The 72,089-nt window shown below is 38.3% G+C and overlaps 1 pseudogene; it reads right to left on the bottom strand.

Moving 5' to 3' along the window:
- Positions 1–35,156: 35,156 nt before the first annotated feature.
- Positions 35,157–46,762, bottom strand: LOC147004768 (X-linked lymphocyte-regulated protein PM1-like; annotated as a pseudogene).
- Between the last annotated feature and the right edge of the window lie 25,327 nt (positions 46,763–72,089).

Below are 72,089 nucleotides of genomic sequence, written 5' to 3'. Positions count from 1 at the left end.
TTCTGTTAATAAGATTCTGATGTTTGCCTTTCACCATCTGGTAATCTCTGGAGTTAGTTGTTGTAGTTGTCTCTGGTTAGGTCTTGTTCCTCAAGTGTTTATGTTAGCCTCTATCAGCAGACCTGTGAGACTAGTTCTCTCCTTAGTTTCAGTGCTCAGAGTACTCTCTGCAGGTAGGCTCTCCTCTTGCAGAGAAGGTGCCAAGATATGTGGTGTTTGAACCTGCTTCCTGGGTGAAGTTGTTAACCACTCACAGAGGTCTTAAGATCCAGTGGAGGGTCCTGTTTATACCTAACAGTTGTCTGCAGACTCCATGCCCAAGGTGCCTTTGTGCTGGCATGGATGGTCCAGAAGGGATTTGTTCCCAGATCAGGCCAAGTTTTCTGCTTCCCTAATTAATGCAGACTCAGGTCCCACGGAATTGGATTGTTGCAGACGTTGTGTTCCACTCACCAGAGGTCTTAAGATCCCGTGACAGGTCTTGTGGGTAGCTGGCAGGTGTTAGCCGACTCTGCACCTAAGCTACCCCAGTGCTGACGAGACCGGAAGGGACTTGTGCCCCTGATCAGTTCAGGTTTTCTGCTTCCCTATCTAATGCAATCTCAGGTCCTGCACGACTGGATTGGAGCAGACACGGTGTTCCACTCACCATAGGTCTTAAGATCCCATGGCGGGTGATGTGGGTAGCTGGCGGGTGTCAGCCCACTCTGCACCCTAGCTACCCCAGTGCTGGCAGGACTAGAAGGGCACCATAATATTTTCATACTCTTTTTTCATTGGTTCTTTTTTCCTTTGTTCTGAGAACCAGTGAAGTCAGAAAAATGTTTTTATTCATCTTTATTTAAAGAACATATTATTATTAATTATTATTATTATTACTGTTACCAATTTTTTAATTTACATCTCAAGTATTGTCCTGCTCCCACACTCCCTTGCACAGTTTTTCACACTTTTCCCTCTCACTTTGCCTCTGAGATGGGTATCATCATGGTGGTCCCCCTTCCCTGGGCCAGCAAGTCTTTACAGAATTATGCAGAACCTCTCCCACTAAGGCCAGTCAAGGCAGTCCACTGCTACATATATATTGTTGGCCTCAGTCTAGATTTACTTGCTCTTTATTTGGTGACTTTATCTCTGGGAGCTCCCAGCAGTACATATTAGTTGACACTGTTGGTCTTCCATGTTGCCAATCCCTTCAGTTCCTTCAATCCTCCCACTAACTCTTACATACATGTCTCTGACCTCACTCTAGTAGTTGGATATAAGCATCTACATCTGTCTCATTCAGTTGTTGGTATAGCATACAGAGGACAGCATTGCTAGGATTCCTCTCTGAAAGTACAACAGAGCATCAGTAATACTGTCAGGCTTTGGTACTTGCCCATGGGATAGATCCCAAGTTGGGCTGGTCACTGGTCTGCCATTCCTTTAGTTATTACTCCATTTCCCCCTGCATTTCTTTTAGATAGAAACAATTTTAGGTTGAAAATGAATAGACTCAATACAATTCCCATCACTATTCCAGTATAATTCCTCCCAGACATGGAAAGAAAAATTTTCAACATCATATGGGATAAAAAAAACCCAGGATAGCCAAAACAATTCTGAACAATAAAAGAACATCCAGAAGAATCACTTAAGCAAAAGTAATAATAATAATAGTAATAATAATAATAATAATAATAATAATAATAAAAATAAAGCACATGGAATTGGTACAGAGACAGACAGGTTTGTCAATGAAATAAAAAGGAAAACCCAGGAATAAACACATACACCTATGGTCACTTGATCTTTGACAAAAAAAAAAAAAAAAGCTAAAACCATACAGTGGAAAAAAATAAGGCATAAACAAATGGTGCTGGTCTAACTGGCAGTCTGCCTATAGAAGAATGCAAACTGATTCATAATTATCACCATGCACAAAGTTTAAATCTAAGTGGATCAAGGACCTCATCATGAAACCAAATACACTGAATTTAATAGAAGAGAATGTGGAAAATAACATCAAACACATTGGCATAGTGAGAAATTTCCTGAATATAACACACCAATAGCTGAGACTCTAATCCATAAATGGGACCTTATAGACCTTCAAAACTTCTGGAAGGCAAAGGACACTGTCAACAAGACAAAAAGCAAGGGTACAGAAAATTTTATTGTGTGGAGTCTTACTTCAACTAGATAAAACAAGTCTGTTTATTAGGAAATATGTTATCATATCTTGACCATTGTATCAAGGCCTGTAGTATTTTCAGAGGACTATTACTTAAACTCACTTGGTATTACCTTGAATCTGTTAGCTTATTTGTATCATTTATTACAGTTGTCCTCAACCTTCCTAATGCCAGCAATCCTTTAATACTGTTCCTTATGTTGTGATCACCCCAAACAAAAATATATATTTTTTTGCTTCTTTTATAAATGTAATTATAAAAATTTGCTTCAATTGTTCATGGTAAAATGTTGTTTTATGAAGATTGTGCAGAACAATATAGACTCCTTTATAGCCAATTATAATGTAACCTTAAAAGGAAAGACTATGATAATATCTCAAATTTTATTCCTATTGAACGAAAGAAAACTAAATTTAAGACATTACAGCCCTACCCAGAAAGTTTATAAAGTCCATATCTCATGTGGCATGCTATTTAGGAGCGCATTTTGGCTTAGAGCAAAGAACAAAGGCTGTAAAGTCATCGCAGAAACCAACTAGCCTTTGAGATAAGAAAGGCATGCAAGGACAATCCCCCCAGGACAAACTCAAGATGAGTAGTGGACCACCTGCTGATATGGTTTGGGCTTAGCCAAATGTCCTGCAGACCAAGATAAAAACCCTCTCTTTAGAGTTACTCTCTGATGTTTAAATTGCCCATTTGTGTGTAACTGCACCAATTCTTCACCTACCCCCACTCCCTTCCTACATAAACCCCTTTACTATATATACTTTTGAGCCTTGAGGCCGACATCTGTTATCTCCTGTGTGAGATGCATGTCTGTCCTGGAGCTCCATCATTAAACTACCTCGTGTATTTACATCAAGACAGTCTCTTTGTTCATGATTCTTGGGTGCACACCGAATCGGGAGTCAAGTGGGGGTTTCCCCACTAGGTTCTTTCACTATCACTCTTGTTCTGATGATCTTGAAGAAAAATGTTGGTGGAAGTTATGTCAGAATGTACATTTATGACACATACAGAAGTAAGTGGTTGCTTAAGAGCCAGCTTCTATAAATATTTTAAATTAGGTAAAGAAATCCTTTACATATACCAATTGCAAAGCCACAGATGAGAAAAATATCAGCCAATGTAAGTTGAAGGCAATTTTCTAGAAGCATATTTTATTTTTATGTTTGTCTCATGTACATAATTTCCATTATTTCTTTCAAATTCTGGGCTGTGTTGGGGTTATCTGTATGCTGCCTGGTTGGTGACTCTGTCTTTGGGAGCTCCCTGGGTTCTGGGTGAGTTTAGGCTGCTAGTCTTCCTATGGGTTTGCTCTCCTGAGCTTCTTCCAGCCTTTCCCTAGTCCAACCACAGTGATCCCTGACTTCCATTGGTTGGGTTAAAGTATCTGCAACCTTCTCAGTCAGCTCCTTGTTGAGCCTCAAAGAGAACAGACGTGCTAGCGTCCTGTCTGTAAGTATACCATAGCATCCATAGTAGTGTCAGGCCTTGGGGCCACTCTTCGAAGTATGGCCCCAAGTTGGGCTAATCAAAGTGCCTCCTTTCCCTCAATCTCTTCTCTATTATTTGTCCCTGCAATTCTTTTAGATAGGAATAATTCTGGGTCAGTGTTTTTAACTATGGAATGGCAATATTTAAATATAACTTATAAAATGATGAGAAAAGATTACCTGTAAATTAAGTTTCTCTATACATAAACATAGTTTCCTCTTTTATTTAACTAAACATAGTAGTATTTTGATGCCTTTGAACTGCTGTATTCTCTCAAAATTGTTTTTGAAATTTACGAATATATTTTCTGTACCGATTAATTTCTTTTCATGGTTTTAATGGACATGGTGAATATAATAATATATGTTATGTTGGTTTGGTTTTTATCAAGATAAGCTTTATTATTTATTCGTGGAACCTGCTACCTTAAGATACATATCTTTATTAAAAATTAAATTTAGATAATTATTATTTCAATTGAATTTCCATCAGTGCTTATTAGTGTAAGTGTAGTATTAAGTATCCTTTGGTTTTCAAAGTACCTTAATGACATTTCATTTTTCATTACTGTCAAATGATTTCAATGGTGTTCATTTTTCTTGTATTTTTATCAGTTTCTCTCCCAGTACTCTGTTCCTCCATCTCTCTCATGCACTCACTCATTCCTCCTGTTTTCATCCTCACCTGACTCAAATCTACCACAAAATTTGTTTCCCTTCCTAGGAGATCCATAATTTCCCCCTCCATGAGCTCTTCTTGTTTTGCTTAGGCTCACTGTATCTGAGGATTGTAGTATTATTTTCCTTTAAAGAAAAACTAATGTTCAAATATAAATGAGTACATTCCATGTGTGTTTTCCTGTGTCTGGGTTACCTCATGCAGTATAATCTTTTCTAGTTCCATCCATTTGTCTTCAAATTTAAGGATGGTATCTTTTTTTTTTCCTCAAAGAATAGTATTCCATTGTGTATATTCACCACTTTTTCTTTATTCACTATTCAGTTGAGGGACATCTAGTTTGTTTACAATTTCTGACCACTATGAGTACAGCTGCAATGAAGATGAATAAGGAAGTGTCCTTGTGGTAATATAGAGAGTAGTCTAGGTAAATTCTCAAAAAGGTATATCTGGATCTTGAGACAGAACAATTTCCAATAGTCTGAGGAACCATTATGTTGATTTTCATAGTGGCTGTACTAGTTTGCTGTTCCATCAGCAATGGAGACACATTCCCCTTGTTCCAAATGATTGCCACCATCTGCTATTCCTTGTGGATTGAACTTAGGCATTCTGATAGGTGTAAGATGGAATCACAAAGTTGTTCTAAAGTGCACTTTCCTGATGGCTATAGACATTAAGAATTTTTAAGCATTTCTTTGCCACTTGATATCCTCTTGAGAATTCTCATTTTAGATGAGATTACCCATTTTCAATTGTATTTTTAGTTTTCTTACTATCTGGTTCCATGGGTTTCTTATACATTAGCTCTCAGTCAGATTTGGGCTTGATGAAAATATTTTCCCATTCTGTGGGTTACTGTTTTTGCCACTCAGTGTTGTTCTCTGCCTTATAGAATCTTTCCTGTTTCACAGGGAACCATGACAGTTTCAGTTATTCATATGATGGATTACATTTCTGATTGTTGTATGTTGATCCACCTCTGCATCTTGGGAGGTGATGTACAGTAACATGATGTGTGATATCGATGTCTTTTTGTTTGGTGAGTATTTTATTATGAGTATTTTTGCATTAATGTTCATGAGGGAAATTGTTCTGTGATATACTTTCTTTGTTAAGTATTTGTGTGGTTTAGGTGTCAGGATAAATGTTGCCTCATAAAACGAACTTGGAAATATTCTGTTTGTTTATATTTTGTGAATGGATTCGAGTAGTTTTGGCATTATCAGTCCTTTAACAGTGTGATAAGAATTTGTATAATTTAAGTTTTAGTGCTGTTCATTTTGTTGACAAATGCCAGTACCCTTGCTTTTATGGCATAGCTGCTAAAAATTAAAAGATTACCTTGGTGAAACTTTTTAAAAATATTTTTTATTACATCTTTCCCTCAATTACATTTCCAATGCTATTCCAAAAGTCCCCCATACCCTCCCCCCCCACTTCCCTACTCACCCATTCCCAGTTTTTTGGCCCTGGCATTCCCCTGTACTGGGGCATATAAACTTTGCATGTCCTATGGGCCTCTCTTTCCAGTGATGGCCGACTAGGCCATCTTTTGATACATATGCAGCTAGAGTCAAGAGCTCCAGGGTACTGGTTAGTTCATAATGTTGTTCCACCCATAGGGTTGCGGATCCCTTCAGCTACTTGGGTAATTTCTCCAGCTCCTCCATTGGGGGCCCTGTGTTCCATCCACTAGCTGAGAGTGAGCATCCACTTTTGTGTTTGCCAGGCCCCGTCATAGTCTCAAAAGAGACAGCTATATCTGGGTCCTTTCAGCAAAATCTTGCTAGTGTATGCAATGGTGTCACTGTTTGGAAGCTGATTATGTGGTGGATCCCTGGATATGGCAGTCTCTAGATGGTCCATCCATGAAACTTTTTTTTTTAATGAATATGAAGTGTCTTTTTTGTGTTTGCATTAATTTATTTTGGTTTGCAATTTTTCTTTTTCTTTTTTGGATATTAGAGTGGATAAACCAAGTTGCTTCTTACGTCCATTTGTTTATACATGTTAGATCAGGGTAGTGAGAGCTCACATCATGAACTGAAAGCAGAAAGCAGAGAGAATCAATTGGTGGTAGTGAGATGATTATTTTCCTGATATACAGCCTGCAATAATATATGTCTTCCTAACCCCTATTCCAAACCTGCAAGCAACACTAACCATTTGGACCCAATTGTATAAATTCTAAAGATGATTGGAAACATTTCTTAATTAAATCACAACACTACCTTCTTTTCTTAACGTTAAGAGGTCACCATGGAGAAAATAGTTGAAAGATAGCAAGAACCAAAAGTAGTGAATGACTACAAATAAAGTCTGTTTTCCAGAAACAATAAGGTATTTGTACATGTAAAGTGATAGTGACTATAACTATATGTTGAAAAAAAATTCAACATCAAGCCAGGCAAAGCCCAGCATGTAGGGGTGAGATCTTTAGAACATCCCATTGCTGGCTAATGATTATAAACCCCTTTTTTTTTTTTTTTTTTTGGTGTTCACTTTTGGGAGATATAAGTTAGCTTTTTCTTTTTTTATGGATATGAAGCATGCACCTAATGACAGCAGAGCCTGAATATGGTGGGTTAAAGAAGAAATGTCTCCTATAGGCTTAAACATTTGAATACTTCATCCTCTTTTGGTGCTGGTATTTCCGAAGGTGCAGTTATTTATGGTGATGCCTGAAGAAGTGTGTAACTGGAGGCTGGTGTTGAGAATACTTAACACTGCTGGATTTCCAATTTAGTCCCCTTCTTTTTGCTTGTGAAAGAAGAGGGCTCAGTGTATCCTCCTCATTCTATTCCTGACACTTGCTGACATACAATCCTACCATCATGAAGTCTTTTCTATCTGAAAGTTTATGGTCAAAATATATTCCTTCTGTAAGGTGCCTTCGTCATGTTATTTTATCATAGCAGCTGGAAAGGAACTAATATTGGGTTTAACAGAAAAAACACATAAAATATGAAGGAGACATTTACTCCTACAGGGATATGTAAGGAATAGAAAGGATAACACGTGGAATGGAACCTAAACACCCTTGACGTAAGAATAAGAAAATTAAATAACTTTAGTCAATAGATATTAGGCTTCTTATTAGATTCAAGGCTCACAACACAGGAGAGGAAACATGCTCATTAATGCAAAATTGACCAAAAAGCAGTAGCTCAGGGTGTGATAGGACATAGGGGATAACCTACTGTTATTATTTTTAGCTAGATGTATACAGTATCAATAAATCCCCACATGAAAAACAACATGCATATTTGGGTAATATTTAGCAGTAATATGAACCTAATTTTATTATTTGAAGCAAAACATATATAAATAGAAAATGTTATATAATTTGAAATAAAAGATACATAAACAATTGCATACATTGGTTTAATAAGTAAATTGAAACTGTAAAGTTCTAATTAAACTGTACATGCTCATTTACTTATAGCTTATTTGAGGTATAGGTTTTTACAGAGTTACTTAGTAGTGAGATTTCTTATGACTTTTGCAGATATCCTTAGTTTATCTTACCTTCTTCTATATTCCTTCTACATTAATCTTTCTCATTAGAACCTGACTCTCCAAAGTATCCCCAGAAAATATGACAATCACAATTACCCATGCTGCCATCAGTAGCCATATTGAAACCCACATTTCATGTTGCTTCTGAAGATATTGTTAATGTCAAGGATCCCTGAAGCCATCAGAATATACAGTGAAATTCACAGTCAGTAAAGCTCCCTCAGATCATGTTGAGTTAAATGTTCTGAGATATGATTTGTTGAGGTCACATATATACTGGCAACAGAGAATGCATGGCCATGATACTTTAGGCCTCTAGAAACAATCATGTCAGTGATCCCTGCTGCATTATGGGACTACATTAATATGACAGTCTTGAACTGCATTAGAATAATTACTGATGTGAATTATCTATAATTCTGCCACATTCATAAGTGTTCTGCCATTTATAAACATTTTTATGTCCTATTTCATTCTGTCACTAGACAAGAGGCTTCAGTCATGGTCATCCCAGCTATCTGAAATTTTCTTGATATCCCTGTTATTCCTGGCAACATACACCATGGTATATTCGAGATCCATGCTGCTACAGGCAACCAGGACATGAATGAACCCTCTTGCCTACTTGAATCTGCTGATGACATAAAAAATACCAACAGTCAAGAAAAATATATTAATATTACTCATACATGATGCCACTAGTAACCATATTGAGATCTATAGTCAGTTTTGTATAAGAAGAGCTCCCTGATATCTGAGAACCCAAGGCCAAATGAGTCTATAGTGAACATCATTGTCAGTATTACTGCCTGTGGTCATAATTAGGTAAGTGTTGTGTGATGCTACTGAAGAAACCATTGATGCCAGTGATCCTACCTGAAACCTGAAGCTATGTTGAGGTCAGTGCTGCATGCTGTCACCAGTAACACGAAGGAGTCGATTTTTAATATTGCTGATGGAGATCATGGTGATGACTATGATCTGTACTGCTTCTGGAGAAACTGCTGAATTCCATGGTCCATACTGATTACCAAGATCATTATGAGGTAAGTATTCTGAGCTGGCACTGAATAACAGATCAGTGGCTGAGATTCTACATATTATAAGGAATTCTGTTGATGTTCCTGATTCATCAATTTTGCCCTCAATTTTGAGCAAACAATGTATTTTGAGGTTTGTGGTCCTACCTGTAAGAAGAAGCTATACTGATGTCAGTGATGCATTTTGTGAACAGAAACTGGGCAGGAGTCCATTATATCTATTGCTGATGGAGATGCTGATGATGGCTATGATCTGTGTTGCTGCTTGAGAATCTGATAAATTCCAAAGTCCTTACTGATGCTTGAATTCATATTGAAGTAAGTTTTCCTAGTTGGCACTGAAGATCAGACTGATGTCTGAGATCATACCTGATACAGGAAATTCTCTTTATGTTTACTGATGAATGGATATAGCCGCAGATGTTAAAAATGAAATTATTACAGATGTATGTTATCCATTTTTCTGCTCAAATAGTGCGAAGATTCTCGCCATCTATAATAATTTTGATGTCACTATGCATCCTGCCTCTTGAATTACCTTGATGTCCTAGATTCTTCTTGGCAACAGACTCCACTTTGTATGCCAGATGCCTGGTGTCATAGGCAACCAGGTTAGGAGTGAATCTTACTCCCACTTTAGACAAATTATTGACACCAGAGACCCCAAAGCAAAGTGAATCTTGCTCCTACTTTAGACTAATTAATGACACCAGAGACCCCAAAGCAAAATGAAGCTTGCTCCTACTTTGGACTAATTAATGATATCAGAGATCCCAAAGGCCATATAGTCATTCATCCATGATGTCACTGGTAACCATGTTGAGATTTATACTCAGAGATTGTAGTAGGAATGGTGTAGCAACAAGTATTATCTTTGAAGAGCTCCATGACATCTGAGATGCCCCAATCATAAATGTCTATTGTGAACATCATTGTCAGTACTGCTCCCTAAGTTTATAATGACAAAAGAGCTGTATACTGTTATTGAAGTTCCCTTTGATGTCAGTGATCACATCTGCATGCTGAAGCTTTGCTGATATCATTGCTGTTTGTTGTGATAAGCAAGCATAATTGAATCTATTACATGAAGTTCCTATTACTAATGGAGACCCTGGTAATGGTTATGAGCAATGTTGCTCCTAGAGAAACTGCTCTATTCCAAGGTAAATGCTGATACACAATACCATATTGAAGTAAGTGTTGTTATCTGACACTGGATATAAAATTGATGTCTGAGATCCTACCCACCACAGGAAGTTCTGTTGATGTCCCTGATGCATTCATGTAGCTCCTGATGTGAAACATGCATGGTATTTTCATTATTATGATTCTACTTGTAACAAAAATCTATGTTGATACACCAGTGATGTATGCTGTGATCAGCAATTTTGATGGAGTCCATTATTCCTATTGCTAATGGAAACCCTCATGGTGGCTATGATCTGTGTTACTGCTTAAGAATATAATGAACCTCAAGGTCCACATTAATGTCCATGTTCGTTTTGAGGGAAGTATTCTTATTTGGTACTGGAGGTCAGATTGATATCTGGAAACCTACCTGCAACAGGAACATCAGTTGGTATTCCTCAAGTATGTGTGTAGCCCAAAATATCGAACATGTGATAAATATTGATACTTGTGATTCTGCTGGAAACCTGAAGCTATTTTGAAATCAGTGCTGCAGCTATGACCAGCAATCATCATGGGGTCTTTTATTCCTGTTGCTAATTGAGACCCTGGTGATGGCTATGATCTGTGTTTTTTCTTGAGAACCTGATGAATTCAAAGGCCCATAGTGAAATGCTAGAATATATTGAGGTTAGTGTTCTCAATAATGGAGATCAAATTGATATCTGAGATCCTAATGGTCACTAAAATTCTGTTGATGTCACTGATACATGAATACATTGCATAATGTTGACTAAGTAATGTTCAAGATCCTTACTGCCACCCGAAATAATGTTGATATCAGGGATTTATCCTGCAACTAAATGAGGTAGTTATGACAATGACTTATTCTGCCCTGTGAATTGATGTTGATGTCATTGATATATAAATGTCTGAACACCCCATCGGATTGCAACCCCATCCATTTGCAACCTGGTTGCCTGTGATCCCTGCTGCCCCTGGTTACCATGTTAATATCACTATTACCAAGTTCCTGTAGAAACTATGATGATATCAATCATCCATTCTGCCTCAAGTAGCCATGTTGAAACCCACAGTCCATGATGCTTCTTGGATTATTGTTAATGTCAAGGATCCCTGAGGCAGGCAGGGTTTTAGGTGAAGTTTTAGATAATTTCTGCTGCATCATATCATGTTGAATTATATGTTCTGAGATATATTATATTGAGGTCACATATAGTGTGGCAATGGACACTGTTGCTTGTTACATATACTTCAGGCATCCAGCAGCCATGTCAGTGATAACTTCTGCCTTATGGTACCAAATTAATATCACTGTCTCCTACTGCCAATGGATTCAGTATTGATGTCAATTATCAATGCTTCTGTCAAATTTATGTCAAGTATCCTGTTACCTGAAAACATTTTGATATCATGATTCAAAGTACCACTAGGGGAGTTCTTTACATGGTCATATCTACCTTTTGAAACTGTATTGATATCCTTGGCAACAGATACCATGGTATATTTCAGATTCCTACTCACACAGGCAACCAGGCAGTGAGTGATCACTACTAACACTTTGGAACAAATTGGTATCAGTGATCCCAACTGCTAGGGAAATTGGCCAAGGGAATTGGGAAATTGATGTCACTCATCCATGCTGCCACTGGTAACCATGTTGAGATCCTCAGTCAGTGTCTTTGAAGACGGCATGATGTCTGTGATAACTCAACCAGAATAATGTGTTGTGAAGTTCATTGTCAGTACTGGTGCCTAAGGCCATAATGATATAAGTGCTGTGTGCTGCTACTGGACACATGTTTGATGCCACTGAACATATTTGCAACCTGAAGCTATGTTGAGGTCAGTGTTGTATTCTGCAACCAGAAATCATGATGAACTCAATTCTTATTGCTTATGGAAACCTTGGTCATGTCTATGATCTGTGCTTCTTCTAGAGAATATACTGAATTCCAAGATCCAAACTGACACTTGATGTCATGTTGAGGTAAGTGTTCTTATGTAGCACTGGAGATCAGATTGACATCTGAGATCCAACCTGCCACAGGTAATTTTGTTGACGTCCCTGATGCTTTCATGTAGCACCTGCTATCATCTATGAAATGTACAATATTCTTACTACCACCAAAAGAGGTAGTGATGTCAGTGAACTATCCTGTTCCTGGAAAAGCATTTTATGACCCTAATTTCTTCTGCCCTCTGAATCAATGCTGATATCACTAATATATACCTGGCAACAGACCCCATGGTATTGTCTGAGATTATTGTTCGCAATGGCAAAATTATTGTCAGTTATCCTAGCTGACACTGGAACTATATTGACTTCACTAATGCACAATTGCCACAGGAAAGTGGATGATGTAAATCATAAATCCTGCCTCTAGTAGCCATGTTGAAATCCATAGTCTGTGTTGCTCCTGAAGGGACTGTAAATGGTAAGAATCCCTGAGACCATCAGAATCTTCAATGAAGTTCATTCAATAATGCTATCTTAGGTCATGTTGAGTTACATGTTCTGAAGTATGTTATGTTGAGCCAATATATATATATAGGCATCAGATACCACTGTATGCCCATGATACTACAGGCCTGTAGCAGACAGTAAGTCAGTGATCCCTGATGACTCTTCTGCCCAAATTAATATAACTTTCATTAACTGCCAATGGAATTACTACTGATGTCACTTATCTATTCTTCTGTATAAAATCCCAGAAGTGTCTTGCCATTCATAAGCAATTTGATGTAATGATGCATCAGGCAACTGGAAAAGAGATTTGTTTACATGAAACCCTCTGAAAGTATTTTTATGTCCCTTGTACTTACTGGCAATGGACACCATGTTATATCAGAGATCCATGCTGCTATAGACAAACAGATTAGGCGTGATTTCTACTCCCACTTTGTCAAGATTGATGACATCTGTGATCCTGACTACCAAGGAAAATATATTGACATTACTAATCCATGCTGTCACTGGTAACTATTTTGACACCCATAGTCTGTGTGGTCATTGAAAAGCTACATGAGGTCTGTGATAAATCAACCATAAGAATCTGTTGTAAAGTCCATGGTAAGTATTGCTGCCTAAGTTCATAATGAGGTAAGTGTTGATTGCTCCTACTGGAGACTAGTTTGATGCCTGTGATCCTAACTGAAACCTGAAGATACCTTGATTTGAAAGCTGCATGCTGTGACCAGCAATAATGATAGAACTCATTTTTTCTATTGCTGATGAAAAACCTGGTGATGGCCATGATCTCTCTTATTGTTGGGAACCTGCTGACTTACAAGGTTCATGTTGATGGTAGAGGTCATGTTGAGATAAGTGTTCTGAGGTGACACAGTAGATCAGATTGTTGTCTGAGATTCTATTTTCCACAAGAAATTCTGTTGATGTTCCTGCCTGCTATCAACCATGTAATGTACATGGTTGTTACTGCCCCTGGAATTGTGCTGTCAACATAAATAGTGCTACCTGATAAGAGGTTTATGATCATAACTTTTCTGCCCTTTTAATCTATGCTAATGTCACTGATATATAAACGGCAATAGATTCCACCATATGGCCTTAGTTACATGCTGTCATTAGCCACCTTGTCATTAGTGATCCCTGCTAAAACTAAGGTCTATATTAATGTCATTCATTTAATGTGCCTACAGAAAATATGATGATATCCAGTATGCTGCCTTCAGTGGCCTGTTTACACCCATAGTCCATGATACTTCGGATGAGATTGTTAATGTCCAGGATCTATGAGACTATCTGAACATAAGGTGAAAATTTAGGTCATACTGTTCCCCCATGTCATGTTGAGTTCCATATTCTGTTATACTGAGGACACATAGTGTCAAAAGATATCATTTTTATATTCATGACAATTCAGGCCTCAAGCAGCTGTGATCACAGTAATCTCTGCTAACTTATGGGGCAACATAAATATGAGCATCTCCAAATGCCAATAGAATCTTTACTGATATCAGCTATCCAAATTTTTCTGCTGTTATTTATGAGAAGTGTGCTTTCAGCTGCAACAATTTTTATGTCAAAGATCCATCCTGCCAACAGAGAAGAAGATTCTGTACAGTCATTCATGGCCTCTTAAATATTTTGATGGCCTTGATACTTCCTGACAACAAACGAGGTGGTATATACCAGTTCCAAGCTGCCACTGTCAACCAGGTCCTGAGGGATTCTTACTGCCTCTTTGGAACAGGTAATGACATCAGAGATCCCAACTTCCCAATTTTCAAGATAAAAGTATTGACATTATTTATCCATAAAGCATCTGGTAAACATGTTGAGATTCATAGATAGTCTTGTCTTTGAAGAATTCTGTCCTGCCTATGATCCTTTAGTCAAAGAGTCTATTGTAAAGTTCATGATCAATATTGCTGCCGAATGCCATAATGAGGTAAGTGCTGTGTGCTGCTACTGGAGATACTTTGGACACCTGGGATGGTACCTGAAACCTGATACTATGTTGATACAGGTAATGACTGGTTTGACCAGCAGTCATGATGGATTTCATTGTTTCTATTACTGAAGGTGATGGAGACCCTGATCATAAGGATGATCTCTGCTGCTGTTTAAGGGAATCCCATATTTTATGGTCCATACTGACACTGGACATCATATTGAGGTACAGGTTCTGAGGTACACTGGAGATCACATTGATATCTGAGATCCTACGGGCCACCGGAAATTCTGTTGATATCCCTGATGTATGCATGTAGCCCCTGTTGTGGACCATGAGTTCACTATTATATACATCATCGGAAGACAAATCATTCTATGTCTATACTCTTTGATAGCAAAAGCAACAATGTTGTCATTGATCCTTTCTCACATTTAGGGCCACATTAATATGAGTGACTCCAACTGTCATTGGAATCGATACTGATGTCAGTGAAGCATGCTTCTCTCACCTGTGGGAATGTCCTTTATGAGATATATACTCTTAGCTGTAATAATTTTGAAGTCAATGATCCATTCTGACACTATAGATGTGATTTCTGTTCATGGTTCTCCCTGTTCTCTGAAACAATCACGATGTTCTGATTCTTCCTGGCAATAGATGCCATGGTATATCCAAGAACTTTGATGCCAGAGGCAACCAGGATGTTAATGATACCTACTGACACTTTGGACCAGATTGTGATAGAAATTGTCCTATTTGCTAAGATAAATATGTTGATTTTACTCTCCCATTGTACCTTTTGTAACCACATTTAAATTCATATTCAGTGCTGACTCTGAAGAGCTTGGTAATGTCTATGATCACTGTGGACAAAAGAATCAATTATGAAATGCATGGTCAGAAATTCTACCCAAGATCCCAATGAGGTTAGTAGTGTCTTTTCCTATTGGAAACTTATTTCAAGCCTCTGATGTGACTTACAACCTGAACCTATGTTGCTGTCACTGCTATATGCTGAACCCAGGAAACATGAGGTTATCCATCGTTTCTATTCCTTGGAAGACCCTATTGATGTCAATGATCTGTTTTGCTGCATGAGAACAGACTGAATTCCAAGGTTCATATTGATGTACAAAGTTATACATTGAGGTGAATGTTCTGAGCTGGCATTGGGGATAAGCTTGATGTCTGAGAGCTTACCTGCTGCTGAAAACTGTGCTGATGTATCTGATACATGAATGCATTTTCTTTTTGTAGACCTTGTTGTGGGTAATATCCTTGCTGCTCCAAGAAGAGATTTGATGTAATTGATCCCTCTTGCCCCCAGAGAAAAGATTTATGTCCATAATTCAACCTTTTCAATATCAGTGATACACTAGTCTGCAGACACCATACTATATTTACAATTCTTGCTCACAATAGCAAACAATATTAGAGATTTGTGCTGCCACTTTGGACCATGATGATCCCAACTGCCTACTGTAATATTATGATGGTAGCCATCCATATTGCTACATGTAACTCTGTTCTTATCCATAGACAGTGCTGCCTCTGAACATCTTGTTAAAATCTATTATCCCTACTGCAAGAAGTCTCTGTCTTGAAGTTCACGGTAAATATTGTTGCCTAAGTCATGTTTACTTAAGTGTACTGTATTACAATCAGTTATGATTTTCATGCCTATGACCTGACATGTGACATGTAGCAGTGTTGATGTCAGTGCTGCCTTCTGACATCAGTAATCACGACAGTGATTATTGTTACTCTCACGGTATTATGGTGCACAGGAATCTATGAAATGTCCATGATTTATGGAAATAGCCCCTCCTGTTTTTTTAATAATTTATATGCTCCTTACTGCAACCAGAAGAACTGATCATGATATCATTGATCCATCCTGGCAATGGAGAAAATGCTTATGTTAATACAATTCCCAGGTTCTGAATCTATGCTGATGTCTAAGATACACCTGGAAACAGTAACCAAGTTTTTTCCAAGATCTGTGCTACCACGGGCAACCTTGATTTCAGTGACCCCTGTTGCAAATGAGTATCATATTAGTATCATTAATTCAAAGTATTGTCAGAAAGTATTTTGATGTCCATAACCAATGATGGCACTAGCATCTATATTGAAATGCATAGTCTGTGTTGCTTCTGATGGAATTGTTCATATCAAGGAGTCCTGTGGCCACCAGAGTCTATTCTGAAGTTTAAGGTCAATACTGCTGCTTAAGGTCATGTTGTGAAGTGTTCTAAGATATGTTATATTGATTTCATTGATATAATGTGGGAAAAGATACCGTTGTTTTCTGTCCACAATGATTGATACCAGGATCATCCATGGATGTCCATGTTCTCTGCTGCCACTTGGAACATTAATACAAGCTACTCCAATTGCCACCAAAATATATACTGATATCATCAATCCACACTTCTGCCATCTGACACCATGTTAGGTATATGATGTGTACTGCCAGCTCTAACCAATTTGATGTCAAAGGCCTATCCTGCCACTGGACTGGACATTACTGTCTATGGTTTTATATGTCCTCTGAAAATGTGTACAAGCCAATGATACCTCCTGGCAACAAACAACATGGATTATCCCAGATGATGGCGGCCATTAGCCACAAGAAGATTAGGGATTCTTGCTGTCACTTTGGACCCTATTGATTATACCATTGATCTCAATTGCATAGGAAAATATCTTGATGTCACTTAATCTTGCTGCCTGTGGTAACCATGTTGATATCCCAAGTCAGTGTTTGCTCTCAAGAGCTTGGTGATGTCTGTGAGCCCTACTGTCATAAGAATCTATCTTGAAGTTCATGAACAATGCTGCTACCTACTTCATGTGGAGTGTTCTGAGTTCTACCTCAGATATGTGTGTGATCCTACTTGCAACTGGAAGCTATACTGATATCAATAATATCTGCTTTCACCAGCAAAAAAGATGGTGTACATAGGTATTATTGAGATCCTACCTGCCACAGGTGACTATAGTGAATTCCTTGATGCATGCATGCAGCCCTCAATGCAGACCATATTCATTAAATACCCATTTTGACACCAGATTTGCTATTGATGTCAATGATCCATCCTGCCACTGGAGAAGAAATTTATTTGCATGATCTCTTCTACCCTCTGAGTCTACGATGATATCACAGATTTATCTTGCAATAAACACCATGGAATCTATACTGATGTTGGACCTGCACTCTGCAACAAATGTGTTCAGCCTGTGTATGGTACTTGGTTGCTATTTCAGTATCTGAGAATCTCACTGATCCAAGTTGTTTGATTGTGTTGGTATTCCTTTAGAGTTCTTATCCCCCTTGGGGCCCTAAATTTTTCCCCCAACTCTACCATAAGAGACCCAAGCTCCATTCAATATTTGGCTGTGGGTGTCTGTATCTGTCTGAGCCAACTGCTGAGTAGATCCTCCTAGAGGACAACATGCTTCTGTCTTCAATCCTATCACTGTATCATTAATGCTGTCAGGGATTGGTTGTTGCCCATAGGATGGGTCTCTAGTTTGGGAAGTTATTGCTTTGCCATTGCATTAGTGTTTTCTCTATCCCTTGTCCATGTATTTCTCATAGACAGAATAAATTTTAGGTCCAAAGTTTGAAGATGTGTTGGTGTGACGATAGCTTCACTGGAGTTCCTACATAGTTACAAGAGGTGGACCATTCAGATTCCATAGCACAATATTGTGAGTCACAGTTAAGATCACTCACATTGATATTTGAGTACCTTCCCTTTCCCAGGTCTCAGTCTCATCCTCAACATGTCACACCCCTACACTCTATACCCCTGCAAGTTTCAGTTTTCCCTCCATTCTCATGGTCATCTAGACATCTACCCTGCCCCTACCCACACTGGATTCTGAACACTGCCATGCCATTACCCATTCTTTCTCTCACCCAGTTAATTTTGCCCATCTGCCTCCCATGATTTTTTTTTAAGTGAGATTCAAGCATCCTCACTTTGTCCTTTCTTCTTGTTTAGCTTCCTTGGGTCTTTGGAGTACATCAAGTTTGTCCTGTATTTTAAGACTAATTTCAACTAATATGTGACTACATGCCATACATGTCCTTTGGGGTCTGGGTTAACTAGCTCAGGATGATATTCTCCATTCCATCTATTTTCCTACAAAATCCATGATGTCTCTGATTTTAATACCTGTATAGTACTCCACTGTGTAGATGTGTCACATTTTCTTTATCCATCTTTCAGTTAAGGGACATCTAGGCTGTTTCCAGTTTCTGGCTATTATGAATGAAGCTATGAACATGGTTGAGCAAGTGTTCTTTTGGGGACAGTGGAATATCTTTTGGGTATATGCACAGGAGTGTTAAGCTGGCTCTTGAATAGAACTATTTACAGTTTGCTAAGAAACACCAAATTGATTTCCAAAGTTGATGCAGAAGTTTGCAGTTCCGCCAGCATTTGAGGTATGTTCCCCTTGATCCACATCCTCACTAACATGTATTACCACTTGAATTTGTGATGTTAGCCCATATGATTATAGTATGATAGAATCTCAGAAATGTTTTGATTTGCATTTCCCTAATGACAAAGCACATTGAACATTTATTTAAGTGCTTCTTGGCCATTCAAGATTCTTCTGCAGTGAACTATCTGTACCTAATTTTTCACCTACGTTATTTGGGTTTCTGGAGGTTAACTTCTTGAGTTTTTGGTAAATTTTGGATATTAGTCCTCTATGGGATGTCAGGTAAGTGAAAATTTTTCATAATGTGTAGGTTGCTGACTTGTACTATGGGCTATGTCCTTTGCTTTACAGAAGCTTTCCAGTTTCATGAGGTCCCATTTTTCAGTTCTTGATCTTAGAGACTGAAGTATTGGTGTTCTGTTCAGGAATTTGTTTCCTATACCAATGTGTTGAACCTATTTCCTACTATCTCTTCTATGAGATTTAGTGTATCTGATTTATGTTGAGGTCTTTGGTCCATTTGGACTTCAGTTTTGTGCACGACAGATGTGGATCTATTTGTATTCTTCTATATACAGACAGCCAGTTAGACCAGCAAAACTTGTTGAAGATGCCTCCTTTTTCCATGTATACTTTTACCTTCTTTGTCAAAAATCAAATGTCCGTAGGTTTGTGGGGCCATTTCAGGATCATCCATTCAATTTAATTGATCCACCAGTTTATTTCTATAGTAATAGAATGCAGTTTTAATATTATTTCTCTGTATTATAAATCGAAGACTGGTATGGTGATACCTCTGGAAATTCTTTTAGTGGTTAAGATTGTTTTAGCTCTCCTGGGTTTTGTTTATCTGTATGAATCTTAGAATGGTTCTTTCAATGTCTGGAAAGAATTGTGTTAGAATTTTGATAGGGATTGCATTAAATCTATAAATTGCTTTTGTTCAGATGGTCATTTTCAATATGTTACTCCTAGTGCCCCATGAGCATTGAAGATTTTTCCAATTCTGATATGTTCCTCAGTTTCTTTCTTCAGAGAATTGAAGTTCTTCACTTTTAAGTCCTTACACATGCTTGATTAGAGTTGCACAAAGATATTTTATATTGTTCATGTCTATTGTACAGAGTTGTATTTTCCTAATTTATTTGTTGTCCCATTTATCATTTATCAAAGGAGGGCAGGCTATGTATTACTTTGAAATAACTTTATATTCAGCTGTTTTGCTGGAGGTGTTTATCAACTTGCTTATGTTTACAATAATATCATCTGCAAATAGTGATACATTGAATTCTTCCTTTCTACTTTGCATCTCTGTGAACTCCATCAGCTGTCTTATTGCTCTGGGTAGAACTTTTAATGCTATATTATATAAATAGTGCAAGAGTGGGGTGCATTCACTTGTCTCCAATCTAGTGGAAATGTTTGAAATTTCTCTACATTTAATTTTATGTTGTCCATTGACTTTCCATATACTGCTTGGATTATGTTTAGGTATGTGCCTTATATTCCTGATCTCACACTTTTGACATGAAGGGGTGGTGAATTTTGGTGAAGGCCTTTTCATCATATTATGAGATGATCATGTGAATATTTTCTTTCAATTTATTGATATGGTGGATTATGTGGATTGGTTTTCATATATTGAGCCATCCCCACATCCCTGGGATGAAGCCTACTTGATCATCATGGATGATATTCTTGATGTATTTCTGAATGGGGTCAAAGTCACACTTAAAGAAATGTTCAAAGTTCTTAGTTATATGGGACTACAAATCAAAACAACACTGAGATTCCACTCTAACCCAATCAGAATGCCTAAGAACAAGAGCTTAAGTGACAGTACATGCTGGTGAGTATGTAGAACCCGAGGAGCACTCCTTTATTGCTGGTAGGATTGCAAGTTGGTAGAAACACTATGGGAAACAATCTGGCTATTTTTCAGAAAAATGGAAATAGTTCTACCTGAAGAACCAGCTCGACTAATTTGGGCATATATCCAAAATATGCCACACCATGTGCTCCACTATGTTCACATTAGGCTTACATGTAATAGACAGAAGCTGGAAAGAACCCAGATGTCCCTCAATAGAAGAGTAGAGACAGAAAATGTGGTTTCTTTACATAATGGAATATTATTCAGCTATTAAGAATGAGGAAATCATAAGTTTTTCTGGCAAATGGTTAGAACTGGAAATTATCATCATGAGTTAAGTATCTCAGACCCAAAAGGGCATTCATAGTATGTACACACTAGTCAGTGGATATTAGCCAAAAAATACAGAATACCTAGGATACAACCTACTGAACTTAAGAAGTTTAACAACAGAAAGGCACAAATGAGGATACTTCAATAACATTTGAGGGTGAAGAAAATAATCATAGGAGTCAGGGGGAGGGAGGAACCTGGGTGTGAGTGGGGAGATGGAACAGAAATGGGACAGGATCAGTTAGGTCGGACAGGAACGAAGCCCAAAGCAGTAGCAGAATGAATAGAAATATGCAGGTTTGGGGGTGGGTTCCATGTGGGGGAACACTCTAGAAAGTACCATGGACCTTGGAGTTAAGACTCTCAGGACTTAGTGATATGCTCAACAATGGGGAGAGGGAACTTAAAAAGCATCCACCTCCATTCCATAGATAGGGCTTCAGGCAGATGGATGGGGTTACCAAAACACAGTTAAAATTTCTGACCCAGAATTGTTCCTGTGTAAAAGTACTTGATGGACAAAAATGGAGAAGAGATGAAGGGAAAGGTGGTCCAGTGACAGACCCAAATTGGAATTCCTCTCAAGGGCCGGCTCTAAGAACTGACATTATTACTTTTTTTTTTTTATATTTTGAAGTTTTATTAAGTTGCTTATTAAGTGACAAAGTAATAACTAAAATCAGAAGAAATATTTTAACTATATTTATGATGTGACATTGTATAAGGCAACTTTCTTTTTTTAATTTTTAATATTTTTATTACATATTTTCCTCAATTACATTTCCAATGCTATCCCAAAATTCCCCCATAGCGCCCCCCACTTCCCTACCCACCCATTCCCATTCTTTTGGCCCTGGCATTCCCCTATATTGGGGTATATAAAGTTTGCAAGTCCAATGGGCCTCTCTTTCCAGTGATGGCCGAATAGGCCACCTTTCGATACATATGCAGCTAGAGACAAGAGCTCCGGGGTACTGGTTAGTTCATAATGTTGTTCCAACTATAGGGTTGCAGATCCCTTTAGCTCCTTGGGTACTTTCTCTAGCTTCTCGATTGGGAGCCCTGTGATACATCCAATAGCTGACTGTGAGCATCCACTCCTGTGTTTGCTAGGCCCCTGCATAGTCTCACAAGAGACAGCTATCTTTGGGTCATTTCAACAAAATCTTGCTAGTGTATGCAATGATGTCCGCGTTTAGAAGCTGATTATGGGATGGATCCCTGGATACTGCAGTCTCTAGATGGTCCATCCTTTCATCACAGCTCCAAGCGTTGTCTCTGTAACTCCTTCCATGGGTGTTTTGTTCCCAATTCTAAGAAGGGGCACAGTGTCCACATTTTGGTCTTCATTCTTCTTGAGTTTCATGCGTTTAGCAAATTGTATCTTATATCTTGGATATCCTAAGTTTTGGGCTAATATCCACTTATCAGTGAATACATATTGTGTGAGTTCATTTGTGATTGCGTTACTTCACTCAAGATGATGCCCTCCAATGGCTTGTGCTGTAAGATCGAGAATTGACAAGTGGGACCTCATGAAACTGCAAAGCTTCTGCAAGGCAAAAGACACCATCAATAAGACAAAAAAACCACCAACAGATTGGGAAAGGATCTTTACCTATCCTAAATCAGATAGGGGACTAATATCCAATAGATATAAGGAACTCAAGAAGGTGGACTCCAGAAAGTCAAATAACCCCATTAAAAATGGGGCTCAGAACTGAACAAAGAATTCTCACCTGAAGAATACCAAATGGCAGAGAAGCATCTGAAAAAAATATTCAACATCCTTAATCATCAGGGAAATGCAAATCAAAACAACCCTGAGATTCCACCTCACACCAGTCAGAATGGCTAAGATCAAAAATTCAGGTGACAGCAGATGCTGGCGAGGATGTAGAGAAAAAGGAACACTCCTCCATTGTTGGTGGGATTGCAAGCTTGTACAACCACTCTGGAAATCAGTCTGGCGGTTCCTCAGATAATTGGACATAGTACTACTGGAGGATCCAGCAATACCTCTCCTGGGCATATATCCAGAAGATGTCCCAACCGGTAAGAAGGACACATGCTCCACTATGTTCATAGCAGCCCTATTTATAATAGCCAGAAGCTGGAAAGAACCCAGATGTCCCTCAACAGAAGAACGGATACAGAAATTATGGTACATCTACACAATGGAGTACTACTCAGCTATTAAAAAGAATGAATTTATGAAATTCCTAGCCAAATGGATGGACCTGGAGGGCATCATCCTGACATTATTACTGATGCAATGGTTTGCTGACAGACAGGAGCCTAGCATTGTTTGGCCTCCTAGAGACCCAAATAGCAGCTGAATAATTCAGTTGCAGATACTTATACCTAGAAATTGGACTGAAGTCGGGACCCCTATGGTGCAATTAGAGGAAGGATGGAAGAAGCTGAAGGGAAGAGTGACCCCATAGGAATACCAGCAGTATCAACTCATCTGGATGCCTAGAAGCTCCCAGAAACTGAGCCACCAACAAGGCAGCATGCCAGAGCTGGCTGGAGTATCCTGACACACATATAGCATAGGATTGCCTAGTCTGGCCTTACTGGGAAAATATGGGCCTAATCTTCAAATGACTTGAGACCCCATGGAGGGTGAAGTTCCAGTGTATGTGTGGGAGCATCCTCTTGGAAGAGGGGCAAGGGGGAGGAGGAATATGATGAGGAACTGTGAGGGGGTACCAGGGGCAGAAAGAAAGCCAGGATATATATATATATATATATATATATATATATATATATATATATATATATATATATATATGCGCATACATACAACACTCAAGGTCATCTTCAGCTCCATAGTTAGTTTGAAGCCCACCCTGAGATACATTAGACCCTGTCTCATAAAAATATTATTAACTATACTCCTGTTAATAGAAATATAATTCCAGTTGGAATTGCCCCACTTAAATCTAGGATAACTAAGAGCTTTGTTGGCTTCTATTTGCCCTGAACTTGTGATAACTATTGTTTTACAACCTGTCAAGAAAAAAATGAGACCTCTAATGTCCTATAATCAAAGGGTGTTCCTATGACATTGACCCAGAGGGAAGGAAACCTATGATAAGCAGACTGGAGTTAAAATGCTTAATCCGGCTCCCAGTGTGGAGACAGTGTCTTTTTGTGTCATTCTGATTTTCTTAAAAATTGGATATTTTATTCACTTACATTTCAAATGTTATCCCTTTCCAGGTTTCCCCTCTGCAAACACCCTCTTCCAACCCCCTTTACCCTACTTCCATGAGGGTGCTCCCCCTCTGACCTAGCTACTACTGCCTCACTGCTCTAGCATTCCTCTTCAATGGGACATCAAACCTTCACAAAACCAAGGGCCTCCTCTCACATTGATGCCAGATAAGGCCCCTTCAGCTTCTTGAGTACTTCTCCTTACTCCTCCACTGGCTTCCCTTTGCTCTGTCCAATGGTTGGCTGTGAGAATCCACATTTGTATTGGTCAGGATGTAGAAGACCCTCCCAGGAGACAGTTGTATCAGGCTCCTGTCAGCAAGCACTTCTTTCTTTATCAGCAATAGTGTCTGGGTTTGGTGTCTGCATGTGGGATGGATCCCCAGATAGGGTAGTCTCTGGATAACGTTTCCTTCAGTCTTGATCCACTCTTTTTTTTTTCTTGTATTTCCTATAGAAAGGAGGAATTATGGATTAAAATTTTGGAACTGAGTGTGGGGTCCCATCCCTCAACCATGCCAACCTCTGGATATGGTCTTTAAAGGTTCTCTCTCCCCTTTTGTGGTGTATTTTGGCTAATGTAATCCTGTTGGAGTCCTGTGAGTCCTTTGCTTTTTGGCATTGGGGACTTTCGGGTTGCTACATCCAGTTCCCCATCCCCATTTGCTATACACTGCTATTCAGGTTCCCGACCCACATTACATTTCCTCCATCTCCTCTGATATATGATTCTTCCCTCTTTTTCACCTACCCCTCTTCTCTTACATCCCAGTCCCTTTCACCCTCTATTTCCCATGAGTATTTTGTTCCCCTTTCTAAGTAGGGCTGAAGCATTCACACTGATCTTCCTTCTGCTTGAGCTTCATTGGCTCCATGAGTTGTATCTTGGGTATTCCATGTTCTTTGACTAATATTCACTTATCAGTGAGTACATACCATGCATGGTCTTTTGTGACTGAGTTACCCCACTCAAGACAATAGTTTTTAATTTTTTTAAATTTTTATTAGATATTTTCTTCATTTACATTTCAAATGCTATCCTGCAAGTACCCTATACCATGTTCCATGCACTGCTCCCCAACCCACCCACTCCCACTTCTTGGCCCTGGATTCCCCTGTACTGGGGCATATAAAGTTTGCAAGACCAAGGGGCCTCTCTTCCCAATACTGGCTGACTAGGCCATCTTTTGCTACTTATGTAGCTAGAGACACAAGATCTGAGGGCACTAGTTAGTTATTTTGTTGTTCCACCTATAGGGTTGCAGACCCCTTCAGCTCCTTGGGTATATTCTCTAGCTCCACCATTGGGGCCCTGCGTTCCATCCAATAGATGACTATGACCATCCACTTCTGTATTTGCCAGGCACTGGAATAGCCTCACAAGAGACAGCTATATCAGGGTCTTTTCAGCCAAATCTTGCAGGCATGTACAATAGTGTCTGCATTTGGTGGCTGATTATAGGATGGATCCCTGGATGGGGTAGTCTCTAGGTGGTCCATCCTTTCATCTTAGCTCCAAACTTTGTCTGTGTAACTCCTTCCATGGGTATTTTGTTCCCAATTCTAAGGAGAAATGAAGTATCCACATATTGGTCTTCCTACTTCTTGATTTTCTTGTGTTTTGCAAATTGAATCTTGGATATTCTAAGTTTCTTGGCTAATATCCACTTATCAGTGAGTGCATATCAAGTGGTTCCTTTTGAGATTGGGTTACCTCACTTAGGATAATATCCTCCAGATACATCCATTTGTTGAAGAATTTAATAAATACATTGTTTCTAATAGCTGAGTAGTATTCTCTTGTGTAAATGTACCACATTTTCTATATCCATTCCTCTGTTGAGGAACATATGGGTTCTTTCCAGCTTTTGACTTTTATAAATAAGGCTGCTATGAACATAGTGGAGCATGTGTCCTTATTACCAGTTGGAACATCTTCTGGGAATATGCCCAGGAGAGGTATTGCTGCATCTTCCAGTCGGACAATGTCAACTTTTCTTAGGAACTGCCAGACTGATTTCCTGAGTGTTTGTACAAGCTTGCAATGCCACCAGCAATGAAGGAGTGTTCCTTCACATCCATGCCAGCATCTGCTGTCACCTGAATTTTCACACTTAGCCATTCTGACTGGTGTGAGGTGGAATCTCAGGGTTGTTTTGATTTGCATTTCCCTGATGATTAAGGATGTTGGACATTTTTTCAGGTGTTTCTCATCCCTTCAGTATTCCTCACTTGGGAATTATTTGTTTAGCTCTGTACCCCATTTTTAATGGGGTTACTTGAATTTCTGTGGTCCAGTGTCTTGAGCTCCTTGTAGATATTGGATATTAGTTCCCTATCAGATTTAGGATTAGAAAAAAATCCTTTCCCAATCTGTTGGTGGTCTTTTTGTTTATTGACAGTATCTTTTGCCTTACAGAAGTTTTGCAATTTTATGAGGTCCCTTGTGCTGATTCCTGATCTTACTGCACAAGCCATTGCTCTTCTGTTCAGGGATGATTCCACTTTGCCTATAACTTCCAGGCTTTTACCTACTTTATCCTCTATAACATTTAGTCTTGTTTTATGTGGAGTTCTTTGATCTACTTAGACTTGAGCTTTGTACAAGAAGATAAGAATGGATCAATTTGCATTCTTCTAAGTGATAACCTCCCTTTGTGCCATCATCATTTGTTGAAAATGCTGTCTTTTTTTCCAATTCATGGTTTTAGATCGATCCCTTGTCAAAGGTCAAGTGACCATAGGTGTGTGAGTTCATTGCTGGGTCTTCAATTCTGTCCCATTGATCTCCCTGTCTGTCGCTGTACCAGTACCATGCAGTTTTTATCAAAATTGTTCTGTAGTGCAGCTTGAGGTCTGGCATGGTGATTCCACCAGAGTTTCTTTTATTGTTGAGAATAGTTTTTGCCATCCTAGGTTTTTTGTCATTCCAGATGAATATGCAAATTGACCTTTCTATCTCAGTGAAGAATTGATTTGGAATTTTGATGGGAATTGCATTGAATATGTAGATTGCTTTTGGCAGGATAGCCATTTTTACTATATTAATCCTGCCAATCCATGAGCATGGGAGACATTTCCATCTTCTGAGATCTTCAATTTCTTTCGTCAGAGACTTGAAGTTCTTGCCATACAGATCTTTCACTTCCTTAGTTAGAGTCACACCAAGGTATTTTATATTTTTTGTAACTATTGTGAAGGGTGCTGTTTCACTAATTTCTTTCTCAGCCTATTTATCCTTTGTGTAGAGAAAGGCCACTGATTTGTTTGAGTTAATTTTATATCCAGCTACTGCACTGAAGCCGTATATCAGGTTCAGGAATTCTCTGGTGGAATTTTTAGAGTCACTTATATATACAATCATATCATCTGCAAATAGTCATATTTTGACTTCTTTCCAATTTTTATCCCCTTGATCTCCTTTTGTTGTGGTATTTCTTTGGCTAGGACTTCAAGTACTATATTGAATAGGTAGGGAGAAAGTTGGCAGCCTTGTCTATTCCCTGATTTTAGTGGGATTGCTTCCAGTTTCACTCCATTTAGTTTGATATAGGCTAATGGTTTGCTGTATATTTTTTATTATGTTTAGGTATGGGCCTTGAATTCCTGAGTATATTATAGATGTCACTGAAGTCCAACTTGGTGGACCAATGACTTTTACTGGGATTCCTTACAGGAATATGTGCAAGGGGTTACTTACAGGAGCAGAAATGACTCAAAGGCAGCTGCATCACCAAAGCCCACCACAGCATGGGCGAGAGCTCACAAAGCCGGGGACCTGGAGCACACTGCACGGCCTGCAGGCAGCACAACAGTTTGGAGAGAGTCTTCCACGTGCCTCAGTGGGTCTATACCTCTTCCAGGCAAGGTAGCTCCAGCTCTGCTGGTTTCTACTTCTTTCGGGAAACTAGTCTCATCTTCCAAGATACTCCTCAATTGTAGCTCAGCTTTCTGCATCTGAGAAGGACTCTCAGCTTTTAGTCCTTCCTCTGGCATGGAGGAGCCTAATGACTGTTTTAAGTTTGGGGGACTCCTTGAAGCTGTTTGGAGGTGTTTGCCTTCCTGCTTAAAGAGCTTCCTGAAGCTCTTTTGAGTTGTTTATCTCCCTGCTTAAGGAGATTCCTGCAGGGTGGAAGGTTTCGATCCTCTGAGGACACTATTATACAACAATATATTAAGGGCTTTGGGAGTTATATTAGTAATAAATTCAACTGTACTTGGATTGTACAGTTAATAATAATTTTATATGTCACATTATAATATAGTAGAAGTAATAATAATAATAATAATATTAATAATAATAATTTCAACTGTGCCTTACCCTGATAACATGGTTTCACATATACATGGGAGTATGGTAGCCTCCGGACCCATCCTCTGTCCAGGTAGCTGGACCATGATAATGGATTTTATACTCAGATGGCCATTAATTTTATTTATAGTTGCCAATTTGTAGGGCACACCATTTACTTTGAGATTTCCTGTACTTATAATTTCTAAATGGTCCCCTCTGGTAAGTTGGAACAGGAAGAAAACTGTACAGCTAGACCCTAACACACACAATCCTGATGGGTTGAGCAGAAGTATAATCTAGGCTGTGTCCCTCACATATCTGATATAGTCCACAGAGGGCATGGTACCTGATATCTGCATTGACACTGTTTCAGGCCAGTCAGAGATGAGAGAAACTAGACAAGGGATAGAGGTTTTGTTCAAAGTGGTTTGGGAACCAAAGCATTGGATTTCCTAATCCACTGCATTATAAAATCTTTGGCCCAGGTATGTGGTGCTTCCAGCAGAAGTTTAAATCACACTTCCACTAGGTAAGTCAGTTTTCCACAACAACTGAAGTATTTGGTTTTGGTTTTGGTTTTGGTTTTGGTTTTGGTTTTGGTTTTGGTTTTGGTTTTGGTTTTGGTTTTGGTTTTGGTTTTGGTTTTGGTTTTGGTTTTGGTTTTGGTTTTGGTTTTGGTTTTGGTTGACAGGGTCTCATTATGTAGATCAGTGTAACCAGGAACACACTGTGTAGTAGTCCAGGCTACCATCAAACTAACAGAGGCCTCTGACTCTGGAGTGCTAGGTTTAAAGGCATGTGCTACTACCACACCTAGCCCCAATAATTGAAGTTTTAGGGAGTTAAACTGTACTGGCTACTTTTGTGTGAACTTGACACAGATAGAGTTATCACAGAGAAATGAGCTTCAGTTGAGGAAATACCTCCATGAGATCCAACTGTAAGGCATTTTCTCAATTAGTGATCAAGGGGGAAAGGCCCCTTGTGGGTAGGACCATCTCTGGGCTGTTAGTCTTGGGTTCTATAAGATAGCAGGCTGAGCAAGCCAGGGGAAGCAAGCCAATAAGGAACATCCCTCCATGGCCTCTGCATCAGCTCCTGCTCCCTGACCTGCTTGAGTCCCAGTCCTGACTTCTTTCAGTGATGAACAGCAATGTGGCATTGTGAGCTGAATAAACCCTTCTCCCCCAACTACTTCTTGGTCATGATGTTTGTGCAGGAATAGAAACCCTGACTAAGACAAATTGGTACTGGGAGTGGGGTATTCCTGAGAAAACCTGACCATGTTTTGGGGAGGACTGTGGAAGGACTTTGGAACTTTGGACTTGAAGATCCATTTGTTGTTAAGAGCTCTGTCAGACGTTGTATAGGAGCTTGGAAGATAATGTTGAGAAAAGTACAGAAGATGGAGGTCTGGTTTGTGAAATTTCAGAAGGAAAATTAAAGACACTTTCAGGGCCATTGCTATTTTGATTGTGAAGATTTTGTAGCTCTGGTTAGCTGGGGCTGAAGAATCAGCTGTGATTAAGAAGATACCAGAACTACTAAAGCAAAAACTTTGCATTTCTGGGACTATTGATGCTGGTTAGCTGGAGCTAAGAATTTAGTGGTGATTAAGAAGAGACCAGCATCATTGAGGTGACATCTTCTGGGAAGTGTTTTCTGAAAGCACCAAGAGGGTGTGCTCCAGAGATAGCCAAGATTGTACTCCTGCTGAAGCGGGACTTGGTAATATGTAAGGGTCCCCCAGGTGGTACTGGTTTTGAAGGCATGAAGGGATCACGCAGAGCAGCTGAGGCTCGGCACTGTGAGAGGCTATGAAAGGCCATTGGTGAAGGTGTAGCCTCAGTTGCAATTGAAGGCCCAGGACTGAAGGGGTCATGCAGTGTTTTGGACATGCCAGTTACATGAGATGACAACCAAGAGCAGCAGCAGCAGTGGAGTACATTTATCTAGAGCTCAGAGGATGACGCGTGTGCTACAAAGGGCATGGCTAGAGAAGTGACCCAAGCCCTTGGTGGAGCCCAGAAGATCGTGAGTTGGATCCCAGACATTGGATGGTTGGAGATTGATTTTTGCTTTGATTGTAACTGTGCCTTTATATTTTCCCTCTTGAAGGAAGAAACTGTTTTAGTGGAGCCCACAGTTAAGAGACTTTTAATTGTTAAAATACTTTGGATTTTAAAAGAGATGGATATTTTAAAGAGATTGAAATTTTAAGAATATGTAAAGACTGTGGGACTTCTAAAGTTATTTATATCTTGGGGATGAATAAGAATGCAAGGGTTGAGGCTTACTAGTGATGTGTTTGTGTGTCAAGTTGACAAGGGGTCAATTGTACTGGCTTGATTTGTGTCAACTTGACACAGCTAGAGTTATCACAGAGAAAGAAGCTTCAGTTGAGGAAATGCCTCCATGAGATCCAACTGTAAGGCATTTTCTCAATTAGTGAACCAGGGGGAAAAGCCCCTTGTGGGTAGGACCATCTCTGGGCTGTTAGTCTTGGGTTCTATAAGAGAGTAGGCTGAGCAAGCCAGGGGAAGCAAGCCAGTAAGGAACATCCCTCCATGGCCTCTGCATCAGCTCCTGCTCCCTGACCTGCATGAGTTCCAGTCCTGACTTCTTTCAGTGATGAACAGCAATGTGTGAGAATTTTGCTTTCTTTAAAAACCCAGTAATGTTATATGAGTACTTTTTTGTTTTGTTTTGTTTTAATCTCACGTGTGTCCCCAGATGCACATAGTTTATGTTTGAAATTCTAGAGACTCTTGAGAGGGTATAAATGCAAGAGCTCCTGAGAGGACCTGGGGCAGTTGCTGCTACTCCTGTTGCATCTGCTTGTTATCGCTGGTTTAAATGAACAGTGCTCTAGCCACTGGAGCAAGGTTGTGGATTTATGTGTGTCAAAGGGCAATGATGGATATACATTGTTTCAAGAAGAAAAACAATTCCAAAATTCAGCTCACAAAGTAGGGTATTACCTTGATATAAAAACTGTTTAATGTTAATTAAAAAATAGTTGGATAGGGGCTAGGAAGTTGGCTAACTGGGTAAAGTGCTTGCACTCACAGTAAATGCTAAGTGTGCCAGCACTTGTGTGTAACCCAGCCCTGGAGGAGTGGAGAGAGATAGATGCCGGGGCTTGCTGAAGTACCAGTGTAGCGAAAAGGGCCAGCTCCAAGTTCAATGAGAACAACTATCTCAAAATAAGATGGACAGAAATGGAGAAAGTCACTCAGCAGCTTATCTGGAATGATTAATTCATTTAAGTAAATTTAGAAAAACAGTATGATTGATTTAAAAGAAATGTTTAAATACTGAATATTTGGTAAAACAAATATTTCAATTCTTTCTATCTATAAATGAATATTTGAAATAATGAGGAATAAAGATTAACAGCTTAAGAATGAATCTAAACACAATGAACAGGCCACTGACACAGTATGTGCATATTTGTGAGTTTTAATTATGATATATTTTCAATACACATAATAGTATGTTGGATTATATATATATATATATATATATATATATATATATATATATATATATATATGTTGAATCTACCTGAATAAATAAAATACTAAATCTAAAAAAAAAAAGAATCTAAAAATCAAACTTCTATATGTTTGCTGAACATCGAAATAGAAGATATTCTTGATCATTTATGTTTGAAGACACATGTGAAGCATTCTTTTTTTAGTTTTTTATTTCTTTTTTTAATTAGGTATTTTCTTCCTTTATATTTCAAATGTTTTCCCAAAAATCCCCCAAATCCGCACCCCCACTCCCGTACCCACCTACTCCCACTTCTTTGCCCTGGTGTTCCCCAAATACTGAGGCATATAAAGTTTGCAAGATGTTAAATATGCCTGAATAAACAAAATACTAATACTGAAAAAAAGAATGAATCTAAAAATCAAACTTCTATATGTTTGCTGACCATCAAAATAGAAGGCATTCTTGATAATTTATGTTTGAGACACATGTGAAGCATTCTTAATCATTAGGTAAGTTTAGGTGTCATTTATCTGAAGGCCAAGCACAATGAAATGATGTTTTGATGCCTTTATGAGAAAAATCCACGTCTCAAACAAATATTTATACATTTTTTCAGTTACATTTAATGTGTTAGTGTTATGAAATATAACATGTCAAGGGAGTACATTTGGTGGGCTAATGCCAGGTGTTCCCCTGAGAAATTATACCATGCAACAGACCTGGTATAAAATGGATTTATTGGGGGAGGGGAGAGGAGTGAGGAACTGGGGAAGAGATAGAGGCAGACAGACAGAAGCAAAGCCATTAGGTCAGAAAATGTAGGGCAGAGAACAGATAGAGGGGAAGCTGGGAACAAAGACAGACAGAGATCTCAGAAAGAAGAACAATGGGAACAGAGAGAAGGGGCTGGGCCTGAAACAGTGAGAGGGGACTAATCAGTCCTTTTATCCTGCCTCACAGTTAGCAGTTTAGTTTGTTTCAAGAAACAAATACACTTTCTTTCAATGAATTTTGTAAGTGAACAGGAAATATTCTCATCTCTCAGAGCTGACAGTGTTAATTTTATAATGTTTATAGGAGATTTTTGTGGGACTATTTTCTTAAAAACAGTGTAAGCCAGATATGTTGTCACATACCTGTAATAGCACCTACATGGAATGCTGGGATCACCTTGAACCTAAACATTCTAGATCTTCCTGGACAATAAACAACAGACTAAGTGGCTATCACAAAAATGAAATGAGATGAAATAAAATCAAACCAATGAACCTTCTATATTTGTATCTCATACCTTTGGGAACTAATAAGATAATGATTAAAAAATAAATTTCAATTATCTTTATCAATAAAAAGAATTAGAAATGTTATGAAGGTTAAAAAAATCACAACAGGGAGGGGGTAGGGACCTGGGTGGGAAAGGGGATAAGGAGGGGAAGAGAGGAAAATGATCAGGTATTGTGGGGGTGGGAAAAGAACTGAAGCGCTTAGGACCAGCAAAAAGAATGGAAACAGGCATGTTTGATAGGTAGGAGGTTATAAAACCCTCTAGTGTAGGAAGCCGTGATAATACGTGCCGTCACTAGATGGCGCTAAGCTCCATTGTGCGCATGTGCCAGATCAAAAGTCTGCCAAGTCACTAGTCCATCCCCTGGGACATTTGAGACTGTGGGTGGAATCGCCAGTAGTATTAACACGTCACACCTGTGGGTATATATAGCAACACGTTTCTATCCTTCTTAGTTCTATCTCACGACTATGAATAAAGTGTAACCACGAAAGGTCTTGACTTGTGTTCTGTGTGCGTTCCTGCTGGACAGGAATAGCACAGAACACTCTAGAATGTACAAGAGACCTGAGAGGTGAGAGAATCTCAGGACTCAAAGGGAGGGACCTTAGATGAAATGCCCTGCAGTGGGGTGAGGGAACTTGTAGAGCCCTCCAGTGGAGAAACAGGACATCAAGTGGAAAGATGGGGTTGCCATCCCACAGTCAAAAGCTTTAACCCAGAATTGTTCCTGTCTGAAAGAAGGACAGGGACAAAAATGGAGAAAAGCCTAAGGAAAAGGAGATCCAGTGACAGGCCCAAATTGGGATGCAGCTCAAGGAGAGGCATGAAGGCCTGACACTATTACTGATGCTATGGTGTGCTCACAAAAATGGGCCTAACATGACTGCCCTCTGAAAGACCCAACCAGCAGGTGAAAGAGTCAGATGCAGAAATTTACATGCAACCAATGGACAGAAGCTGGGAACCCCTGTGGTTGAATTAGGGAAAAGCTAGAAGCAGCTGAGGAAGAGGGCGACCCTGTAGGTGGACCAACAGTCTCAAATAACCTGGACCTCCCAGGATCTCTCAGACACTGAGCCACCAACCAGGCTGCATACAGCAGCTGATTTGAAGCCCCCAACACATATACAGCAGAGGACTCCAGGGATGGACACAGTTAGAGAAGGTGCATCTAAACCTCAAGAGACTTGAGGCCACAGGGAGTAGGGAGGTCTGGTGGGGTGGGGGTAGGATGGTGGGGACATCCTTTTGGAGATGGGGAGTGGGGGCGTGGGGGGCATGGCAGAAGGAGTTATGGCATGTGGAACAGTCAGAGGGCAGACAAGGAGGGGGATAAAGTCTGGACTTTAAAAAAAGATTAAAGAATAAATTTTAAACAATTCACTACATTAGTGTGTGAAAGTTTGGTACAAAGGAATATTTGCCACTCACTTATTCATTTAGATTTTGTTTGGAAGTTAATATAAAGAGGCTCTTACACTTAAACAAGAAAATGATTAAAGATGTTTAAAAATAAAGGAGTTCTATTTTGACTCTAGAGGTATACCTCCTAGTTGACTTTATAATCACATCAGTGGGGTTTAACTTCCTTCTTAGAATCATCAGAATAACAAGGATTAAAGAGTCTTTCAAACTCAGTTTCATAGGGGAAAAAAAAGTTAGCAAATTTTTTTTATTTCGTTACAAATGTACCAGCAAGTAAAAAATATGTATGCTTCATTAGTCTGAAGATGGGAAAGTAGATGAGTACTTCAGAGTATGCTTCATAATGTCTCTTTTAAACACAGACATTTATTTTCTCAGTTCACCATCTACATCAAAAAGCATATCGTCGTTGTTGTTCTCCAAGTTCATCAAACCCTAAAACAGAAAAGCACTTCTTACTAAACAAACTCCCAAGCATACAAATAGGAAAGATTCTGTGCAAATGATGTATAGACGTGCTATATATAGTTAAGCCAGATAATTATACTGTTAATAAACTATGAGGTACATCTGAGGTCAAATTCCCAGTTTATCATTTCATGTCTTCAATAATTCCTACAAAGTCATTAGGATTTTACAGATAATATCAGTCACTTCAGTCAGAAATAATTCAAAATAGCAATTAGTTAAACTTTTTGATTCCTAAAACATATTTAGTTTCCTAAGGACATTTTATTGACTATGCGCATACCTCCATGCACACCTCCATGGACTTCTCATGCATGTCTTTAATTGCTTCCAGGGTCTGGCTCTGACTACATTTGGACAGTTTTAATGCTTGTTGTTCTTTTTGATAATTGCTCTACAAATGTAAAAGGAAAACATTACTATAACAATTCTGTTCATTTTGTTGTTACTGCCATGCAGCATGAATGCTAGGCTAAGATTCAACCACTAAATATATCTCCAATACTAAAATGTTTACGTGAGCAAAAATAATTCAATATGAAACTTAAAAGGAATAGTTTTCTACGTGATTTAACATTTTAACACCTATGACTAAATATACTTATATTTTTAAGTAACATGAAATACAACTATACTACCAATTGTGGGTTAATAAAACTTTTTTTTTTTTTTTTTTTTATGAGAAAGTGTTTGCCATGCTGCAGACGCTGGCCTTAGCCTCTCAAGTACTTAGGTTTATAGGCATGAACCATGTAAACATGAACTTGGTAAAATCCTAGCCCTGGAAGCTTAACTCTAGCTAGTGTTAATGCTTTTATCATACAATGGCCTCCTTTTACTAAATAGCAGAAGCAATCCCAAGAGTTGGTTCACTACCTCATCTCTGTATGTACCCCCAACCTAAGGTGTATGTGCCACTTATTCTACTTTCTCTTCCTTTCTTAAGGATGCCTTACACTATTCTTTACTAAGTCCAACATCTTCACTTGTCTCAACTATTGTCAAGAGTTTCAGCAATTGTAACTGTTATTTTAAATTTATGACTTAGCTGGCTGTCAATGTAATGCCTATAAAACTAACTTTTATAAAGTTTGAGTTACAATGATCACAAGATCATGAATAGTCTTGATCACTTAAAGACATCCTACCTCAAAATAAAGTGTAAAGAGATGTCTGGGGATAAAGTTTAGTGGTAGATTGGTTTTCTCTAGGTTTCAATCTCAAGTAACACATGGAAGTAGTAATATACATTTCTCTTTGTATTCTTTATGTTGGCACACAACCATGGTAATTTGCATTTTATAAAAAATTAAGACAAGCTCTTTATACCTTTTCTCCTTGGGACACTACATTCCTATTTTGTCCTTTATATATTGTTATCAGTTTAACCTCACACGTCCACTCAAATCATCCTGATTAAGTACAATGACCTCCATTTTGCGTATTTTCCATTTAAAAATCATACACATGCATATATATGGAGACAAAGGATTAATTTTGGGTGTCTTCTTTGGTTGCACCCTACTGTTTGGGAGACAGGATCTGACTGAACCTAGAGCTCATCCATTAGGCTACACCTGGTGGCTAGGAAGCTCTGGGAATCTTCTTATCTCTGAACTAAATCTGAGTTTGGTGGTTCTAAAATGCTCACCACCACACTAACTTTTATTGTTGTGGTGGTTTGTTTTTAGTTTTGCTAGTTTGTTGGTGGTGGTTGTGTAGGTGGTGGTAGTGGTGGTGGTCTGTGCATGCATGCCTACTCAGGGAATATAAGCTCGGGTCTCCATGCCTACACTGAGAAAGATTACCAAATAAACCATTTTCCAGCCCTGCAAATCTATCTTATTTGGCCCATTAGCAACATATGACACAGTTAGTGAACTTTTCTTCCTTAAAAGTTTTCCTTCACTTATGGTAGTATTCTTTCTACCAATTGTTCTCTTCCCTTGCTGGTTCCCTCTCAACCCCCCCCCCCTTGCCACATGCAGAATTACAAATATTTAAGTTCTCTGGGGGTCTGTCTTTAGATTCCTCATTTACACTGATGATCACTCCCCCTTGAAATTTCATCCAGAGTTCAAGGTATAAAAATTGCCTTCAATTGGAGTATTTTTTTTTTTATCTTCAGTCCCTATCTCTTTCTTGAACTGACATATAATGGCAGCTTCCTCAATGCCTTCCCAGGCAGGAATGGATCTCCTGTTCCTTTCAAATTTAATACTTCTGAAACTATTAAACCATCAAATAAAAATGTAGTTAATATGGTCATCATCTCAGGTCTTACTTGGAAACCATGTGATGACTACAGTCATTGGTACAGTAATGGAGAGATGATCTAAGATAGTTTGGTGATATTCTTCCACAGGAATATTCTGCTAGGGTCGTTGAGACAGTCTGATGGAAACAGGTTGTTTCCATCCACTGTTGTTACTAAATCTGTACTAAGTTATGATGGTAAGAACTGATTTACCAGTTTGAATTGGCTTTCTAATATTAACAACAGAGTCCAGATGACACCAGTAACTAAGCTTTCACTCTCCTATCAACTGTACCTGAGGCTGACATACTGTGCTCACTTTTGTAAAAAGTGGTAATCTTCTTTTCATCTTTCAGCAAATGTCTGCCTCTTGAAAATTTATGATCTTGACTACCATAAAATACCTAGTGGTTTTCATTGATATAGTAGTATGTGATCATACTTCTCTGGTTTACAATTCAGTAGGACTAGAACAGAACCAAAAATAGATAGATAATGAAACTTAATTTAGGTTCATGTGCCCAACACAAGGCTAGTTTCTCCATTCCTACCTGATACTTAGTTATACTAGGTTAATTATAAAGTTAGTTATGATACTAACCATTGATTTTTCTTGTTCTTCATTGAATTTCTGTATATCCATATCAAACTTCTGAAATGTAGTTATATCCTGCTCACACAATTTGTTGTTGATCACCTCGCTGTAAAGCAAAGTAATGAAAGCAGTCACATTTCATACCAATATGAAAAAAGAACACTCAAAACAAATTAAATAGCCCATTTCATACTATAAAAAGAAAAACAGCAGTACAAAATTATCTAATGGGAAATCATTACAGATTTTTCCCTAACAGATTATCAGAGAAGTCTTCTTTTATGTTTTAGCTTTTCAAAATTAAAGAGGTTTTAATACATATACATCTTAATTTAGGAAATTAATTGTATTTCAAAGTATTTTTTCATTAATTTCTACCAAATATAAGGTCTAATTTATTTTCCTATATTTATTCAGTTAAGACTTAGTGCAAAACATAAGTCAATTAAAATATATAAATTGTCTGCATATGTAATTGATCCTTATCCATATTGTTATAATAAACCATAAATTACATTTCTAAGATTTTGTGCAAGACTTCTCTGTTTCCACAATGAAATTAAATCAAATTTTAAAATCTAATTAACAGGTACTTAAAGTAGAAAATAAAAATTTTCACAGATTTCTGAGAATTAGATTTAGTTTCCTTGAAGGCATGAAGTTATAGGGTTAAATGCTTAGACAAAATCAAAGACACACATTTTTTACTAAAATCTCAGACATGGCTTTTTTTTTTAAACTCAGCCATATATAATTTTTTAAATGATACAAATGTGACCCTACCAAACTAAAACCTCTACCTCTCCCATTTGTTCATTTGCCAAAGTCATTCTAATTTCTGGTTGCTTTCTTTGAAAGAATCTTTGATATAAGTTTCCATGTGTTATCTCTTTATGTGGCTCCAGGTCCAAGGTATCTCAAATAATCATCTAATATCTATGGGCAACAGGCACATATGTGGTGCACATATATACCTATAAGCAAAACACTAATATACAAATATGTCTGAAAAATAAGTATTAAGAGCATTGTTTCCTAAGCCATGTAAGATGTTTTGGGCCTATGATCCTAGTCTAGGAAGCTTAAGCAGGAGATTTCCAGTGTATAGGACAACATAGATTACATAGCAAAATTCAGGCCAGCCTGAACTACATAGTGAGACCATATCTCAAAGAAAAATTATTGTCTTCTAAGAAAGCTAATGTAACATTCAATTACATATAATTTAAAACAGATTCTTTTGGATCTGAGTATCATTTTCTCACTGGTTAGTGAAGCTGTCTTTTACTTTCAGTTACATAATTCATTTTATGAAAAAACAAAACAAAACAAAACAAAAACCAGTGAGGGGATTGGAGAGATGATTCAGCAGTTAAGAGCACTGGTTCCCTTCCAGAGATCTGAGATTGGATTCCCAGCACCTCCAAGATGGCTCACAACCTATAACTCCAGTTCCAGGGGAATCAATGCCTTCATCTGGCCTCCTCAGGTACCAGACATACAAGCTGTGTGCAAGCAAAACAAACATACCCATAAAATAAAATTTTAAAAAAAGTAATAAGGGTTACATTAAAGAATTCAGTTTTGCACTGTGTCAAATAAAGAAAGAAGCACAGAGGATTCCTAGAAAAGAAAATGACTTAATATAAAATTAATACTAGGTCAATGAAAAACTGTTGAATGTACAGAATTTTGTATACATATCACTTAGGTTTGAATACATGGAACTATAAAAAAGTTTACATCTTTTTTTTCCTCTAAAATCCCTTCAAAGCAGGTATGAAGATACCTCAATAGTTAAGAGGGTTTACTGTGAAAGGAGGAGGTTCGCAAATTTGAATCTAGTACCCATCTAGAAAACCAACCATGGATGGTTGTTTCTACAATGGCAGCACTGTGGTAGGCAAAGTGAGAATTGCTAGGACTTGCTGGCTGCTTGTCTAACTGGATGTTCAGTGACAGAGCCTGACTTAAGGGAATAAGGTGGAAAGTAATAGAGCAAAACCTAACATCCTCCTCTGCCCTCCACATTTGTATATATGCACCACATACAAAAACATACAAAAAAATAAAAGTTAATTTTAATTAATGTCACACCTCTGCAAAAAGCACCATTTTCATTCTGTACCACAGGAAAAAGTAAGTCCATGATGCTAAATCAAAAATATTTGCAAGAGTCTGTGTCATTAGTAGACCTTGGGTGCTGACTCTGCAACTAGTCCCAAAATACCCAGAGGAAGCTCAACTCCCAGGTGATCTAACACACCCAGGATCACAGCAATGGCATCAACATCAGGAGTAACTTGAGTCCCTAAGGATCCAGGGACACAGGAACTCCTGCCTTGCCAGTGGCATGGATTCCTTCTGGTCTGAAACTGCACCTGGATCAGACCTGGGTTACTGGCTCTGCACCCACTCTTAAAACACCCAGAGGAAGCATGACTCCCAGGTATTCTGAAATGCCCAAGATCACAGGATTACAGAGGAAGCTGGACTCCCAGGAGATCAGAGACACCCAGGAACACTGGAGTTCTGACAGAAGATCACAGCTGAGGGCACGACATCTTTCCCAACACCCTGTGTATGTGGGAGCCCCACAAGAACCAGGGAAACACAATCATCCTCCCAGCCAGAGGCACGGGTTCCTTGCAGCTTGCAACTGTGTCTAGAGAAAACATAGGGCTCTGGCACCCCACCAAATCTTGCAACACCAAGAAAAAGCTTAACTCCCAGGAGCTCTGACACAGCAGGATCTCACTAGATTGTTTACATCAGGATTTCAGGATCCAAGAGGCAGCATGACTTCCAGGAGTTCAGACACACCCAGAATATCAGGATCGCAGGATCCCAGGATCCCAAATAGCTGGACTCCAATGAGTTCTGACACAACCAGGATTACAGGAGGGACAGGCTCTAGTCAGAGACAGCAAGGGAAGGTAGCACCAAAGAAAATGAGATAGCAAGAGTTAAGTGCAAGAATATAAATAATAGAAACCAAAACTAGTCGGCATCATCAGAACAGGTGAAGGAATTGAACAAAAACCATTTAGGATCTAAAACTGGAAATAGAGAATAAAAACTCACAAAGACAGATGAACCTGGAGAAAGAAAACCTAGGAGACATAGATGCAAGCATCTCCAACAGAATACAAGAGATAGAATAGAGAATCGCAGGTACAGAAGATACCATAGATACACTGACAGAACAGTCAAAAAATGCAAAATGAAAAAAATCTCCTAACCCAAAACATCCAGGAAATCCAGGACACAATGAGATGACAAAACCTAAGAAAAATAGGTATAGAGGAGAGAAAAGATTACAAGTCAAAGGGCCAGCAAATATCTTCATCAAAGTGATAGATGAAAACTTTCCCAATCTAAGGAAAGAGATGCACATGAACAAACAAGAAGCCTACAGAAATCCAAATAAACTGGACCAGAAAAGAAATTCCCGCTGACACATAATAATCAGAAGAACAAATGCACTAAATAAAGATAGTATATTAAAAGCAGTAAGGAAAAATGTTCAAATAACATAAAAATGCAGACCTATTAGAAATACACCAGACTTCTTACCAGAGACTATAAAACCAGAAGATTCTGGACAGATGTTACACAGACCCTGAGAGAACACAATTGCCAGCCCAGGTTACTATACCCAGCAAAACTCAAAATTACCATAGATGGAGAAACCAAAATATTCCACGATAAAACCAAATTCACACAATATCTTTCCACGAATCCAAACCTTCAAAGGTAGATGGAAAACTACAACACAAGGAGGGAAACACTACACCATACAAAAATCAAGAAAGAAATCTTCTTTCAACAAACCTCAAAGAAGGTAGCAACATAAACATAATTCCACCTCAAACAACAAAAGTAACAGGAAACAACCAACAGTCACTGGTCTTTAATATTTCTTAATAGCAATGGATTCAATTCCCCAATAAAAAGACATAGATTAATAGACTGGATACATAAACAGAACCCAGGATTTTGCTGCATACAGGAAACCCACCTTAGTGACAAAGACAGACATTACCTCAGAGGAAAAGCCTGGAAAATCTTTTCCAAGCAAATATTCCCAGGAAACAAGCTGGAATAGCCATTCTACTATGGAATAAAATCAACTTATAACCAAAATAATTTTTTGTAGTTCTTTTTTGTTTTTGTTTTTTAAAGATAAGGACTGTCACAATACTTGTCAAAGGATGAATCAACAAAGATGAACTCACAATTCTGAACATCTATGCTCCAAATGCAAGGAAACCCAAATTCATAAAAGAAACTCTACTAAAGCTCAAAGCACATATTGTACCCTATAATAATAGTGGGAAAATTCAACACCCCACTCTCAACAACGGACAGATCCTGGAAACAGAAACAAAACAGAGACACTGTGAAACTAACAGAAGTTTTGAAACAAATGGATTTAACAGAGGTCTATATCTATAGATATCATAGAACATTTTATCATAAAACAAAAGAATGTCCCTTCTTCTCAACACCTCATGATGCCTTCTCCATTACTGACCATATAATGTGTCACAAAACAGGCTTCAAAAGATATAAAATTATTTAAATAATCCCATGAATCCTATCAAGTCATCACTGACTAAGGCTGATCTTCAATAATAATATAAATAATCCAGGCATGGTGGCATATGCCTTTAATCCCAGCACTTGGGATGCAGAGGCAGGCATATTTCTGGTTTGAGGGCCAGCCTGGTCTACAAAATGAGTTCCATGACAGCCATGGATAAACAGAAAAACCCTGTCTTAACCCCCATACTAATACTAATACTACTACTACTAATAATAATAATAATAATAATAAATAGAAAACCCATATACACGTGGAAGTTGAAAAACAGTCTACTCAATGATAAATTGGTCATGGAAGAAATAAAGAAAGAAATTAAAGACTATTTTGAGTTTAATGAAAATGAAACTACAACATATCCAAACTTATGGGACACAATGAAAGTATTCCTAAGAGAAAAACTAATAGCTCTGAGTGCCTCCAAAAAAGAAACTGGAGAGAGCATACACTAGCATCCTGACAGCACCATTAAAAGCTCTGGAACAAAAGGAAGCAAATTCACCCAAGAGGAGTAGAAGGCAGGATAAAATCAAACTCCAGACTGAAATCAAACAAGTGGAAACAAAAAGAACTATACAAAGAATCAACCAAACCAGGAGCTGGTTCTTTGAGAAAATCAACAAGATAGATAAACCCTTATCCAGACTAAAGAGAGGGCACAGAGTCAGTATCCAAATTAACAAAACCAGAAATGAAAAGGGAGACATAACAACAGAAACTTAGGAGATCAAAAAAAAAAAAAAAAAAAAAAGATCCTACTATAAAAGCCTATACTCAACAAAACTGGAAAATTTGGATGAAATGGACAATTATCTAGACAGATATCAGGTACCAATTTAAATCAGGATCAGATAGACCCTGCAAACACTCCCTGAACCCCTAAAGAAATAGAAGCAATCATTAATAGTCTCCCAACCCCCTCACCAAAAATAAAAACCCAGGATCTGATGGGTTTAGTACAGAATTCTATCAGACCTTCAAAAAAGACCTAATACCAACACTCTTCAAACTATTACGCAAAATTAAAAAGAGAGGGAACACTATTCAATTTGTTCTATGAAGCCACAATTACACTTATACCCAAAACATACAAAGACCCAAATGAAGAAAGGAAACTTGAGACCAGTTTCACTTGTGAATATTGATGCAAATATACTCAATAAAATTTTGGTAAACCCAATCCAAGAACATGTTACAATGATCATCCTTCATGATCAAGTGGTCTTCATCCCATGGATACAGAGATGGTTCAATATATGGAAATCCACAATGTAAACAATGGCAAGGAAAAAATCCACAGTATTATCTCATTAGATGCTGAGAAATCATTTGCAAAAATTCAACAACCCTTCATGATAAAATTCTTGGAAAGATCAAGAATTCATGGCCCATACCTAAACATAGTAAAAGCAATATACAGCAAACCAGTATCCAACATCAAAATAAATGGAGAGAAACTTGATGCAATCCCACTAATATCAGACAAGACAAGACTAGATAAGGCTTCCCATTCTCTCCCTACATATTCACAGTAGTATATAATATAGTAGTATTCTATAGCACTAGATGTTCTATCCATAGCAACTAGACAACAAAAAGAGGTCAAATGGATAAAAATAGGAAAGGCAGAATTCAAAATATCACTATTTGCAGATGACATGATTGTATATGTAAGTGACCCCATAAATTCCATCAGAGAACTCCTAAACCTGATAAACAAATTCAGCAAAGTGGCTGGATATTAAATTAACTCAAACAAATCAGTAGCTTTCCTCTCCTCAAAGGATAAACAGGCTGAAAAAGAAATTATGGAAACAACACCCTTCACAATAGTCACAAATTATCATACCTTGGTTTGACTCAAACCAAGCAAGTGAAAGATCTGTATGACAAGAACTTCAAGTCTGAAGAAAGAAATTGAAAATCTCAAAAGATGGAAAGATCTCCCATGCTCATAGATTGGCACACTTAATTTAGTAAAAATGGCCATCTTGCCAAAAGCAATCTACAGATTCAATGCAATCTCTATCAAAATTCAAACTCAATTCTTCATAGAGATAGAAAGGGCAATTTGAAAAATCATTTGGAATAACAGAAATCCAGGATATCAAAAAAACTATTCTCAACAATAAAAGAACTTCAGGGGGAATCATCCCCGACCTCAAGCTGTATTATAGAGAAATAATGATAAAAATGTATGGTAATGGTACAGATACAATGACTTCATGAAATTCACAGGCAAAAGGATGGATCTAAAATATATCATCCTGTGTGAGGTAACCCAATCCCAAAAGAACAAACATGGTATGTACTCACTGATAAGTGGATATTAGCCTAAAAGCTCAGAATACCCAAAATGTAATTCACAGACCACATGAAGCTCCAGAAGAAGGAAGAGGAAAGTGTGGGTGTTTCAGTCCTTCTTAGAATGTGGAACAAAATACTCCTTGGAGGAAATATGGAGACAAAGTACATAGCAGAGACTAAAGGAATGACAATCTAGAGTCTGCCCATCCTGTGGATCCATTCCATATACAGACACCAAACCCAGTCACTATTGTGGCTGCCAACAAGTGCTTGCTGACAGGAGCCTAATATGGCTTTCTCCTGAGAGGCTCTGTCAGAGCTTGGCAAGAACAGAGGCTGATTGTCACAGCCAACCATCAGAGTGATCAATGGGTCCCCAGTGGAGGAGTTAGAGGAAGGAATGAAGGATCTGAAGGGGTTTGCAACCTTACAGGAAGAACAACAATATGAACGAACCAGACCCCCCCAGAGCACTCAGAGACTAATCCACCAACAAAAGAGGGGTTCCCATGGCTCCAGTTGCATATATAGCAGAGTATGACCTTGTCAGACATCAGTGGGAAGAGAAGTCCTTGGTCCTGTGAAGGTTCAATGCCCCAGTGTAGGCAAATGCCAGGGTGGGGAGGTGGGAGTGGGTGGTGGGTGAACACCCTCATAGAAGCACAGGGATGGGTTATGGAATAGGGAGTTTCTGGTGTGAAACCAGGAAAGGGCTATTATTAGAAATGTAAAGGAAGATAATAGAGAATAATAAATAAATTAAAATAAAAATATTCACAAAATACTACATATAAATAGGAATAATTCATTAAGATGTCATATAGTATATAACTAATATTTCCTAATATGTAAATTATGTTAATACTATATAGTTTTAAACACATTATATATCCAAAAAACGTACCGTCAAATTTTCCCTGAATATTTTGTACTGGAGATCTATGAAGTAATTAAAGCTTTAAAAAGTAAGGATACCTTTTGATGGCTCAGCTTTTGTCCTACAGCAGGACGATGAGAGTTTGACCCACAGCACTACACCCTCCAAGAAAACCATTCAAATTAAGGATTAATCTTACGGAAATATTGTTTATAATATATATCATATTCTAATTATTAATATAGATTACTTGCTATACAATCAATAAAACTTTTCTGGAAGTACTTACACTAAGAAGGAAATAATAAGTTTGAACATATTACCGTGTATCTCCAACTATTCCTTCAGGATTTGCATTCCCATCATCATGAGTTACTGGATTCTGTACTGGGTTGGTAATAAAACAAGATATTAAAACAATTATGTTATTTTGAAAATTTTAATGAAATGCTTTGTGATCATTCAGGCATAGTGCCAACATTAGGTTTTAAAGCAGATCTATGATTTGTCTAGAAGTTAAACAAAATCAAGTAATGTCTAATTGTCATCTAGAAATATATTTTAAGCTATTTATTTACATGTTGTGATTAAAGACAAGAGATGCAATATGAGATTTTTGATCTCCATTACAGTCCTAAGAAGAATAACTGAGAAAAAAGGAAGTGTAACATCAATGCCGAACATAAGATATCTGGTATCTTCCATAAGGTCCAATTCTGAAGCATTCCCATCTTGCTGTTCACCACTTAACAAATTACAGTTTTCCATTGGTGTCTCTACAGAACGTGCAAAACGCTGCCATTCCACTGAGAAACTTACGTTTTCAGATTTAAAATAAAAAAAATAAATTTTCTCAAGCCATTTGAATCAAAAAAATCACTTAAACTAATAAAATTGAAATATAAAATAACATTAAGGAATGAATTTTACAAAAGCAGCACTTCATAATTGCATGAAGGGTTTAAAGATAAAACCATATTTCTATTACCCTCTGATTTAATACTAAAGACTTTAGTATTTAAACATGGAACAGAATAGTTGGCTTCAAAGATAGCCATTATAAACCTTAACTTTAATATGTACACATTTTTTAAAAAAATAATTAAGTTGAATAAAGTATCTTGGGCTTCCTTAATCTAAATTATAAAGTTCTGCCTGTCTGGACATATATTTTACTGCTACAGCAAGAAGCTCTGTGTTTAATCTTCAGTTAAGAAAAAAATTAAAAAAAAAATAAAACAGGCATGTATCCTCAGGCCCCAGTACATTTGTAAGGCTGAGGACTTCAGTTTCAAGGCCAGTTCAAGCTGCACACGAGGTTTCAGACACTCCTGAGATAGAGAGTTAGAGCTTACTTCCCTAAACCAAAACAACACACAAATAAACACAGCCTGTCCTGAATTATGTCTGAAGTCCCAGTACTTCTGAGGCTGAGAGGATCCTCAGGATTTTGAGGCTGTTTGGATCCTATATAGACAAATTTGGGCAATCTGGCCTTTCAACACCAGGTAGAGGAAAATGAAGACTGGTCTTCAGTTTGTTTTTATGAATTTCTGGCGGGAATGGAATGGGAAACAAAATACCCATGGAAGGAGTTACAGAGGCAAAGATTGGAGCTGAGACTGAATGCATCCAGAGACTGCCTCACTCAGGGAAAAATCCCATAATAACCACCAAACCCAGACACTGTTGAAGATGCCAACAAGAGCTTGGGGACAGGAGACTGATATAGCTGTCTCCTGAGAGGATCTGCCAGTGCCTGGCAAATACAGAAATGGATGCTCATAGACATCCATCGTACTGAGCACAGGGTCCCCAATGATGGAGCTAGAGAAAGTACCTAAGGAGAATAAGGGGTTTGCAGCCCCATAGGAGGAGGAACAATATGAACTAAGCAGTACCCCCAGAGTTCCCTGGGACTAAAACACCAATCAAATAAATCAGATGTTAGGACTTATGGCTCCAGCTGCATATGTAGGAGAGGATGGGCTAGTAGGTCATCAATGGGAGGAGAGACCCTTGGTACAGTAAAGGTCCTATGCCCAGTATTAAGGAATGCCTGGGCCAGGATTTGGGAGTGGGCGTGTTGGAGGCAGGGGGAGAAGGGAGAGGAGAGGGGATTTTCAGAGGGGAAATAGAAAAGGGGATAATATTTGAAATGTAAATAAAGAAAATATATAATAGAAAAAAAGGAATGAAACAATTCATTTGCAGGTTATATGAAATAAATTCATGTTTTGCTAACATATAGGAACAATGTTCAGGTCTTTTCCTGGGGTAAAATCATAGCAAGTTATTGTTTCTCAACATATTGTGACTACAGTGCCAAGAGTAGGTATATGCACGGCTAAAACTCAGGTATAGGAATATATAGATATAGGTAAAATTAGAAATTAAGTATATGAAATCTCTTAGAAAAGACTTGCTCCATTGCAGGTGAGTTGGTAAAAGTCTAAGAAACTGCAGGACACAATCAATACCGAAGACTGGATATACTATACCTTCAGAATGAGCCTCATCCAAAACATTTATGTCATCTTCATCTTCATCATAGTCAAGAAGTAATAAGTAACCGTTCTTTGGTACCACCCACATTTTCTTTGCCATTTTTCTCTTAAGCACTCAGTTGTCTTCTCAGTTACAAAAATAAAAAGGAAAAAAGAATAAAAACATAGCAATCTGAATCTAAAGGTATCATTTAAATAGTTAAAAATGTCAAAAAGTCAAATAATTATCTTAGCTCATTGAAAGATTGTTTCTTTTGTTTTTTAAAACTTATATTTTTAATAATTTGTCTTTATCATAGAGTTTTGAATACATATTCAATATAATGACATATATATATACATATGTATACACACACACACATACACACACACACACATATATATATATATATATATATATACCCATACATATATATATATATATATATGTATTCCCTTACAATTTCCTCCATGTATCCCATTTATCATGTCCCTCTCCCTCCTAACTTTGTTTTAAAATCTTCTTTAATTTACGTATTTAAAAACCTTCTTTAGAACCCAAGTTAACAATCTACCATTTCTCAGTTTAAAAAAAGGCAAAAACAGGCCAGCCTTTAATGTGTGAGTCCTCCCCTTCCCACCAAAAATGATGAGCAAAATGTGTTTGCATTTAAACTTTGAGGCATCTGAATTTTGATCCTATATCCCAAAGATTCTTTTTAAACAAAACATCAGCAATTACGTTTTTCAGTGTATCTCAGTTTTAAAGTAAATTCACAGTACTATTCAGAAAGATAACGAGCATGGTAACTATATATTCATGTCAAGAAGACCCAATGCTCAGTCTACAACAAACACTCGCCGCCACCACCCACACAGAAAATCCTTATATTGGAGAAACGTGGGATTGGGGGAAGCCGAGGATTTCAAACATCTGCAGATTTTTAGTTCAAGGCTTGCCCAAGCCAGGCCAGCCTGAGCTACAAAGGAAGATCCCTTTCTACAGAAATAAAACTGAGAGAAAACGCTGAACTTGGTGGTGCAAGTCTTTAATCCCAATACATGGGCGACTGAGACAGGAGGATCGGTGCTCAGAATCCTTCCCAGATTACTTATTAATCTCTTGCAATGTCTCCTCTTCTTCTTTTCATTCATTCTTCCTACACCACTCCCTTCTCTGCAATGTCCATAGAGTGTATACCAAAGGAACACACCATAGAGAAGACAATGAAGAGGGAGGAATCCTCAGTGTATTTCTAATGGATCCCGGACAGCACACAGGACAAGCACCAAGTTGGACCCTAAGGCTCCTTACAGCACACAGGACAAGCTCCAAGGCTCCTCACTCACAGACCCATGCTCCCTCGACCCCCAATCCTGCAGCCAGCTCGCTGATCCTATCCCCAGGACCCAAGATTGTGTCCTCCAAGGGTTCACAATCCTCTAAGGCCCTGACCTATTCAATCCTCTGCCATGAATATGGTCCTCCACCTTCATTTAACAATCAGAAGCCATAGGAAATGGGGACCAGGAGGCTTTTCCTCACATAGTGACCACCTGGGCCTGATATGGCACACCGTGACACACCTCGATTAACTGTCCAACAACCCTGATCAGAGCAAATTATCACTTACAGGTTATCTCAGAGGTGAACTCCTTCACAACAGCACCCTTCCGTGCTCAGCTCCTCAACGGTAAAAAACCGTTGTCAGCAGAGATGCCTGGACAGAGGCTTCTGAGGACCCTTTGTGACGCAAGCTGGAGTAAACAGGTCTCACCCAGGGACTGTCCTGATTGGCTGAATATATCCTGCGCATGTGTACATGGAGTACAAGGCACCATTGCTTCAAAGGGAGTTTTCAGGAGGTGGGAATGAACTACTACTGGCTTTAAGACACTTTCTAGGTTCATAAGTCCATACAGACTTGAAAAACTTGAACAAACGTGAAACATACGAAACAATGCAAATGACACTACTTTATTTCAAATGTAGAGGCTCTTGTATGCAATTTTGGTTTCTATTTATTTATGTGCATAACATTTAATGTGTGTGGACTTTTTCTGAATGTACTTACGCACACCACAAGAGTTTATTCTGTCCTAAGAGATCAGAAGTGAGCATCCAGATCCCCTCTATCCCCTGGTACCCTCCTGTCTCCACCTTCCTAGTACTGACCTTGATTACAAGAATGTGCCTGACCCTTCTGGACCTCTCTCTCACTTATGCCTCTGTTGCCTATAGAGTCTGGAAGTGTGCACTGATTCTCTGAAACTTTAGCTGTGCATAAATTGTGATCCAAGATATGGGTGTTTTGTGCCCGGTCATCTGCATAGAACAGGTGCTTTTAACAGCTGAGTCATTTTTCCAAGCACTGTTTTGTGCACTTATTTGCACTCCTCTGGCCTCTTCTGGTACCAGGCATGCATCCGGTGTGTTTAAATTTATGGTGAACCAACACCCACCCACACACACCCACACACATTCACACACACACACACACACACACACACACACACACACACACACACACACACACACACTGTACATACACATATGCCCAATGATAATTTTTAATTTTCATATTTCTCTATAACTCCTTTTGTACTATTTCATGCCTTGTCCAACTTTATTGTGAGGTGTATTCCTTTTCTTTCTTTGTTTTTTGATTGTTTTCAATTTTTTACTAGATATTTTCTTCATGAACATTTCAAATGCTATCCTGAAAGTCCCCTATACGCTCCCCCTCCCCGTCCTTCTCCCCTACCCATCCACTCATACTTCTTGGCTCTGGCACTCCCCTGTACTGCAGCATATAAAGTTTGCAAGACCAAGGGGCCTCTCTACCCAGTGATGGCCGACTAGTCCGTCTTCTGCTACATATGAAGCTAGAGACACAAGCTCTTGGGATAATGGTTAGTTCATATTGTTTTTCCACCTATAGGGTTGCAGACTCCTTCTGCTCCTTGGATACTTTCTCTAGCTCCTCCATTAGGGCCCTGTGTTCCATCCAATAAATGACAGTGAGCATCCACTTCTGTATTTGCAAGGCACTGGCATATCCTCCTACGAGACAGCTATATCAGGGTGTGTTCAGCAACATCTTGCTGGCATGTGCAATAGTGTCTGCTTTTGGTGGATAATTATGGGATGGAAGCCTAGGTGGGTTAGTCTAAGGATGGTCCATCCTTTTGCCTTACCTCCAAATTTTGACTCTGTAACTCTTTCCATGGGTATTTTGTTCCCTATTCTAAGGATGTATGACGTATCCACGCGATGATTTTCATTCTTGATTTTCTTGTGTTTTGCAAATTGTATATTGGGTATTGTAAGTTTCTGGGTTAGTATCCACTTATCAGTGAGTGCATTTCAAGTCACTTCTTTTGTGATTTGGTTATCTCACTCAGGATGATATCTTCCAGATACATCTATCTGCCTAAGAATTTTATGAATCCATTGTTTTAATAGCTTAGCAGTACTCCAAAGTATAAATGTACCACATTTTCTATATCCATTCCCCTATTGAGGGACATCTGGGTTCTTTCCAGCTTCTGGCCATTATAAATAAGGCTGCCATGAACATACTACTGCATGTGTCCTTACTACCAGTGTGACCATCTTCTGGGTATGTGCCCAGGAAAGGAATTGCTGGATCTTCAAGTAGTACTATATCCAATTTTTTGAGAAACTACCAGACTGATTTCCAGAGTGGTTGTACAAGTTTGCAATCCCACGACCAATGGAGGAGTGTTCTTCTTTCTCCACATCCTTGCCAGCATCTGCTGTCACCCGAATTTTTGATCTTAGCCATTCTGACTGATGTGAGGTAGAATCTCAGTTTTGTTTTTATTTCTATTTCCCTGATGGTTAAAGATGTTGAACATTTTTTTTTTTCAAGTGCTTCTCAACCCTTCGGATTCCTCAGTTGAGAATTCTTATTTAGCTCTGTACCCCATTTTTAATGGGTTATTTGAATTTCTGGAGTCCAGCTTCTTGAGATCTTTGTATATATTGGATATTAGTCCCCTATCAGATTTAGGTTTGGTAAAAATTCATTCCCAATCTGTTGGTGGCCTTTTTATCCTATTGACAGTGTCTTTTGTTTTACAGAAGCTTTGCAATTTTTTTCTGGTCCCATTTGTTGATACTTAGTCTTAAAGCACAAGTTATTGCTGTTCTGTTCAGGAAATATTCTCCTGTGCCCATATCTTCGAGGCTTTTCCCCACTTTCTCCTCTATAAATTTCAGTGTCTCTGATTTTATGTGGAGGTCTTTGATCCGCTTAGACTTGAGATTTGTACAAGGAGATAAGAATGGATCAGTTCTCATTCTTCTACATAATAACCACCTGTTGTGCCAGCACCATTTGTTGAAAATGCTGTCTTTTTTCCACTGGATGGTTTTAGCTCCCCTGTCAAAGATCAAGGGACCATAGGTGTGTGGGTTCATGTTTTAATTTTATTTGGTATTTATTTCATTTAAATTTCCAATGCTATACCAAAAGTCCCCCACAAGCTCCCCTCACTACCCCCTTACTCCCACTTCTTGGCCCTGGCATTCCCCTGTACTGAGACATATAAGTTTGCATGACCAATGGGCCTCTTTTTCCACTGATGGCCAAATAGGCTAACTTCTGATATATATGCAGCTAGAGACATGAGTTCTGGGGGGTACTGTTTAGTTCATATTGATCTTCCACTTATAGGGTTGCAGATCCGTTTAGCTCTTTGGGTACGTTCTCTAGCTCCTCCATTAAGGGCCCTGTGATCCATCCAAAAGCTGACTGTGAGCATCCATTTCTGTGTTTGCTAGGTCCGGGCATAGTCTTTCAGCAAAATCTTGATGGTATATGCAATAGTGTCAGTGTTTGGAGGCTGATTATGGGATGGATCCCCGGATATGGCAGTCTCTAGATGGTCCATCCTTTCGTCTCAGCTCCAAACTTTGCCTCTGTAACTCCCTTGCACGAGTGTTTTGTTCCCAATTCTAAAAAGGGGAAAAGTGTCCACACGTTGGTCTTTGTTCTTCATGACTTTCATGTGTTTCTCAAATTGTATCTTATGTTTTGGGTATTCTAACTTTCTGGGCTAATATCCACTTATCAGTGAGTACATATTCTGTGAGTTTTTTTGTCATTAGTTTACCTCACTCAGGATAATGCCCTCCAGGTCCATCCATTTGCCTAGGAATTTCATAAATTCATTCGTTTTAATAGATGAGTAGTACTCCATTGTGCAAATGTACCACATTTTCTGTATCCATTCCTCTGTTGAGGGGCATCTTGGTTCTTTCCAGCTTCTGGCTATTATAAATAAGGCTCCTATGTACATAGTGGAGCATGTGTCCTACTTTCTGGTCAGAACATCTTCTGGATATATGCCCAGAAGTGGTATTGCGGGATCCTCTGGTAGTACTATGTCCAATTTTCTGAGAAACCACCAGACTGATTTCCAGAGTGGTCGCACAAGCTTGCAATCCCACCAGCAATGGAGGAGTGTTCCTCTTTCTCCACATCCTTGCCAGCATCTGCTGTCACCTGAATTATTTAGCCATTCTGACTTATGTGAGGTGGAATATCAGGGTGGGTTCATTTCTGTGTCTTCAATTCTAATCCATTGATCTACCTGTCTTTTGCAGTACCAGTTACATGCAGTTTTTATCAGGTAGTACAGCTTGAGTTCAGCCATGGTGATTCCTAAAGAGGTTCTTTTCTTATTGAGAATAGTTTTTGCTATCCTAGTTTTTTTGTTGTATTTTTGTTTTTTGTTTTTTGTTTATTTTTGTTTTGTTTTGTTGTTTTTGTTTTTGTTATTCCAGATGAATTTGCAAATTGCCCATTCTAACTCAGTGAAAAATTGAGTTAGAATTTTGATGGGTATTGCATTGAATCTGTAGACTGTTTTCGGCAAATAGACATTTTTTACTATATAAATCCTACCAATCCATGAATATGGAAGATCCTTTAATAATCTGAGTTCTTCAATTTCTTTCTTCAGAGACATGAAGTTCTTGTCATACGAGACTTTTCACTCCCTTATTTACAGTCACACCAAGGAATGTTATATTTTTTGACTATTGTGGAGGGTGTCGAATCCCTATTTTCTTTCTCATCCTCTTTATCCTTTGTGTAGGGAAAGGCCACTGACATGTTTGAGTTAATTTTATATTCAGCTACTGCACTGAAGTTGTGTATCAGGTTTAGGATTTCTCTGGTGTAATTTTTGGGGTTACTGATACATGCTATCATATCTTCTGGAAATAGTGATATTTTGCCATCTTCCTTTCCAATTTGTATTCATTTTTTATCCTTTTGTTGTTGAAATGGTCTGGCTAGGACATCAACTAGTATGTTGAATAAGTAGGGAGAAAGTGGGCAGCCTTGTCTAGTCCCTGATTTTAGTAGGATTGCTTCAAGTTTCTCACCATTTACTTTGATGTTGGCTACCGGTTTGCTGTCTCTTGCTTTTTCTATGTTTATGTATGGGCCTTGAATTCCTGAATTCCTCAACTTTTATTATAAATGGTGTAGCATTTTATCAAATGCTTTTTCAGCATCTAATGAGATGATCATGTGGTTTTTGTCTTTGAGTTTGTTTCTATAGTAGATTAAGTTGATAGATTTCTGTATACTTAACCATTCCTGCATCGCAGGGATGAAGCCTACTTGATCATGATATATTCTTGGATTCAGTTTGCAAGAATTTTATTGAGTATTTTTGCATTGATATTCATAAGGGAAATTGGTCTGAGTTTCCTTTCATTGGGTCTTTGTATGGTTTGAGTACAATTGTAATTCTGGTTTCATAGAACAAATTGAGTAGTGTACCTTCTCTTTTGATTTTGCATAATAGTTTGAATAGTATTGGTATTAGGTCTTCTTTGAACATCTCATAGAATTTTACGCTAAACCCATCAGATCCTGGGCTTTTTTTTGTTGTTGTTGTTGTTGTTGGGAGACTATTGATTACTGCTTCTATCTCTTTAGGGGTTATGGGAGTATTTCCAGGGTTTATCTGCTCCTAGTTTCAATTTGGTACCTGATATCTGTCTAGATATTTGTCCAATACATCCAGATTTTCCAGTTTTGTTGAGTATAGGCTTTTGTAGTAGGATCTGATGATTTTTTTGGATTTCCTAAATTTCTGTTGTTTTGTCTCCCATTTCATTTCTGGTTTTGATAATTTGGATACTGTCCCTGTGCCCTGTAGTTAGCCTGGCTAAGGGTTTATCTATCTTGTTGATTTTCTCAAATAACCAGCTCCTTGTTTGGTTGATTCTTTGTATAGTTCTTTTTGTTTCTACTTGGTTGATTTCAGCCCTGAATTTGATGGTTTCCTGCCTTCTACTCCTCTTGGGTGAATTTGCTTCCTTTTGTTCTAGAGCTTTTAGTTGTTCTGTCAAGCTGCTCCTGCATCCTCTCTCCAGTTTCTTTTTGGAGGCATTCATAACTAATTTTTCCTCTTAGGACTGCTTTCATTGTGTCCCATAAGTTTGGGTATATTGTAGCTTCATTTTCATTAAACTCTAAAAAGTCTTTAATTACTTTCTTTATTTCCTCCTTGACCGAGTTATCATAGAGTAGATTGTTTTTCACCTTTCACGTGTATGTGGGTTTTCTGTTATCTATATTTTTTATTGAATATCAGCCTTTTTCTGAGGTAATCTGATAGGATGCATGGGATTATTTTAATATTTTTATATCTGTTGATGCATGTTTTGTGACTGATTAAATGGTCAGTTTTGTAGAAGGCATCATGAGGTGTGCAATACAATATGTGTTTTGTGCTTTACTAAATTTCTTTTATGAATGTGGATGCTTTTGCATTTGGAGCATGGATGTTCAGAATTGAGTTTTCATCTTGGTATATTTTACCTTTGATGACTATGATTTCCCCCCTTTGTCTTTTTTAGCAAATTGTATCTTATATCTTGGGTATCCTAAGTTTTGGGCTAATATCCACTTATCAGTGAATACATATTGTGTGAGTTCTTTTGTGATTGTGTTACTTCGCTCAAGATGATGCCCTCCAGGTCCATCCATTTGGTTAGGAATTTCATAAATTCATTCTTTTTAATAGCTGAGTAGTAGTACTCCATTGTGTAAATGTACCATAATTTCTGTATCCATTCCTCTGTTGAGGGACATCTGGGTTCTTTCCAGCTTCTGGCTATTATAAATAGGGCTGCTATGAACATACTGGAGCATGTGTCCTTTTTACTGGTTGGGACATCTACTGGATATATGCCCAGGAGAGGTGTTGCTGGATCCTCCGGTAGTACTATGTCCAATTTTCTTATATATTTTGTTGAAGATATTTGCTGGACGTTTAAGTTGAAATTCTTCCTTCTCATCTACACCTATGTGGTCTGTGAATTTTTTCATGGGCATACTGAGCTTCTGGGCTAATATCTACTCATCAGTGAGTGCATATCATATATTTTGTGATTGGGTTACCTCCCTCAAGGTGTTATCCTCCAGATCCATCCATTTGCATAAGAATTTAATGAATTCATTTTTAAATAGCTGTGTAGTACTCTATTGTGTAAATATACCACATTTTCTTTATCCATTCCTCTGTTGAAGGACATCTGTGTTCTTTCCAGTTTCTGGCTATTACAAATAAGATAGCTATGAACATAGTGGAGCATGTGAAATTACTACAAATGGGAACATCTTCTGGGTTAATGCCCAAGAGTCGTATAGCTGGGTCCTTAGGTAGCATTACGTACAATTTTCTGAGGAACTACCAAAATGATTCCCAGAGTGGTTGTACCTGCTTGCAACCCCACCAGCAATGGAGGAGTATTCCTCTTTCTCCTCATTCTTGCCAGCACCTGCTGTCACCTGCGTTTTGATCTTAGCCATTATGAATGGTGTGAAGTGGAATATCAGGCTTGTTTTGATTTCCAATTCCTTGATTACTAAGGATATTGAACATTTCTTTAGGCGCTTCTCAGCCACTAGATATTTAATAGGTGAGAATTTTTTGTTTAGCTCTGTACCCCATTTTTATTAGGGTCATTTTTTCTCTATCATTTAACTTCTTTAGTTCTTTGTATATATTGGATATTAGCCTTCTATTGGATGTAGGATTGTTAAAATTCTTTTCCCAGTTTGTTGGTTTCCATTTTGTACTACTGACAATGTACTTTGCCTTACAGAAGCTTTACAATTTTATGAGGTCATATTTGTTAACTCTTGTTGTTCAGGATATTGTCCACTGTGCCCAAGTGCCCAAGGCTCTTCCCAATGTACTTGTCTATTAGTTTCAATGTATCTGGTTTTATGAGTAGGTCTTGATCCATTTGGAATTGAGCTTTGTTCAAGGAGATAAGAATGGATCAATTTGCATTTTTCTACAAGCTAACTTCTAATTCAAAGAGCACCATATGTTGAAATGCTCTCTTTTTTCTACTGGGTTTTTTTAGCACCTTTGTCAATAAACACATGACCACATGTGTTTTGATTCATTTCTGGTTCTTCAATCCCATTCCACTGATCTACATGCCTGTCTCTGTACCAATACCATGCAGGTTTTTTAAAATTATTATTATTATAATTGCTCTGTAATACAACTTGAGGTCAGAGCATGTGTTTCCACCAGACGTTCTTTTATTGTTGAGAATAGTTTTCACTATCCTAGGTTTCTTGTTATTATCAATGAATTTTCAAATTGTTCTTTCTTTTGAGATAACCCCCAATCTAGTTCTTCAGGACCCACATGAAGACAAAGCTGTACATCTACTACCTTTAAGCTGAGAGGCCTAGATCCAGCCTGTGTACTTTGTTAGTTACTTAGAAGCAGAATAGTTAATATAGTTTGTTGTTCAAGAGCTTTGGTTTTATTCTTGCATTATTTGTTCTTCTCTCTCATGGAACTATACACTTAGCATGTGTGCACTACACATTCAACTCCCAAAGTAAATTTCCTCAAATCTCCAAACTCAGAGGTTATCAATGAGTAGTCCACTAAATCCTACTTATTTCTGTTGTGTTTTTTAACAATTGGAGAAGATTGACATTCCATGTGTAAACTCTATCAATCATGGTCTAATCTCTCAGTAAGCAAAAGGCATGAGTGGTATGTGGATACGCCATCTTTATCCCCTACTATCTTTTTATCTTCTATTTTTATTTTATACCAAGCCGAATTCCCCTTATAGCTTTTGTACCAGTCACAATGTATTATGATACAATCCTCCTAAGGCCAATGATACTCAGGCTTTTATGTCTCCAGGAACATGCTATTCTATCTATTTGGGCTTTTGTTACCTTATCTGCCTAAAAACTAATAATCATTAATCATATCAATTTGTTCTATTTATACACACACTGTGCATGTATGTTATATGATTATGATTATTATTACAAAAGGCATATTTTTAAAATTATTTTATTAGGTATTTTTCTCAGATACATTTCCAACGCTATCCCAATATCCCCCATACACTCCCCCCCCCACTCCCCTACCCAACCAGTCCCACTTTTTGGCCCTGGTGTTCTGTATATGCCCTGTACTTGGGCATATAAAGTTTGCAAATCCAATGGGCCTCTGTTTCCAGTGATGGCCGAATAGGCCATCTTTTGATACATATGTAGCTAGAGTCAAGAGCTCTGGAATAAGGGTTAGTTCATAATATAGTTCGACGTATAGGGTTGAAGATTCCTTTAGCTCCTTGGGTACTTTCTCTAGCTTCTCAATTGGGGGCCCTGTGATCAATCCAATAGCTGACTGTTAGCATCCACTTCTGTTTTTGCTAGGTCTCAGCATAGTCTCACAAGAGACAGCTATATCTGGGTCCTTTCAGCAAAACCTTGCTAGTGTATGCAAATGCGTCAGAGTTTGGAAGCTGATTATGTGATGGATCCCCGGATAAGGCCATCTCGAGAGGGCCCATCAAAAGGGATCATTTTTTATATTTTCAAAGGACTCTGATGAACAAATGTGAAGATTAGATTACCCCACAGATGATCAAATTTGACACAGTAGAAATATATTGAGACTTCAATGTCTCCAGCTTGCCAACCAAGTTCTCTTTCACACATAGTCTGTCTTTTTATGTTTCTATAATATATTTCTATTACGTATTTTTCTCAATTAAATTTCCAATGCTACCCAAAAGTCTAGCATACCACCCCCATTCCCTGACCACCCAGTCCCATTTTTTGGCCCAAGTTTTCCCCTGTGATGGGGCATATAAAATTTGCAAGTCCAATGGGTCTCTCTTTCCAGTGATGTCCGACTAGGCCATCTTTTGATATATATGCAGCTAGAGTCAAGAGCTCCAGGGTACTGGTTAGTTCATAATGTTGTTGCACCTATAGTGTTGCAGATCCCTATAGCTCTCTAGGTATTTTCTCTAGCTCCTCCATTGGGGGCCCTGTGATTCATCCAATAGCTGACTGTGAGCTTCCACTTATGTGTTTGCTAGGCCCCGGCGTAGTCTCACTAGAGACTGCAATATCAGGTTACTATCAGCACAATCTTGCAAGTGTATGCAATGGTTTCAGCGTTTGGAGTCTGATTATGGGATGGATCCCTGGATATGGCAGTCTCTAGATGGTTCATCCTTTTGTCTCAGCTCCAAACATGTCTCTGTAACTTCTTCCATGGGTGTTTTGTTCCCAATTCTATTAGGGGCAAAGTTTCCACATTTTGGGCTTCGTTATTCTTGATTTTTAAGTGTTTTGCAAATGGTAACTTATATCTTGGGTATCCTAAGTTTCTCGGCTAATATCCACTTATCAGTGAGTACATATCATTTGAGTTCTTTTGTGATTGGGTTACCTCACTCAGGATAATGCCCTCCAGGTCCAACCATTTGCCTAGGAATTTCATAAATTCTTTAGTTTTAATAGGTGATAGTACTATATTCTGTAAATGTACTATATTTTTGTATCCATTCCTCTGTTGAGGGGCATCTGGGTTCTTTCCAACTTCTGGCTATTATAAATAAGGCTGCTATGAACATAGTGGAGCATGTGTCCTCCTTACCGGTTGGCACATCTTCTGGATATATGCCCAGGAGATGTATTGCGGGATCCTCCAGTAGTACCATGTCCAATTTTCTGAGAAACTGCCAGACTGATTTCCAGAGTGGTTGTACAAACTTGCAATCCCACCAACAGTGGAGGAGTGTTTCTCTTTCTCCACATCCTTACCAGCATCTGCTGTCACCTGAATTTTTGATCTTAGCCATTCTGTCTGGTGTGAGATGGAATCTCAGGGTTGTTTTGATTTGCATTTCCCTGATGATTAAGGATGCTGAACATTTTTTCAGGTGTTTCTCAGCCATTCGGTATTCCTCAGTTGAGAATTCTTTGTTTAGCTCTGAGCCCCATTTTTTAATGGGGTTATTTAATTTTCTGGAGTCCACCTTTTTGAGTTCTTTATATATACTGGATATTAGTCCTCTAACTGATTTAGGGTAGGTAAAGATCCTTTCCCAATCTGTTGTTGACCTTTTTGTCTTATTGACCGTGTCTTTTGCCTTACAGACACTTTGCAGTTTCATGAGGTCCCATTTGTCAATTCTCGATCTTAAAGCACAAGCCATTGCTCTTCTATTCAGAAATTTTCCCCTATGCCAATATCTTTGAGGCTTCTCCCCACTTTCTCCTCTATAAGTTTCAGTGTCTCTGGTTTTATGCGGAGCTCCGTGATCCACTTAGATTTGACCTTAGTGCAAGCAGATAGGAATGGATCAATTCCATTCTCCTACATCATAACCACCAGTTGTGCCAGCACCATTTGTTGAAAATGCTGTCTTTTTTCCACTGGATAGTTTTAGACCCCTTGTCGAAGATCAAGTGACCATAGGTGTGTGGGTTCATTTCTGGGTCTTCAATTCTATTCCATTGGTCTACTTGTCTTTCGTTATAAACAGTACGATGCTGTTTTATTTTTTTTTTTTCACAATTTCTCTGTAGTAAAGCCTTAGGTCAGGCATGATGATTCCACCAGAGGTTCTTTTATCCTTGAGAAGAGTTTTGGCTATCCTAAGTTTTTTGTTATTTCAGATGAATTTGCAGATTGTTATATGTAATTCGTTGCAGAATTGAGATGGAATTTTGATGGGGATTGCATTGAATCTGTAGAATGCTTTTGGCAAGATATCCATTTTTACAATGTTGATCCTGTCAATCCATGAGCATGGGAGATCTTTCTATCTTCTGAGATCTTCTTTTATTTCTTTCTTCAGAGTCTTGAAGTTCTTATCATACAGATCTTTCACTTCATTAGTTAGCATCACGCCAAGGTATTTTATATTCTTTGTGACTATTGAGAAGGGTATGGTTTTCCTAATTTCTTTCTCAGCCTGTTTATCCTTTGTGCAGAGAAAGACCATTGACTTGTTTGAGTTAATTTTATATCCAGCTACTTCACCGAGACTGTTTATCAGGTTTAGGAGTTCTCTGGTGGAATTTTTAGGGTCACTTATATATACTATCAGATCATCTGCAAAAAGTGATATTTTGTCTTCTTCTTTTCCAATTTGTTTTCCCTTGATCTCCTTTTTTGTTCGAATTGCTCTGGCTAGGACTTCAAGTACAATGTTGAATAGGTAGGGAGAAAGTGGGCAGCCTTGTCTAGTCCCTGATTTTAGTGGGATTGCTTCCAGCTTCTCACCATTTACTTTGATGTTGGCTACTGGTTTTCGGTAGATTGCTTTTATCATGTTTAGGTATGGGCCTTGAATTCCTGATCTTTCCAAGACTTTTATCATGGATGGGTGTTGGATTTTGTCAATTGCTTTCTCCGCATCTAGTGAGATGATCATGTGGTTTTTGTCTTTGAGTTTGTTTATATAATGGATTACGTTGATGGATTTCGGTATATTAAACCATCCCTGCATTCCTTGAATAAAACCTACTTGGTCAGGATGGATGATTGTTTTGATGTGTTCTTGGATTCGGTTAGTGAGAATTTTATTGAGTATTTTTGCATCTATATTCATAAGGGCAATTGTACTGAAGTTCTCTATCTTTGTTGGATCTTTCTGTGGTTTAGGTATCAGAGTAATGAATATAGAATGAGTTGAGTAGAGTACCGTCCACTTCTATTTTGTGGAATAGTTTGTGCAGAACTGGAATTAGATCTTCTTTGAAGGTTTGATAGAACTGGAACTAAACCCATCTGGTCCTAGGCTTTTTTTGGTTGGGAGTCCATTAATGACTGCTTCTATATTTTAGGGGATATGGGACTATTTAGATCGTTAACTTGATCCTGGTTTAACTTTGGTACCTGGTATTTGTCTAGAAATTTGTCCATTTCCTAAAGGTTTTCCAGTTTTTTTTGAGTATAGCCTTTTGTACATGGATCTGATGGTGTTTTGGATTTCTTCAGGGTTTGTTGTTATTCTCCCTTTTCATTTCTGATTTTTTTTCACTGTTTTTTTTATTACATATTTTCCTCAATTACATTTCCAATGCTATCCCAAAAGTCCCCCATACCGCCCCCCACTTCCCTACCCTCCCATTCCCATTCTTTTGGCCCTGGCATTCCCCTATATTGGGGCATATAAAGTTTGCAAGTCCAATGGGCCTCTCTTTCCAGTGATGGCCGACTAGGCCATCTTTCGATACATATGCAGCTAGAGACAAGAGCTCCGGGGTACTGGTTAGTTCATCATGTTGTTCCAACTATAGGGTTGCAGATCCCTTTAGCTCCTTGGGTACTTTCTCTAGCTTCTCCATTGGGAGCCCTGTGATCCTAAATCAAATAAGGGACTAATATCCAATATATATAAAGAACTCAAGAAGGTGGACTCCAGAAAGTCAAATAAACCCATTAAAAAATGGTGCTCAGAACTGAACAAAGAAATCTCACCTGAGGAATACCGAATGGCAGAGAAGCACCTGAAAAAATGTTCAACATCCTTAATCATCAGGGAAATGCAAATCAAAACAACCCTGAGATTCCACCTCACACCAGTCAGAATGGCTAAGATCAAAAATTCAGGTGACAGCAGATGCTGGCGAGGATGTGGAGAAAGAGGAACACTTCTCCATTGTTGGTGGGATTGCAAGCTTGTACAACCACTCTGGAAATCAGTCTGGCGGTTCCTTAGAAAATTGGACATAGTACTACCGGAGGATCCAGCAATACCTCTTCTGGGCATATATCCAGAAGATGTCCCAACCGGTAAGAAGGACACATGCTCCACTATGTTCATAGCAGCCCTATTTATAATAGCCAGAAGCTGGAAAGAACCCAGATGTCCCTCAACAGAGGAATGGATACAGAAATTATGGTACATTTACACAATGGAGTACTACTCAGCTATTAAAAAGAATGAATTTATGAAATTCCTAGCCAAATGAATGGACCTGGAGGGCATCATCTTGAGTGAGGTAACACAATCACAAAGGAACTCACACAATATGTATTCACTGATAAGTGGATATTAGCCCAAAACTTAGGATACCCAAGATATAAGATACAATTTGCTAAACGCATGAAACTCAAGAAGAATGAAGACCAAAATGTGGACACTGTTCCCCTTCTTAGAATTGGGAACAAAACACCCAGGGAAGGAGTTACAGAGACAAAGTTCGGAGCTGTGATGAAAGGATGGACCATCTAGAGACTGCCGTATCCAGGGATCCATCCCATAATCAGCTTCTAAACGCTGACACCATTGCATACACTAGCAAGATTTTGCTGAAAGGACCCAAAGATAGCTGTCTCTTGTGAGACTATGCAGGGGCCTAGCAAACACAGGAGTGGATGCTCACAGTCAGCTATTGGATGGATCACAGGGCTCCCAATGGATTTCTGATTTTTTTAATTAGCATGCTGTCCCTGTGCCCTCTAGAGAGTCTGACTAAGGGTTTATCTATCTTGTTGATTTTCTCAAAGAACCATCTCCTCATTTGGTTGATTCTTTGCATAGTTCTTCTTCTTTCCACGTGGTTGATTTCACCCCTGAGTTTCATTATTTCCTACTGTCTACTCCACTTGGGAGAATTTGCTTCCTTTTTTCTAGAGCTTTTAGTTGTGTTGCCAAGCTGCTACTGTGTGCTCTCTCTAGTTTCTTTTTGGAGGCACTCAGAGCTATGAGTTTCCGTCTTAGAAATGCTTTCATAGTGTCCCCATATCTTTATGTATGTTGTGGCTTCATTTTCATTAAACTCTAAAAAGTCTTTACTTTCGTTCTTTATTCCTTCCTTGACCAAGGTATCTTTGAGAAGTGTGTTGTTCATTGTCCACGTGATTGTTGGCTTTCCATTATTTATTTTGTTATTGAATATCAGCCTTAGTCCATGATGGTCTTCTAGGATGCATGGGACGATTTCAATATTTTTGTATCTGTTGAAGCCTGTTATGTGACCAATTATATGGTCAATTTTGGAGAAGGTCCCGTGAGGTGTTGAGAAGAAGGTATATCTTTTTGTTTTAAGATAAAATGTTCTGTAGATATCTGTTAAGTCCATTTGTTTCATCACTTCTGTTAGTTTCACTGTGTGCCTGTTAAGTTTCTGTTTCCACGATCTGTCCATTGATGAAAGTGGTATGTTGAAGTCTCCCACTATTATTGTGTCAGGTGCAATGTGTGCTTTCAGCTTTACTAAAGTGTCTTTAATGAATGTGGCTACCCTTGCATTTGGAGCATAGATATTCAGAATTGAGAGTTCCTCCTTGAGGATTTTAACTTTGAAGAGTATGAAGGGTCCCTCCTTGTCTTTTTTGATAACTTTGGGTTGGAAGTCGATTTTATTCTATATTAGAATGGCTACTCCATCTTGTTTCTTCAGACCATTATCTTGGAAAATTGTTTTCCAGCCTTTCTCTCTGAGGTAGTGTCTGTCTTTTTCCCTGAGATGGGTTGCCTGTAAGCAGCAGAATGTTGAGTCCTGTGTATGTAGCCAGTCTGTTAGTCTATGGCTTTTTATTGGGGAATTGAGTCCATTGATAGTAAGAGATATTAAGGAAAAGTAATTGTTGCTTCCTTTTATTTTTGTTTTTAAAGTTGGCATTCTGTTTTTGTGGCTGTTTTCTTTTTGGTTTCTTTAGGGATTAATTTGTTGCTTTTTCTAGGGCGTGGTTTCCGTCCTTGTATTTTTTGTTGTTGTTGTTGTTTTGTTTTTTTTTTTTCTGTTATTATCCTTTGAAGGGCTGCATTTGTGGAAAGATAATGTGTGAATTTGGTTTTGTCGTGGAAAAATTTGGTTTCTCCATCTATGGTAAATGAGAGTTTGGCTGGGTATAGTAGCCTGGGCTGGCATTTGTGTCCTCTTAGGGTCAGTAACACATCTGTCCAGGATCTTCTGGATTTCATAGTCTCTGGTGAAAAGTCTGGTGTAATCTGATTGGCCTGCTTTATATGTTACTTGACCTTTTTGCCTTACTGCGTTTAATATTCTATCTTTATTTAGTGCAGTTGTTGTTCTGATTATTATGTGTTGGGAGGAATTTCTTTTCTGTTCCAGTCTTTTTGGAGTTCTGAAGGCTTCTTTTATGTTCATGGGCATCTCTTTCTTTAGATTTGGGATGTTTTCTTCTGTAATTTTGTTGAAGATATTTGCTGGCCCTTTAAGTTGAAAATCTTCATTCTCATCTTCTCCTATTATCTGTAGGTTTGGTCGTCTCATTTTGTCCTGGATTTCCTGGATGTTTTGAGTTAGGATCTTTTTGCATTTTGTATTTTCTTTGATTGTTGTGCCAATGTTCTCCATGGAATCTTCTGCACCTGAGATTCTCTCTTCCATCTCTTGTATTCTTTTGCTGGTGCTTGCATCTATAATTCCAGATTTCTTTCCTAGGGTATCTATCTCCAGCGTTTCCTCACTTTGGGTTTTCATTATAATGTCCACTTCCCTTTTTAGGTCTTGGATGATTTTATTCAATTCTATCACCTGTTTGGTCATGTTTTCTTGCAATATTTTAAGGGAATTTTGTGCTTCCTCTTTATGGTCTACTACCTGATTAGCCGTGTTCTCCTGTATTTCTTTAAGTGAGTTATTAAAGTCCTTCTAGATGTCCTCATGAGATCATCATGACCATCATCATGAGATATGCTTTTATACCCGGGTCTAGTTTTTCAGGGTTGTTGAGGTGTCAGGACTGGGTGGGGTGGGAGTGTTGTGTTCTGATGATGGTGATTGGTCTTGGTTTCTGTTAATAAGATTCTGATGTTTGCCTTTCACCATCTGGTAATCTCTGGAGTTAGTTGTTGTAGTTGTCTCTGGTTAGGTCTTGTTCCTCAAGTGTTTATGTTAGCCTCTATCAGCAGACCTGTGAGACTAGTTCTCTCCTTAGTTTCAGTGCTCAGAGTACTCTCTGCAGGTAGGCTCTCCTCTTGCAGAGAAGGTGCCAAGATATGTGGTGTTTGAACCTGCTTCCTGGGTGAAGTTGTTAACCACTCACAGAGGTCTTAAGATCCAGTGGAGGGTCCTGTTTATACCTAACAGTTGTCTGCAGACTCCATGCCCAAGGTGCCTTTGTGCTGGCATGGATGGTCCAGAAGGGATTTGTTCCCAGATCAGGCCAAGTTTTCTGCTTCCCTAATTAATGCAGACTCAGGTCCCACGGAATTGGATTGTTGCAGACGTTGTGTTCCACTCACCAGAGGTCTTAAGATCCCGTGACAGGTCTTGTGGGTAGCTGGCAGGTGTTAGCCGACTCTGCACCTAAGCTACCCCAGTGCTGACGAGACCGGAAGGGACTTGTGCCCCTGATCAGTTCAGGTTTTCTGCTTCCCTATCTAATGCAATCTCAGGTCCTGCACGACTGGATTGGAGCAGACACGGTGTTCCACTCACCAGAGGTCTTAAGATCCCATGGCGGGTGATGTGGGTAGCTGGCGGGTGTCAGCCCACTCTGAACCCTAGCTACCCCAGTGCTGGCAGGACTAGAAGGGCACCATAATATTTTCATACTCTTTTTTCATTGGTTCTTTTTTCCTTTGTTCTGAGAACCAGTGAAGTCAGAAAAATGTTTTTATTCATCTTTATTTAAAGAACATATTATTATTAATTATTATTATTATTACTGTTACCAATTTTTTAATTTACATCTCAAGTATTGTCCTGCTCCCACACTCCCTTGCACAGTTTTTCACACTTTTCCCTCTCACTTTGCCTCTGAGATGGGTATCATCATGGTGGTCCCCCTTCCCTGGGCCAGCAAGTCTTTACAGAATTATGCAGAACCTCTCCCACTAAGGCCAGTCAAGGCAGTCCACTGCTACATATATATTGTTGGCCTCAGTCTAGATTTACTTGCTCTTTATTTGGTGACTTTATCTCTGGGAGCTCCCAGCAGTACATATTAGTTGACACTGTTGGTCTTCCATGTTGCCAATCCCTTCAGTTCCTTCAATCCTCCCACTAACTCTTACATACATGTCTCTGACCTCACTCTAGTAGTTGGATATAAGCATCTACATCTGTCTCATTCAGTTGTTGGTATAGCATACAGAGGACAGCATTGCTAGGATTCCTCTCTGAAAGTACAACAGAGCATCAGTAATACTGTCAGGCTTTGGTAATTGCCCATGGGATAGATCCCAAGTTGGGCTGGTCACTGGTCTGCCATTCCTTTAGTTATTACTCCATTTCCCCCTGCATTTCTTTTAGATAGAAACAATTTTAGGTTGAAAATGAATAGACTCAATACAATTCCCATCACTATTCCAGTATAATTCCTCCCAGACATGGAAAGAAAAATTTTCAACATCATATGGGATAAAAAAAACCCAGGATAGCCAAAACAATTCTGAACAATAAAAGAACATCCAGAAGAATCACTTAAGCAAAAGTAATAATAATAATAGTAATAATAATAATAATAATAATAATAATAATAATAATAATAATAATGAAGCACATGGAATTGGTACAGAGACAGACAGGTTTGTCAATGAAATAAAAATGAAAACCCAGGAATAAACACATACACCTATGGTCACTTGATCTTTGACAAAAAAAAAAAAAAAGCTAAAACCATACAGTGGAAAAAAATAAGGCATAAACAAATGGTGCTGGTCTAACTGGCAGTCTGCCTATAGAAGAATGCAAACTGATTCATAATTATCACCATGCACAAAGTTTAAATCTAAGTGGATCAAGGACCTCATCATGAAACCAAATACACTGAAATTAATAGAAGAGAATGTGGAAAATAACATCAAACACATTGGCATAGTGAGAAATTTCCTGAATATAACACACCAATAGCTGAGACTCTAATCCATAAATGGGACCTTATAGACCTTCAAAACTTCTGGAAGGCAAAGGACACTGTCAACAAGACAAAAAGCAAGGGTACAGAAAATTTTATTGTGTGGAGTCTTACTTCAACTAGATAAAACAAGTCTGTTTATTAGGAAATATGTTATCATATCTTGACCATTGTATCAAGGCCTGTAGTATTTTCAGAGGACTATTACTTAAACTCACTTGGTATTACCTTGAATCTGGTAGCTTATTTGTATCATTTATTACAGTTGTCCTCAACCTTCCTAATGCCAGCAATCCTTTAATACTGTTCCTTATGTTGTGATCACCCCAAACAAAAATATATATTTTTTTGCTTCTTTTATAAATGTAATTATAAAAATTTGCTTCAATTGTTCATGGTAAAATGTTGTTTTATGAAGATTGTGCAGAACAATATAGACTCCTTTATAGCCAATTATAATGTAACCTTAAAAGGAAAGACTATGATAATATCTCAAATTTTATTCCTATTGAACGAAAGAAAACTAAATTTAAGACATTACAGCCCTACCCAGAAAGTTTATAAAGTCCATATCTCATGTGGCATGCTATTTAGGAGCGCTTTTTGGCTTAGAGCAAAGAACAAAGGCTGTAAAGTCATCCCAGAAACCAACTAGCCTTTGAGATAAGAAAGGCATGCAAGGACAATCCCCCCAGGACAAACTCAAGATGAGTAGTGGACCACCTGCTGATATGGTTTGGGCTTAGCCAAATGTCCTGCAGACCAAGATAAAAACCCTCTCTTTAGAGTTACTCTCTGATGTTTAAATTGCCCATTTGTGTGTAACTGCACCAATTCTTCACCTACCCCCACTCCCTTCCTACATAAACCCCTTTACTATATATACTTTTGAGCCTTGAGGCCAACATCTGTTATCTCCTGTGTGAGATGCATGTCTGTCCTGGAGCTCCATCATTAAACTACCTCGTGTATTTACATCAAGACAGTCTCTTTGTTCATGATTCTTGGGTGCACACCGAATCGGGAGTCAAGTGGGGGTTTCCCCACTAGGTTCTTTCACTATCACTCTTGTTCTGATGATCTTGAAGAAAAATGTTGGTGGAAGTTATGTCAGAATGTACATTTATGACACATACAGAAGTAAGTGGTTGCTTAAGAGCCAGCTTCTATAAATATTTTAAATTAGGTAAAGAAATCATTTACATATACCAATTGCAAAGCCACAGATGAGAAAAATATCAGCCAATGTAAGTTGAAGGCAATTTTCTAGAAGCATATTTTATTTTTATGTTTGTCTCATGTACATAATTTCCATTATTTCTTTCAAATTCTGGGCTGTGTTGGGGTTATCTGTATGCTGCCTGGTTGGTGACTCTGTCTTTGGGAGCTCCCTGAGTTCTGGGTGAGTTTAGGCTGCTAGTCTTCCTATGGGTTTGCTCTCCTGAGCTTCTTCCAGCCTTTCCCTAGTCCAACCACAGTGATCCCTGACTTCCATTGGTTGGGTTAAAGTATCTGCAACCTTCTCAGTCAGCTCCTTGTTGAGCCTCAAAGAGAACAGACGTGCTAGCGTCCTGTCTGTAAGTATACCATAGCATCCATAATAGTATCAGGCCTTGGGGCCACTCTTCGAAGAATGGCCCCAAGTTGGGCTAATCAAAGTGCCTCCTTTCCCTCAGTCTCTTCTCTATTATTTGTCCCTGCAATTCTTTTAGATAGGAATAATTCTGGGTCAGTGTTTTTAACTATGGAATGGCAATATTTAAATATAACTTATAAAATGATGAGAAAAGATTACCTGTAAATTAAGTTTCTCTATACATAAACATAGTTTCCTCTTTTATTTAACTAAACATAGTAGTATTTTGATGCCTTTGAACTGCTGTATTCTCTCAAAATTGTTTTTGAAATTTACGAATATATTTTCTGTACCGATTAATTTCTTTTCATGGTTTTAATGGACATGGTGAATATAATAATATATGTTATGTTGGTTTGGTTTTTATCAAGATAAGCTTTATTATTTATTCGTGGAACCTGCTACCTTAAGATACATATCTTTATTAAAAATTAAATTTAGATAATTATTATTTCAATTGAATTTCCATCAGTGCTTATTAGTGTAAGTGTAGTATTAAGTATCCTTTGGTTTTCAAAGTACCTTAATGACATTTCATTTTTCATTACTGTCAAATGATTTCAATGGTGTTCATTTTTCTTGTATTTTTATCAGTTTCTCTCCCAGTACTCTGTTCCTCCATCTCTCTCATGCACTCACTCATTCCTCCTGTTTTCATCCTCACCTGACTCAAATCTACCACAAAATTTGTTTCCCTTCCTAGGAGATCCATAATTTCCCCCTCCATGAGCTCTTCTTGTTTTGCTTAGGCTCACTGTATCTGAGGATTGTAGTATTATTTTCCTTTAAAGAAAAACTAATGTTCAAATATAAATGAGTACATTCCATGTGTGTTTTCCTGTGTCTGGGTTACCTCATGCAGTATAATCTTTTCTAGTTCCATCCATTTGTCTTCAAATTTAAGGATGGTATCTTTTTTTTTTCCTCAAAGAATAGTATTCCATTGTGTATATTCACCACTTTTTCTTTATTCACTATTCAGTTGAGGGACATCTAGTTTGTTTACAATTTCTGACCACTATGAGTACAGCTGCAATGAAGATGAATAAGGAAGTGTCCTTGTGGTAATATAGAGAGTAGTCTAGGTAAATTCTCAAAAAGGTATATCTGGATCTTGAGACAGAACAATTTCCAATAGTCTGAGGAACCATTATGTTGATTTTCATAGTGGCTGTACTAGTTTGCTGTTCCATCAGCAATGGAGACACATTCCCCTTGTTCCAAATGATTGCCACCATCTGCTATTCCTTGTGGATTGAACTTAGGCATTCTGATAGGTGTAAGATGGAATCACAAAGTTGTTCTAAAGTGCACTTTCCTGATGGCTATAGACATTAAGAATTTTTAAGCATTTCTTTGCCACTTGATATCCTCTTGAGAATTCTCATTTTAGATGAGATTACCCATTTTCAATTGTATTTTTAGTTTTCTTACTATCTGGTTCCATGGGTTTCTTATACATTAGCTCTCAGTCAGATTTGGGCTTGATGAAAATATTTTCCCATTCTGTGGGTTACTGTTTTTGCCACTCAGTGTTGTTCTCTGCCTTATAGAATCTTTCCTGTTTCACAGGGAACCATGACAGTTTCAGTTATTCATATGATGGATTACATTTCTGATTGTTGTATGTTGATCCACCTCTGCATCTTGGGAGGTGATGTACAGTAACATGATGTGTGATATCGATGTCTTTTTGTTTGGTGAGTATTTTATTATGAGTATTTTTGCATTAATGTTCATGAGGGAAATTGTTCTGTGATATACTTTCTTTGTTAAGTATTTGTGTGGT

Source organism: Mus caroli, unplaced genomic scaffold, assembly GCF_978045245.1.
Source record: "Mus caroli unplaced genomic scaffold, Mus_caroli_1 scaffold_5, whole genome shotgun sequence".
Classification (NCBI taxonomy): Eukaryota; Metazoa; Chordata; class Mammalia; order Rodentia; family Muridae; genus Mus; species Mus caroli.
The sequence above is the reverse complement of the archived record's forward strand: the minus strand, read 5'-3'. Positions and strand labels throughout refer to the sequence as shown.